General features: G+C 34.7%; 4 protein-coding genes and 1 long non-coding RNA gene across 10 annotated transcripts; all 5 read right to left on the bottom strand.

Moving 5' to 3' along the window:
- Window positions 1-19,444: 19,444 nt before the first annotated feature.
- Window positions 19,445-20,795, bottom strand: LOC118485748 (vacuolar cation/proton exchanger 1c-like). The gene is made up of 5 exons (XM_035982181.1): window positions 20,679-20,795; window positions 20,164-20,607; window positions 20,035-20,088; window positions 19,854-19,934; window positions 19,445-19,534 (listed from the first exon to the last, which is right to left on the bottom strand). Exons 1-5 carry the CDS (start codon window positions 20,793-20,795, stop codon window positions 19,445-19,447), a joined length of 786 nt encoding a protein of 261 aa, XP_035838074.1.
- Window positions 20,796-24,372: 3,577 nt separating this feature from the next.
- On the bottom strand, window positions 24,373-27,190 carry LOC110897746. Of its 6 annotated transcripts, XR_004876143.1 has the most exons (8): window positions 26,957-27,187; window positions 26,774-26,872; window positions 26,225-26,368; window positions 25,934-25,995; window positions 25,613-25,827; window positions 25,146-25,190; window positions 24,818-24,988; window positions 24,373-24,592 (listed from the first exon to the last, which is right to left on the bottom strand). It is a non-coding gene; the product is annotated as an uncharacterized LOC110897746 (long non-coding RNA). The 6 variants fall into 6 exon arrangements; XR_004876140.1 differs by having other exon boundaries at window positions 25,934-26,368; window positions 26,957-27,190; XR_004876141.1 differs by having other exon boundaries at window positions 25,613-26,039; window positions 26,957-27,189.
- Window positions 27,191-33,910: 6,720 nt separating this feature from the next.
- Window positions 33,911-35,161, bottom strand: LOC110900752 (ethylene-responsive transcription factor CRF4). Its single transcript, XM_022147619.1, has one exon. The coding sequence runs from the start codon at window positions 35,159-35,161 to the stop codon at window positions 33,911-33,913; it is 1,251 nt and encodes a 416-aa protein (XP_022003311.1).
- A 10,858-nt stretch (window positions 35,162-46,019) lies between these two features.
- LOC110900753 lies at window positions 46,020-47,823 on the bottom strand. Its single transcript, XM_035982180.1, has 4 exons — window positions 47,784-47,823; window positions 47,516-47,686; window positions 46,904-47,336; window positions 46,020-46,796 (listed from the first exon to the last, which is right to left on the bottom strand). Exons 1-4 carry the CDS (start codon window positions 47,821-47,823, stop codon window positions 46,067-46,069), a joined length of 1,374 nt encoding a protein of 457 aa, XP_035838073.1. The 3' UTR covers window positions 46,020-46,066.
- Window positions 47,824-47,878: 55 nt separating this feature from the next.
- LOC110900754 lies at window positions 47,879-51,362 on the bottom strand. Its single transcript, XM_035982179.1, has 10 exons — window positions 51,176-51,362; window positions 50,991-51,092; window positions 50,695-50,871; window positions 50,495-50,602; window positions 50,320-50,403; window positions 49,798-50,236; window positions 49,571-49,682; window positions 48,742-49,522; window positions 48,478-48,687; window positions 47,879-48,405 (listed from the first exon to the last, which is right to left on the bottom strand). The coding sequence occupies exons 1-10, from the start codon at window positions 51,360-51,362 to the stop codon at window positions 47,879-47,881; spliced, it is 2,727 nt and encodes a 908-aa protein (XP_035838072.1).
- Window positions 51,363-72,089: the final 20,727 nt, after the last annotated feature.

The following is a 72,089-nucleotide window of genomic DNA, read 5'->3' as shown; positions in this document are numbered from 1 at the left end:
GAAGCTGAGAATTCGAGGAACAAAATTGAGGAACTTGAAAAGAAATTGAAAGGTTTTGTGACATCATCCGAGTTTTTGAATATCCCCTGTCCAAAACCGATCAATTCTGTTCCAATAAGTGACAATGTCACAAACTTTGACAATGTCAAAGTTGAAGATTGCGATGAAAAATCTGATGATGTAAATGAAAAATTAGAAAAACAAAAATTGTTTTTAAAATTAAAAGAAAAATTTCAGAAAACTGTTCTACAATCGACTGAAAAGGGAGAATGCTCTAAGCAAAAACCTTTGAAGAAGAAAGTGGAACAAAAACAAAAAGATAATAAAAGTTCATCAGATCGATCATCTAATCGTAATGAAAAATTACGAAAAGTAAAAAATGAAAACTCAAAAAGTGTTGGTAATAAGTGGTGCAGGTCGAACCACAGTGCTCAAAAGTCAAATCCAACAATCAACAGGAGAAAGGAATACCACCAAGCCAAACAATGTTATGATCTGAGCGTTTGGTGTGAAGGTGGTATACGGTACGATAACAGAGTGTGTTACCGATGTGGTTATCAAGGACACATTGCTGTTAACTGCCGGAATTGGAGTTATGAGACTAGAAGATGCTACGATTGTCAGATCAAAGGTCACATTGCCAAAGATTGCCCAAGGAGATCGAATGAAAGATTGAGGGCTAAGTCTCAGAAATTGGCAAAGATTCCAGTCAAAGTCAAGCCCCATGAATAGAAGGTTCTAAAACCTAAAGTTCAAGAACAAACAATTCAAGAAAAGAAAGTTAAACTTTCACAGGGGCAAAAAGACAGACTGAGGAAGAAGAGGAAGAAGGCGAGAGAGTATCTCGAGAAGATTTTGTCCTCGGGTTCATCCGGTGGAAATAATAAGAGTTCTGATGAATCAGCTTCCTCGGCTGCAAAGTCAAGCAATATGAGTTCATCAGATACGAATCTGAGGACAAAAGAGGAAAAGAGGACGAAGAAAATGGTCGGCGATGAATCTGACAGGTCCAAGTCAGACAAGCCACCTGCGGGCAATGATTCTGGTTCGTCAAAACCAGAGGAGCCATTGGTTGAGGTAAAAAAGGAGAATTCAGATTTAACAATGGATGATGCAAATTTTCCACCATTGTTGAATAAGAATTCGAAATCACCCAAGGACCGTCAGGCTTGGGTGAATCTGTTCAAATAGAAAAACCTGACTTGCCGGAGCTCCCAGGTTGGTAAGCGTGGAGCATGAATCGGCATCTTTCTTAAAGTTTTATTCGTTAACGTCATTCATTCAAAAGGTAAAAGGTTTGTTTGTGATTGATTCAAGTGGTTCAGATTTTGAATCAGATCAATCCTACAAGTGGTTAATCAAGGTCATTAAATTGAACTTGAGTTAACTACATGATTTGATCCCCAGTACCTACAAATGTTTGGTAAACAAACTAATTTTTCCGGAAAACCCATTTTGATTAAAATAAACTTAAGTGTTTTGAGATCATAATGGGAAAATAGTTTGTTGAGAGGGGGAGTTCTGATTGTTTATGCTAGGAGGATAGAGAATTGAAGAGATTCTCATCAAGTTGTCAAATTTGTACAGTTTGTTTCAAATTTTCCCAGAAAATCAAAATTGAAACATATGTTGATTTTAGGGGGAGAAAATTTAAAAAAAATAGAAAATTTGAAAATGTCAAAAACATTGAAAAATAAAAAATGAGTTTTGGTGCGAATATGGGAAATGATAGTACATCAGCTAGACTGGCACAGTACGCTAAAGATTTGTAATGTATAAATGCAATTAAGCAGTCTCGCTAAAGATGTGTCGATAGGTTTTCACAGAATTAGTAGATCAGTTTGGGATATAAACATAAATTTCACTTACGTCTACGTGGGGAACATCTCCAGGATATATAGGTAACCCCTGAATCCCGTTTGAAGGGTCCCGTATTCTGAGATACTAGGTCTTTATGCTCAGTGATATCTGGGGTATTATCCCGGGACTTCTGCTGTATGGAAGTACTGACCTAGTCCCCGGATAATACTTTCTGCAAAAAGCTTTGAAACATAAGCTAGCCCTCAGCAATCTGATTAAACAATAAAATTGATAATCTTTGCTGTTGTAATAAAAGATCCTCTAAAGGGGACCCACCTAAAGTCGAAGCCGTCATCTCTCTGCGTATACGGAAGTATCGACCTGAGCTCTCACGGCCCTCGCACCTACCCCTTAACAGATATCAGCTGTGGTATACTCACCTGTAAGACTAAATACTGGGGTCTGGATACGGGAGTATATACTGAGGTGGGACACATGTAGATGTTTAAGTTCTAAAACACTAAATCTGTATCCCGAACAGGTTAAACATTTTGTGAGAATTTAAGTGGATCAATATATCGACAATCAACGCGAATTGTTTAAAAGCTTAAAATGAAATAACAGCTTAATGGTACTAGTGTTTAGTCAGTAGCTGATATGATCCTCTTGCACGAACTCACAAAAATATGTTTGTATATATTTCTTTTCTGCATTTTAATTGATGTTATTGCATTTGTGTTTCATATTTGAAAAATCCAAAAAGATTTTCGACAACTGATGTTGGAGAGCTGAAATTCAAAATCTCAAAGGCTAAACAAGATGAACAGTTGGTTTGGTCAAAATGATTTGAAATGATTAATCAGATTTTGGAAAGTTTAATAAATTGTTAAATATGAAAAATTCTTGAATATTCTTTAATGTTTAGTTGATTCATTAAGTTGAATCACAATTGTGTTTGTTTGTGATAGATTGTTTGAGTTGTGCAGGTTTCTGATCCTGTTGCTACAGAAAGCCAGGAGATACATCAGAACCTGAGAAAAGTTTAGATTGATAAAGCCAGGAGTTGATTTCAATGGTGATAACGATTTCCAGACGGCGATCCCAGCATGATGATAGGGGGAGTCTGATGAAAGTTAGAGCCAGAGAAAGATCCAGGTACTTTATTCCAGGAAGAGTTCCTGAAGAAGACCGATCAAGATTGAAGAGCCGTCAATGTTTGAAGACCCTCACTGAAGATTCCGTCAACATTCAAGGGGGAGTCTGTTGGTGCAGTTGTCTGTTGACTACATCTTAGTTCGAGTCTTAGGCTAGGGCTGATTGTATAGTGAATGGAAATCGAGAAATCATGTATTAGATAGGTCCGCTTATAGGTCATATCAGGAGGTCCGCTTATTTGTCACATATATAGGTTCGCTTATATGACTGATGATAGGTCCGCTTATATGGACATGTCCATATAAGCGAACCCATCAGTCTATATATAGGGGCCATTATGAGCGGATCTGGGTGTGTGTTTTGTGTGTGAAACGGCGAAGCCCTGCCTGTTTGTCTCCGGAACTTGTATATTTGTCAGATAATCAATAAAGGAGACGTTAAGTAGTGAAATCAAGCTGAACAAAGACTAAATCAATGAATTCCGCCTCTGATTTAGTCTAAGCACTCTTCTGATCGACTCGTCAGGTCATCAAACGTTCCTACACGGACAGAGAGTGCCAAAAGTGGTAAGTAGTGATGGTGACAGGGGGTATTTATAGGGTTTCCCAAAGTGGAAAGAGGCTGGTCGATCGGGTGGCAGCTCGGTCTACTGGCTGATCGATCAAGCAGTAGCTCGATCGAACAGCTGTTCGATCGGTTGGCCATTTGATCGCTTGGTCAGTTAGTTCGAGTTTTGCGGTTTCGAGTGCGATTGCGAGCATTGCGATGCGATAGAGTTTCCTATTCAAATTACTTTTAATCTCAACTACTATATCTAACATACAATCATCCTATTTCACTTATGTTTAGCGTTTGCGATTCGATTGCGATTGAGTTTCGATTGCGTTTCGATTGATCACCACAACACAACATAAAAAACATGCACAAGTAACACATATAAGGCACACACACGTATAACAAATACCAAAATGTGTAGTTTGAGTTGCAAGCGCGATGGCGATAAGCGATAAATATGCGATAAATATCGAATAATCCTCGATTAGTAATAAGTACTCCACATAATACAACTAACGTTAAGCATAAATTAAACTATCTACAAGTCAAAGAAGTCAAAACAGGAATTGAGCAAGGAGTGACAGATCGCAATTAGCAATCTTGTCTCCCTTTGACTTCACAGTTGGGTGTTCATTTTAAGTTGTTTCAAAAACCATAGTTTCTTGTTAGCTGGCTTACTTGGGGGTTACCCCATAGTTTAAAACGTAAGTTGTTTAGTTCCTTTTTCCTCTGGCTATCCAGCCGTGGGGGCTACCCCTTGTTTAACCCACTAGACCCGTTACCATATCGACTACTAACTCAAGTTATGTTGAGTGGCCTGCGTCAATGTCTATCATTATTGACGTGCCCAGATCCATTAGTCCACGCCCGTCCTCTGCGGCACGGTGTGAGACTTGTCAAACCTAATAGCGCTATTTAACTAATGACCCGTTCGCCATTGGCCCGACGATTAAGTCGATATAAAAATGAGGGACTTAATGATAGAGTTTTTGTCTAGTGTCAATGTTGTCACCCTTCAGTTAAGAGGGTGGAGTACGTGTCCCATTCCAGAAGATCACGCAGGTTCCAAATGTTGTCACCCTTCAATTAAGAGGGTGGAGGTACGTATTCTACCCAAGGAGAATACGCAGGTTTCCTTTCCAATCAATTACCCATTCCCAAACCACCGAGGAATCCCATGCCTTGTAGAAAGTGTGAACTCACCTTTGGTTGCTCGGTTGGACTCTTAAAAATAGCTAACTGTCAGGGTTGGTCAATCACGTCCTAACATGATTACTGTTTTAAGGGTTAGTGTGCGTGCTCACGCGGAAACACGAATCCTACACGTATCTAGCACGTAGCACCTTTTATCATACAATGCTAATTATTATGCATGCATTTATCACGACATAGCTTAGCGACAACACAAGTGTCACAAAAGGTTTAAAATACTCTTCAATAAAATTCAACAATATAGTGCATTTTCGGCAGTTTTCGGATTGTTATCCGGAATAGTTTGTGTACAACAAAATTCTCAAAAACATTACAGAATGTTTTAAATGATCTAAATATTATTGTGTCAAAATCTCGGGATCCAATTCATCACCAATTATTTTTTAAAATTCATTTACCGGGCTGCAATCAGATTCGTCACTCTCTGACTGCAGTCCATGGAAAAATTCATTTAAAATTTATCGTAAGTCCGATTGACGAAATTCTAGTTGGAGAATTACTATGACGTCAGTGGCCATATACAGTAAAAATTTCGTGATCTAAATCTAAACACATACCAAGTTATGACACAAAACGTGAGCTGCATTTTCTGCAGAAAATGACAGCTTAGAGCAGTTTTACAATTTAATCCGTTAAAAATACTTAGACCTGTCCAAAAAATATGAAATCACTGCGGTTTGAAAGCTACTTCCAGATACTTGATTTTAGGCTATGAAAACATAGAGTTTCAATAAGTTTATGTCCCAAAAAATACTACGGAAGTTGGCGTATTTTCTGCAGAAAATCGCTGAACAAAACATTACTCGTTTTAAATTGTTTTTCATACATCCTACGATTTCATAAGCACATTTTCATACGTTCATCTAAAGTTCCCTCATATAATTGATTAAACTTAACATACATGTTTCCATCCTAATTTGCCGGTCATTTATATACATAAATACAGGGCCCTTCATACAATATAAGAAGACATATCATGTGTTCACAATTATGACACTCATACATACCTATAATCCTATTGAAACCCATCCACAAAACCCTTATCTCATGCATACATACGTAACAACCCACATACATTATTACAGTCACAATCACACAAGTATATCACAAGTGGTATCACAAGTCATATATAACACCATATACATTCTTTTATACCTTCAAGTCTACTGTTAGTTATATATACATACGCATACATATTACACCCACAATTCAGATTTGCGACCACATATGTTAGGATCTGAGTTTGGATTGATTGTGATTTGTGTTTGAAATTAAATGAACAAGTGAAAGAGTGGTGCAGCGGAATTTATATGGAACAAACTTTTCACAATCAAACAGAAGAAATGCTTTCAATCATACATTTTCAACAATGAATCAAATGTGATTAAATTTATTTTTAAACTTTCATTACCATGCAAGTATGATATGCAAACTCCCCCTCAGCCCGAGCTCAGTGTTTGTTCGTGCAGAAAGAAGATGGTGAATGAGCTAAACAGAACAGTACAGAGTACTGTTCTATTTATAGGCACTTGCAAACCTCTGAGCATTTAAGCTGACGTCACCATGAAAGTGACATCTAACCTCCTAACAAACTCTAACAACTGATCTATACAAATACTGCTTATGCTAACTACTGATATTACATTACAATGCATAAACCAAATATAAACTGCTGCTGCATCCTTCCACTGCTGTGAGCCCAGCAGATGTTGTTATGATCAGCAGTGCTTGATCCAAGGCAGTTGATTGAGCAGCAGAGCTTTAGTTCTTCTATCAGACTTTGTCTTGGTCAGTAGTTGTAGGTCAGCAGATTGCATGATCAGCGGATAGGAGGTCAGCAGATGTTGAAACCACTTTCAAGGGGAGAGACTTGCAACCAAACATCTGCTTATAATGAATCTATTGTTGTGATCCAGTTTTGGCTTTTATTATCTGTTCCTTTGGTAGGGTTCAATCCCAACAATCTCCCCCTGGAACAGATAATGCCAAAACTCTCCATTATTGTAGATTTTTATTGCCTCAACAACAGTTCCCTTATTTGCCCTTTGAATTGTAGTTCGAAGGTTAAGGCATCTGTATCATCTTCATCCCTGCTAAGTGGAAGATCAAGGAGATCCTGCAAATCTTCAAGTCTTAGGCCAAGAGCTTGTTCCCTTGTAAATTTCTTCACTTCGCTATCTGCCCTGACCATAGTCAATACGTGGTTCTGTTTGTCAGTTTTCCACTCTTGTATTTTTAGGCGAGATGGTTTTCTTGGGAGATTTTTATTTGTAGAGGAGTTTGGTGAGGCTGGCCTTTTCATAACTGGCTGAGCAGCATGTGCAGATTTTTCCAGTTCAAATTCTTCTTTCAACATTACCAACGTGCCCGTTTGCACAATGGCTTTTCCAGTAAGAATTTTACTGTTTCAGAACCTAACTGGCTTTGTCTCCTTCTTTTGTAGATGGCAGTACCAGCAGGAGCAGTAGTTCTTTTGAGATGTGGCTTTGATGATCCTTTCGAAACCTCTGCTTTGGAGTAGTCAGGCTTTTGTGGAGCTTTTGGATCTTTCTTCTTTAGCTCTTCCAAACTCTTGTAGGTGGCCCTGACCCTCGCTTCTCCCCACTTAGACACAGAGTTCTTTGACCCATATTCAGCACTTATCAGCTCCTCTTTCATTCTCTTCAGCTCTAAAGCTTTATCAGCTTCAACCCTTTTGAATTTTTCTGGGGGAGTCTGCTTGACTTTATTTTTGATCATTTCATGAATCCTGGCTACTTCCTTTTCAAGCTCAGGAATAGTCCAGTTTTTTAACATGTGCTTCTCCCCCTTGTATGTCTTGTAGGTCATGATGTTTTCAATGTAGTCTTTTCTCAAGGACTCATCTGCCTTTTCTGAGATTTGCTGACATACATTCTTTGCAAACTATTCCAAAGCTTTGACCTGTGTAAGTAGAAACTGATAGTTTTTTTGATACTCTCTATCAGATTTCCCTTGTTTGTTTTTTATTGAGATATCCTCTGCTTGCTTGGCCTTGACTTTCAAGTATTCTTCAATATTGGTTGGCCTGGGATATCCTTCAATCGATGGCAAACTCCTTTTGGCAGGGTCATCCTCATAGTAGAAGGACTTAATCTCTTCTCTGACTGTTACAAGTTCAAGAGGAAATTGAACGCCTGCAGGAGGTAAGGGTTTGTATAGTTGAGCTGAAGAGAGAGGAATGGGTTTTGAAACTGTGACAAGTGCTTGGGTTTGTGTTTAACTAATAGCTGTTGAAACAACTGGTGTTTCAACCACTGTTGTCATTACAGCAGATGTTTTGTCATCTGCTGTCTTCTGCTTTAGGGCAGGAACAGATGGTGATGGTAAGGCAGTGGTGGTGGTGTGTGTTGAAGTGGTGTGTGTTTGAATGGGAGCAGTTGTTGTAACAACTGTTTGGGTGGAGGTTTGATGTAGGTGGCTTTTGGACAGTGTTTTTGGAGAGTGCTTTGAAAGGCTGGATGGTGTGGATTTGGGTTTCCTTACTTTTCTAGTAAGCTTTCCTTTTGGAATCAGATTTTGATCATCCTTTTCACCAGAACAACCCTGCGCATTCAGCTTCATGAAAGCTTTCTTCTCCTCATTCCACCTTGACAAGGCCTTTGCCACTTTATCCCTTTTTACACTTATGACAGCATCATCAAGTGCATTCTGGGTAACATCAACCTTTTTACTACCATCTGGCAAAGGAATATCTCTGAGCATTGCACCTGTTGTTGTATCAAGATATAGCCCATTATCAATCCCCTTCTTTACCCACTCCTTAATTTTCTCCCCCTTTTTGGCATTATCTGCAGGGAGGTCATCAATATAAAGTACAGTCGGAGGAGCAGTGCCAGTGGTTGTTAGCAATTGGGCCTTAAGAGCCTTGATGTCATCATTTGTATCCCGGAACCTAGACTTCATTGCCTTTTTGAGCTCTTGAACATGTTTTTCATGTTGTTGCTCGGCCAATTGAAATTGTTGATGGAGAAAAGGTTGAAAGAGGTTCCAGAGCTCATTTGTAACATCTGCTGGTGGTGGAGCAGGTGTTTGAGATGGAACAGCAGTGGATGGTACCTTTTGAATTGTTAACAACTGTTGCAGCATTTCTTTAATTTCTGCAACAGATGTGTCCAATTTTTCAACACGTGCCGTCAATTCTTGGTACTTTAAACCATCACCCAAGTTAATGGGATCATCTGATTTCCCACTAGCAGTGGTTTTATCAGAAGTTGAGGTAGGGAGTGTACTCCAAACATCAACAACTGATGCCCCTTTTTCTTGGTACTGGGGTCTTCTTCCTTCAACACTTGATAATCTTTTGATGTTACCAGTGGTTAGTACAAACTCACTGGCAAATAACAGAGGTGTTATAGAAGGAATTGCCTCCAAGGAAGTCTTATTGATGTAACCACTGTCCAAGTGTAAACCTGTAGGTTCAACACTTGTAGTGGTTGCTTCAATTGGAATACCACCAAGAGTTACTTGTAACTCAAGGGGTGTAACCTCCTCAGGTTGTGTTGGTGGGTTAGCAAAGATTGATACATCAAGCCCAGTCTCTTGTTGAGGTATTTTCTCATAAACAGGTGATTGAGAAGGACTGGTTTGTGCTAGGTTCAAACCAATTACATCCAACAGTAGTTTGGTGTTTGGTGGAAATGGGGATGTGAGGGTAGGATTAGAAAGCGGAATTGCCCCGTGTATTGGGCTGTGGAGGATGGAAACGAGTGCTTCCAAAGCCTCATGATGTGGTGACCCTGTTTGTACAACCTGTTCTTTTTGTGAAGAGACAGGAGGAGTTTCAGGTATGGGTGGAGATATTTCTACCAACTGCTGTGAGGAAGTAGCAGCAGTGGTTTGTTGTGATTTTTGTGCAATCACAGGCAGTTGCTCTGGTATCTCATCCTCCAGAGTTGCCTTTTTGATGGGTTTGGTGGGTTTTTGATTTTTCTTTTTCTGTGGCTGTTTGGCGATTTTAGGTGTCGGTTTCAAGACAGTTGTTTGACTGCCTTGATCACCTTGATCAGTGGGCTCAGCAGCAGATACCTGAGGAGCAGTGTTTGCTGCTAAAATCTGCTCAGGCACCTCTGCTCGTGTTTTACAAGGTGTTGACATTCTTGAAAAAGTTTCAGCAGTTAAGCTGTTCATTTGAAAAGAGTCACCTTGGTTTATTACCGCAATATCATCCTTACTGAGCTTTTTCTCAAAATAATAACTTAAAAATCTTGGGAACAGCAAGAATGATTTTGTTTCAACATTTTTAACCAAATCATTGAAAATTGCCTTGGAGTAGTTAAGATTTTCGCCTTGTAAAATAGCATACCCCAAGTTTTGAATTTTCATTGGTATTTCATTAAAATAAGTGGTTTTGTTTGAAACACACATGAGAAGGGTATGAAATAAAAATCTGGTTGCAGAAGGGAAGAAACCTTTTTCTAAGGTATCCCTCTTCATCATTGTGTCTGCATACCCTCTCTCAATGAAGTCAATTTTTAACTCGTTTTTAGGGAAAGAGTCTTTACCTTGCTGATCATCGAGTTGAAAGACTTCAGATATGGATTGCGGTGTTATTCGGACTGCTTTCTTCTGCAGAGTAGAGTTTATGGCTATGACATCTTTTCCTTGTTTTTCAAGGATGCAATTTTTCCAAAACTCTCTCTGAGTTTGCAGGTAAATTGGTGCATCAGCGGTCAACAAAGTTTTGTACTTTGAAGCGTTGATAATATCGAGGATGGAATCAAATGTATCGATATTGTCGGGTTTTGTGAGAAGACCCAGTAGATTGTGAGATGGTTTATGTGGGATGTCGGTGGAGTAGCCTTTTGAGAGACCCCTTTGGAAGCGGATGATTTCGATTTTGTCATTTTGAAGATGAATATCGAAGATGAGATTGTGGAGAAATTTGAAGAGATGTGATGAAAACTGCTTTGAGAAGAGAATTTTTAAGAATTCAATTCAACAGTGAAACCCTGTTTGGGTGCTGAAAGGGGGTTTTATAGAGGAAGAGTGAATGCTGACGTGGCAGCAGTTACAAAAGGTCTGACCACTAAGTACTGTCCGCATGCCATCCTCTGGTGAAGTGAAGGACAGTACTTTTGAACAGTACTTTTTGTGAAACAACTGGTGAAAGCAGTAGTTACAATGAAATGGAGGACAGTGGATGCTTTTCACTATCAGTAGATAGATCAGCAGTGGAGACAACACTGATTATGATCATCAGTGGTTATCAAGAAAAAGGAGAACAGAGGATGACTCTCAGCAGTGGACAGACTTTTGTAGTAGCACAGACTTTTGAACACAATCAGTGGTTATGGCAGACTTTTAGGATTTTAATGAAAAAATCATTTTTAGCTATTTTTAAGGATGGATTTTTGATTTTCTGAAAACATTTTAATGCTTTTATTCATAGAAAAACAGGATTTTGCCTGTTATTCCATGTTGAGCATGCCAATCCTAGAGATCAAGCTTTCAAAGGTAGATGTGTCTAATGCTTTGGTTAGCACATCTGCCAGCTGATCCTTAGTTGGAACATGATGCAGAGAAATCAAACCTTTTTCATAGCAATCCCTCACAAAGTGATGTCTGATGTCGATATGTTTGGTGGTTGAATGGGAAATTGGATTTTTGATGATATTTTCTGCTGCCTGGCTGTCCAACATGAGTGGTGTCTTCAAGGCAGTGATACCAAAATCCAGTAACTGATTTTGAAGCCAGAGCAGTTGGGCTGTACAGCTTGCAGCAGCTATGTATTCTGCCTCAGCAGTGGATGTGGAAACAGCTGCTTGCTTTTTGCTTTGCCAAGACACTAAGCAATTGCCTAGGAATTGGCACCCTTTAGTGGACTTCCTTGTTTTATCACATCCAGCAAAGTCACTATCTGAAAAACCTGAAAGCTCAATTTTACCATCAGCTGGATACCAGATACCAAGTGTGGGAGCACCTTTGAGGTATCTGAATATCCTTTTTACAGCAATAAGGTTTGACTTTCTAGGGGATGATTGGGATCTTGCACAGACACATGTTGCAAACATGATATCTGGTCTAGATGCAGTTAGGTACAATAAAGACCCAATCATGCTTCTATATAAGGTCTGATCAACCAAATCATCCTTTTCTTCAGACATGACCAATTTGTTGGTTGCAATGGGTGTACTACATGTCTTACAATCATCCATATCAAATTTCTTTAAAAGTTCTTTTGCATATTTGCCTTGATGGATGAAAGTGCCATTTTATAGCTACTTTACTTGGAGACCAAGAAAGCACTGTAGTTCACCCATTGCACTCATTTCAAACTCAGCTGTCATGAGTTGTCTGAACTCTTCACACATTTTATTACATGTGCTTCCAAAAATGATGTCATCCCCATAAATCTGGACAATCATCAAATCCTTTCCTCTCTATTTTAAAAACAGTGTTTTATCAATTCTGCCTCTGGTGAAACCAATGGAAAGTAAAAAGGTGGAAAGAGTTTCATACCAGGCTCTGGGTGCTTGTTTCAAGCCATACAAAGCTTTGTTTAGCTTGTAGACATGATCTGGATAAAATGGATCCTCAAAACCTGGATGTTGATAGACATATACCTCTTCTTGAATCTTACCATAGAGGAATGCACATTTTATATCCATTTGATACACCTTGATATTATGGTTGACAGCAAAGGCCAGAAAGAGTTTGATTGCTTCAAGTCTTGCAACAGGAGCAAAAGTTTCATCATAATAAATTCCCTCTTCTTGTCTGTAGCCTTGAAACACAAGCCTGGCTTTGTTCTTGACAACAATACCCCTTTCATCAGTTTTGTTTTTGAAGACCCACTTTGTGCCAATAGGACTTACATTCTCTGGCAGTGGTACAAGCTCCCATACTTGTTGTCTTCTGAACTGTTGGAGTTCTTCTTGCATGGCCTCTACCCAGCTGTTGTCTTTCAGTTCCTCTTGGTACTTGACTGGCTGATGGAGTGATAGAAAGCCAGCAAAAAGACAAATGTTTTGGGACTGCTTTCTTGTGAGCACCCCTTCATTGATGTTGCCAATGATTTGATCTGGTGGATGAGATTTCAAGAAGATTAGCTCTCCTTGGTAGGGAATGATGGCGTTTTGTGGTGAAGGCTGCAGATGTGTATCATCTGAGCTAACCACTGCTGGTGACTTTGATGACCCAGCAGTGGCTTCAAAAGGTGGAGGCATTGGAGGTAAAGGTGTGAACATCTGCTGACTTTGATCCACTGTTTGAGGACTTTTGTCAGCAGTGTTTGATGAGGTGGAAGCAGTGGTTAAGGGGCTACTTTGGTCAACAACTGTTAAGGTAGCAGTGGTTGAGCTTTGACAACTGTTTTGAACAACTGATGCTCCCCCTCTTGAGCCAGACTTTTGAGGAATGATGATTTCATATCCATAGTCTGGTGATGAATCCTCTGATGTACCTGCAGTGTTAGTCTTGACAGCAGTATTTTCAAAGGTGAATTTTTCAAGATCAAACAATTTTGCAGGATTTTCAGTGATGAAAGTTCATTGAACTTTACATTCAAAGTCTCTTCCACTGCTTTGGTCCGTGTATTAAACACTTTGTAGGCCTTAGCAGTGGATGAGTATCCCAAGTGATATCCCATGTCGATTTTGGCTGCAAATTTTGATATAGAATCTTTTAAGTTCAAAATGAAGCATGGGCAACCAAAAACTTTGAAATATGAGATTAATGGCTTTATTTTATACAGAATTTCATAAGCAGTCTTTTTGTGCCTGGAGTTGATTAACACTCTGTTTTGGACATAGCAAGTAGTGTTTACTGTCTCTGCCCAAAAAGTTAATGGCAAACCTGAATCTGCAAGCATGGTTCTGGCAGCCTCAATCAATGTTCTGTTTTTTCTTTCAACAACTCCATTTTGCTCTGGTGTTCTAGGGATGCTGTACTGCCTTACAATCCCTTTCTTCACACAGAAGGCATCCAACTCCTTATTTTTGAATTCTGTGCCATTGTCACTCCTGAAGACTTTTACTGGAAGGTCAAATTGCTTTTCAACCTGTATCACAAAGTCTTGCAAAATGCCTGCAGTCTCATCTTTAGAGTGTAAAAAGAAGGTCCATGTAAACCTAGAGAAGTCATCAACAATAACCAAACAATATCTTTTCTTTTTGAGACTCATGACTTGCACTGGGCTAAACAAATCCATGTGCAGCATCTGCAAGTACTGGGTTGTTTTGGACTCTTCAATGGACTTAAAAGAGCTCTTGTGTTGTTTTCCTTTTAAACAGGAAACAAAGTGTTCAGGACATGAAAACATTTTTGTGGCAAGCCACTTACTAAGCCATTTTTAGAAATTTCATTGATTGTTTTGAGATTTGTGTGTCCCAGTCTTATGTGCCATAGCTCTGTCTCTTTGTTAGAGGCAGCTGAGAACAGACAGGCATCAGCTCTGGGACACTCTCTTGACATGTCAACAACATAAACATTGCCATTTCTTTGAGCAACAAGTTTTGTTGAGCCTTTCTTGATTATTGCTTCAATCTTACTAACCATTTCTGGTCCGACAATCCTACAACAATCCTTTGTGAAGAATGATCCAAACCCTTTATCACTCATTTGAGACACACTCAGGAGGTTGAATTTCAGATTATCAATAAGATTGACATTTTCAAATTTTACATTTCCAGACTTTACAATACTAGATCCCAGAACCTTTCCCTTACTATTATTACCAAAGGATATATCACCCCCTCCATGGATTTTGAAATCTTGAAGAAGGGCTTTACATCCTGTCATGTGCCTGGAGCCCCCACTATCTACATACCAAAGACTATCTAAGCATGCAGAAGCTCCCTGCACATGAAGTAAAGGATTAGTTCAAAAAGGTTTCCAAAGCCAACAGGGCTTTGGATGGGGTCTCAACAGTGTCTGGGATAGAGGCAGATGCATGGACAGTGGTTAGCTCAGGGGTTTGTACATTTTTGGGAATGTATTTCTCTAACCACTGTTGGGGGTCTTGACCTATCATCTGTTGATAACCAAAAGGATGCCTGTTCACTTTTGGTTTAGAGGGCTTTTTGTAAGTCTCATAAACGTGTGGAATCCTTTGGTATGATGCTTTTTCCTTGCCTTTTCTGAATTGATTGGCTGGAGGTGCATCTGTCACATGTACATCCCTTTGAACAGATGTTTGGTTCAGCTGTTTTGTGACAGCAGTTTGGACAGGGATGAACAGTGGTTGTTTCTTGGTGAACTTAATAGATGATGCTAATGAACTTAAGGATGTTTTTGCAGTGTACTCTTTCTTCTTTTCATCAAAGTTTTTGAGATACACACATTCCTTAGTTTTGTGGTTATTTTTACCACAGATGGTGCAGCTAGCAGCAAGTGAAATGTTGCTTGTTTTGTTTATATCATATGCTTTTAGATGAAAACAATCTTTTGTTAGATGATTCTTCTTTTCACAGAATTCACAAAATAAGTTTTTGATCTTTTCCCTTTTCTTCCTTTTCTCAGATTCCTTTGCAACAGAGTTTTGAACATCTGTTGGGATATCTTTGATAGGAATGACTCTTGCTTTTGGAGCTTTGACACCATCAGTGGTTGTGAAATCCATTGGTTTGAAATTTTCAAGGATATCACACTCATCAGACCATGTGGGTTTAAATTGGTATTTCTCAATTTCCTCAAAAGTTGAGGATCCCACAAATCTTTCCAGAGTAATTTTGTTACCAAGTTTGTCGGTTATTTTAACCTCTTGGCCATTTTTGTTGGTTGGTATGATTTCAGAAGAAACAGCTTGCATTGCAGCAGTGCTTGCAATGTCATCATATTTTCTATGACCTATACCAAACTTGACATTGCTTCTAAGCTGTTTCTCAAGCATAACCTCATACCCTTTGCAAGACTCCACCCACCTTTCACAGGTGATCTGGGTAGACTCTAACTCCTTTTTGCAAACTTGGTATTTTTCTACCATTGTTTGGAGTTGAGTTTTGGTTATGCTTTGTTCTTCTTTCAAACTGCTGATCTCTTTATCTTTTTCAGTCAATTTGTTTTTCAGTTCTTTCAATGACTTTTCAAATTTGACCTCATCAGACAAGATTTTATCTCTATGGTTTTCATTCACCTCTTTAATGTTAGCAAATGCAATAATACAGTTGTCTGAACACAGTTTTTCAAGAACTTGAGGTGATACCTTAGCAGCAGCCATCATGGCACAATCACATCGAGGATTATCTTCTTCATCACCAGCTCCCTTTGGTTCTTCTTCCTCTTTGTCTTCTTTGGACCAGGGGTCGGTCAGTGGTTCAATCAAGATTTCTGAATTTTCTTCCAGCAGTAGTTCACCAGCAACTGCAGTAACCACTGCTTCAGCAACTTCATCCACTGTTTCAGCACTTAGCTGTTCACCTTCAGCTTCATCCCCTTCTGATATTGACTCTAATGCCATAAAACAAAATTCATCACTACAAGCATCATTAGATGCATATAGAGCAAAATTTTCATCACTAAGCTCCTCAGGCATGCTGCTCCAATCAACAAAGCCTTGTGTGAAAAAGCTTTGCTGATCTGGTTGTGTCACAGTTGGAGCAGTTGTTTGAGGTGCAGCAGGTTGTACTTGTGCCTGAGGGACAGGGGCTTGAACATACTGAATTTGTGGAACAGTGGTTTGAACATAATGCACCGGCACAGGGGTTGCAGCATAATGAGCAGTGTTAACATGTGCTGCAGGGGCATATTGGGTATAGTGCACAGTGTTTTATTGTTGTGGTCTAGGATTTGTGCTAGGTGAGTTATTATGGGACCAGTAGTTTGACTCCTACATTCTCTAGCAAAGTGACCTAGCCTACTACACTTGTAACACTTGATTTTAGATTTATCCAACCCCACCCTTAAATTTCCATGAAGCCCTGGAAATTTTCTCCCTGTTCTTTTATAGAACTTGCTTGTTCTTACACTAAGCAAGGCCAACTGATTCAATATGTCCATCTCCTAAGTCAGTGGGATCAAAATGTTGCAAATCATTCAGCTCAAAACACAAATTATCTGACATCTGGTTCTCAGTATTTGCTGTGAAAGCATAATTTGTAGAGTGAGAATCAGAGTTGACGAAGTTTCCCCCAGCTGTTATGTCAATAAAATGATCATAACTCTGATCCTTACTACTACTGCCAGATTCTTCCTGACCAAACAGAGTTGTGCTGCCGAATAATAATCATCAGCAACTTTACCAGACTCTTGCAACCTCCTTTTTTGGTTCAACTCCCTTTCGTAGGTCAGGAGTCTACCATGGAGTTGGGTCAGGGTCAGATCTTTGAATTCAGCTGAATTCCTAGTGACAAAAACGATTGTGTCCCATTTTTCTGGCAGTGATCTAAGGAACCTGCTATTTTGGGTTACATTTGGTAATGTAACCTTAACAAGCCTTAGTTCACTGATGAGACAGCTGAAACGTTCAAATTGTTGGGTTAGTGATTCCCCTTTGATGTGACAAAACGTTTCATACTGCTGATTCAGAATTTCCCTATTGTTTTCGATAACCTCCTCTGTTCCTCCGAACTGTTCCTTCAATGCATCCCACAATTCTTTTGCACTGTCACAATGTAACAGTCCAGCATAGATTTCGTTGGGGAGTGCAGAGGCTATGATGCTAAACGCTTTGGCATCCAGTGTTTTGTTGAGCGAGGATGTGACGCATCCTTCGCTCCCAGATGTTGTACTCATTTCTTTTCAGCATAGGTGGTTTAAACAAAGAGCCAATGTTATTTTTATCATCTTGAGATTGCGACATCTTTCCTGTTGTTTTACAGGTACTGATTAATCAACTTTATCGGTGATTAAACCTTACTCTGTTTTTCAACACAACGAACAAACGATCAGTATCAACAATTTCGAGCTGAACTATTTACGTCAAAATGATTGTTAGATCAAGTTTGACTGTCCTAGCTCTGATACCAATTGTTAGGATCTGAGTTTAGATTGATTGTGATTTGTGTTTGAAATTAAATGAACAAGTGAAAGAGTGGTGCAGCGGAATTTATATGGAACAAACTTTTCACAATCAAACAGAAGAAATGCTTTCAATCATACATTTTCAACAATGAATCAGATGATTAAATTTATTTTTAAACTTTGATTACAATGCAAGTATGATATGCAAACTCCCCCTCAGCTCGAGCTCAGTGTTTGTTCGTGCAGAAAGAAGATGGTGAATGAGCTAAACAGAACAGTACAGAGTACTGTTCTATTTATAGGCACTTGCAAACCTCTGAGCATCTAAGCTGACGTCACCATGAAAGTGACATCTAACCTCCTAACAAACTCTAACAACTGATCTATACAAATACTGCTTATGCTAACTACTGATATTACATTACAATGCATAAACCAAATATAAACTGCTGCTGCATCCTTCCACTGCTGTGAGCCCAGCAGATGTTGTCATGATCAGCAGTGCTTGATCCAAGGCAGTTGATTGAGCAGCAGAGCTTTAGTTCTTTTATCAGACTTTGTCTTGGTCAGTAGTTGTAGGTCAGCAGATTGCATGATCAGCGGATAGGAGGTCAGCAGATGTTGAAACCACTTTCAAGGGGAGAGACTTGCAACCAAACATCTGCTTATAATGAATCTACTGTTGTGATCCAGTTTTGGCTTTTATTATCTGTTCCTTTGGTAGGGTTCAATCCCAACAACATAATTAGTTATATATCGTCGTACATGTTATAGTTCATCAACAACATGTGCAAATCAATCGCCTATCATCTACACATACATGTATATATCAAACGACGGTCATGAAACGATGCTAACATCGAATCGAAACCGAGGCAACGCGTTGATAAAACAAAGCTACGAGGTGAACAAGACTTACCGACATCGGTGGTGATCTTGAGAGACTAATTTCTAGTCTACTATTGCACGAGATAGAGGAGGAGGGTGGTGGTTTTCCAATCGCCGTAGGGGTTCCGCAAGTGAGGAATAATATGAGGGATTCAGTTAGGGTTGAGTTCCTTTTTTTGTGAGATAATCAGAGAACACATGCACGAGATAGAAAAGGTGAAGTTGTGGGCTATCAACAACAACCGAGTTGAATGGGCCGAGAGGAGGGTTGGGGCTGCAAGTTGTTGGGTTGGTGATAATAGGTATAATAGGTATTTATAATTTTTTTTACTAATCTAATAACAAAAACATAATAGTTCAACAATACCGATAACTAATTATCCATGTACTTAGCAAGTTAATATAAGTGTTTAGTTTTCATGCTATGGTTCGGGCTCCATAATTTCGAGTTACGCGAGTGAGTTGGATCGACACGCGAAACAGATGTTTTGGCTCAAACGGTTTGAGTCGGTTAAACACATTAAGGGTTTATCTTCAAGTATTTGTTTGTATAAATTAAATTTGATGTGTACAATTAATTCTTCACGCAAGTTCATGTATTTATAAAAGTAAGATAATTATAACGACGCTAACCTCGTAAGCACGGGTTGTCACAAGAGACCGTTTCAATCACTTTGTTTGATGGTTCTCTTGGTGACGTCGAAATTCCAGGTAATTTTGACCGGCTTCTGCTTCCCTTTACCATCATCCATCATCATCTGATAATAATATCCAACTTCGACCATCCATCATCTGAATTATATTGTTTCCATCCGAATCACATCTGAGATTGCATCAAATAAACCATAAGAGTCACACCACCATAGCTATATACCTCTGTGTAAAACAGTAAACCACAAAACGATGTTGTTTTGTTCTAATAACGATTTGCACGAAACGCTTTTTCTAACAACGATTCACACGAAACGATGCCGTTTTGTTCAGCGATATCGATTAAACAACAAACCTAACAAAAACTAACAAAACTCTGTTTAAAAGAGTAAACCACTTCTTTAGTGGTTCAAAAGTGGTTTCAAAACACTGTTCTAACCCAACAGTGGTTTCAAATACTGTGTTATTTTCTAACATCTGTTTTAACCCAAAACACTGTTTCTAACATCTATTTTAACCCAAAACAGTGGTTTCACTTTTTCTCCACAAAACATTGTTTTAACCTAACAGTGGTTTCAAACATCTGTTGACCAAAGTTTACAGATGTATGAACCACTTTTTTATTTTCTAAGTTCTGTTCACAACACACAGAGGTTTCAAAACATAAAACAGACCTTTATAGAACTAAATTGATGAGTAATTTCAAACAAAAAAAAATCATTTATTATCCACGCAACGATTACACTCAATGGGACCTAAACCACATTAAAATTATGATCAAAATGACATTTCATGAAGAAGTGACATATCATAAGTACATATGACATATCATAAGATTGAACAACAAAAACTCACCACAAAAAACAACAATTTGAGTTGCAGAACCAAGTGCCACCCCAAAGTTATATCCTGCATTCATTAAAGTCATATTTTAATATATTATTTTAATAATAAATACTAATATATTATTTTCAGCGTACACACCAGCTTATTCTTAAGAGAAAAGATGATGGCTCCAGCATGCTCCCGAGCCTCATTCCTACCCTTAATCACTCCGTAAGCCACAACAAGCAATCTGGTATACCTTTGAGACCTACGCAATCCACCAGCAGTTAAATTCTTAAATTGATTAACCTTACCAGATATTTTATCAATTCCGGTCACTAACATCTGCGCAGCGGTCCCGATCTCTGATTTAACACCTTCCTTAGCCTTAACAGATTCCTCCAACTCCTTAACAACCTCCTCTTTCTGTTTCATCAACTCCTCCTTCTCCTTCCCAATTTCCATTAATTCAACTGATAACTTCTCGTTCGATCTAACAACCACGTCTCGCTTTTTGATCGCTTCATGTGCCAACACTTTCAACCGGTTAAACGACACGTGCAGTTCAAATTTCGCTTTCTCAACTGCCTCACGAGCACCAGCCTGTATATTATTTTCAGATGATTATTAAACCTATAATTAAACCCAGATTCCCTTAATCCCTTTTCCGCTACTTTAAACAACTCATTGGTTTTTAAAGACGGGTCATCAGATATTCTCCTTGACAAAGCACTCCTCAGTAAAGAATCGATATGTTCTTTCTCCTTGGCAATATATTCTTTTACAGACATATCTAACACGTATTAGCCTGCATATTATTTTCAGATTATCAATCATCTCAGCCAAAAAACTTTACCTTTATGAGAAACTAATGCATAAAACATGCACCAAAGTAGATATGGTGTTCGAGGGCTAATGTTGGATATGTATGACTTCAATAAAGACATCAATAACGACATCTGGATGTGTCATTCCTTCGGTACATATGCTACAACATAATAGCATATGTAAGCATGTCTCTTGTTATCTATACTTGAAATAAATTAGATTTTAACAATTCATACTATCACTAACTGGTAGCTAATAATCCGTACTGCCAGTACTATGATCAATGATTCCTTTGCCAAAGGTAAACCAGCTCTAACAAAGAAATTAACTCGGTTTGCCCATAACTTCCATTTACGTAGTTTCAAAGCAATATACAAGCATTCTGATTTAGATGAAGTTATTTTTCCGTTACTTTAAATTTGCCCTTGACAACCAAAATAAAGTTTAGTGTTGTCACACTGTCACTGATCACATTATCAGTATAGAGTTAGAGAATAATATCGGCAATGAGTTATAGATTGAATTAATTTATATATATTCTACAGATTCATAAATTATTTTTATGATCAAGAAAGAAACCATTTGTACGCATATGACTAATGCAACCCGTTTGTCTAGCAACCAGCGATCAATGCGCTAAGAGAGATTCAAAAGTTTTTAGAAGCAAATCCTAGAGAAATTGTCACCCTTTTCATCGAGGATTATGTCACATCCCAAGATGGATTGACCAAAGTTTTTAGTGCATCTGGTCTCACCAGATACATGTTTCCGGTGACTCGGATGCCCAAAGACGGTGGCGATTGGCCAACGATCACCGATACGGTCCTCCAGAACCAACGCCTGGTTGTCTTTACATCTAAATCTGCAAAAGAAGCATCTGAGGGTTTACATTCTATTCTGCATCACTCATGTCCATATCATCATCCTTAGCCTCGGATGATTTGGTCTTCGATTCTAGTTCTGAGCCACCCTGATGAGAAAAGAAAAGACTTATAAAACTACATGCCAGCAGAATCACTTCTTTTTATGTAGAATTTGAATGATATGCAACTCACCTTTTCATCGAGGATTATGTCACATCCCCAGATGGATTGACCAAAGTTTTTAGTGCATCTGGTCTCACCAGATACATGTTTCCGGTGACTCGGATGCCCAAAGACGGTGGCGATTGGCCAACGATCACCGATATGGCCCTCCAGAACTAACGCCTGGTTGTCTTTACATCCAAATCTGCAAAAGAAGCATCTGAGGGTATCGGTTATGAGTGGTCATTCGTAGATATTTAATCATCATCGTCATCATCTCACTTAACATTACCATCCTTATTATTTAGATAATCAATCATCTCAACCAAAAAACTTAACCTGTATGAGAAACTAATGCATAAAACACGCAACAAAGAAGATATTTCATTATCATCGTCATCATCTAACTTAACATTACCATCCTTATTACTTGAAACTGTCTTTTCATACCCAATATGATTATTAAACCTATAATTAACCCCAGATTCCCTTGATCCCCTTTCCGCTACTTTAAATAACTCGTTGGTTTTTAAAGACGGATCAACAGACATTCTCCTTGACCAAGCCGAGCCCGAGCTTAGATTTTCAGCTTGGTTTCAAATCCGAGCCGATCAGCCGAGCCAACTCGGTTTATAATCGAGCCGAGCCCGAGCTTGCCCTAACTCGGCTCGGCTCATGCACAGCCCTACCATAGTATGACAATCTACTCTTGTAATATAGTTATTCACATGGTTTTTATGCTATGAACACGAAATAAGCATGAACAAATATTAGCTGAAGTGAAAGCAGTATATAAAACATGTGAAAGGACGTATCTATTACACTGGTTGAGATGCAGCCTATGAGACTTCACCATGAGAATATAGATACAGATATGAGGTTATGTTCATTGGAACAATAATTGTCATCCATGTGGTGACCTGCAACATAAAATTCAACCAAAAAATATATGAAAAAGGTCACTACATATGTATAAATCGCATCATAGAAATAAACCTTAAATCAAATTAATACATTGGGAAAACACATACTCAAGAACTAAATTCAACAATATTTTCTTAATTCAACAATATTTTATTAATTCAACACTAAAATACCTTTTCTTGTCGCTTCCGGCTAACCATTTTCATTATTATCTTCCTCATATTTTGCATCATCCTTCTCAATTTCACTCAAATCTCTTCATATAAACCCTAATTTCAACAATAATTACCAACACGAATCCTCTAATCCTCCACTGCAGTTAACCTCCGGTGATTCCGAGTGCAATGTGAGAAGTTAAGATCTGGATGCCTGTGTAGGTTTAGCTTATAATGACATAGATCTAGGGTTTTCATAAAAAAGAAACATGAGATTTAGACCAATTTAAGGTAAATCTGAAGTAATCCAGACCAATCATAAACTTCTTAAACCTAACTTTTTCGATTGAAACAAATCATGCGAACACAACAATTAGTCACAAATCAAACAAAAAATAGAAATAGAACTCACTGAGCCCAGCGAAGAACAGCAGAAGCATGAAAACGGAAGATACAATAGTGATAACACCACCGGAGATGGTTCTACTAGAAAAATCGGCATTGATTTTAGGATACGCATCCATTGATGAGTGTGTTAGGGTTAGGGTTTGTGAAATGTAGATTGAAGAAGATACAGAGAGATGAATTCTGTTGTTCTGGATTTTAGAGAGAGATGGATTCAATTTTGAATGTGGAGTCAAAATCATGTATCTTATATATGTGGAGCCAGAATTTTGAATTTTGAATGTAACAGAGGTTTTGAAATATATATATGTGGGCAAAGCTTTGCCCTTTTATGTGAGCAGAGCTTTGAAATTCAAGTGTGGCAGAGCTTTCAAATTTGAATTAGGGGCAGATGTTTGAATTTTAAATGTATTTTAAATTAAGCTTGATGATGTAATAATAACATAAGAAAAGCCTTGTTGGACTACCTCTATGGCTGCCAACTAAGCTTTTCTTAAGTCACTCAGTTTTCTCCTTTTATAGAAAGTATAGATGTTTATATATCAAAGAAACATATTTTATTTATTTGTGTTTATTTTTATATAATACGACATGAAAGCACTAACACCAACTAAGTTGGTATGTATCTTAGTTAGTTGTGACAAGATACTGGCCAGTAATGCGATACTTATGAAAAAGTTGTTGGATTTAAGCTAAAGAAAAATATTTTGAAAACCCTAAACCTTCATATTTATAGATTTTTTTATATATGGAATATTTTAGTGTATTAAACTATTATTTACTTATCTGTATATTTTGCTAACGAATGAATGTGTAAGATTTTTGGAAAATCATATAGTTTTAATGTAACTAGTATTACACGCACGTTGTGTCGCGGATGCGGCATGCTAAACCGGAGTGTTCTATAAGCCTTGTTAGGTATAAAATAACAAAGATAATTAAAAAGTCGCAAGAAATCGAGTAGTTCTTATTTAGTTTCACCTAAATAAACCCAATGATACTCAATTATTTCTTATTTAGTTTCACCTAAATAAACCCAATGACACTCAATGATATTTCGAGGCTTCTTTTGAATATGTACACTATACATGTCATTGAGACCAAGTGAAGATCAAGTACTCTTTACAAACCAAGCTACATCTATAATTGAAAGTCAGTGAAATATTTAGTAGCCTCGCCTCCCTCGTCCTGTGCCAAGACAGAACACTTCTAGACCAACACTCCATCAGACCACAAACCTCGTTTTGCCAACTGAACAGTAGTAACAATAGAGCATATAGTTAGTGTATTCTATTCTTTATAATAGTGATAATTTTGATATATGCAGAAAATAAAAGTTTAGTAAGCACTTTAAAAGTGAGTAATCCTAAGTTATGTAATAAGCATTTAAGTACATGAGATTGTAGTTGGCATATATGCAAATAATAGATCGACCAAATTTTAAATGCCATAGTTAAAAATATCATTAGAACTTACATGGAAGAATGTGTGCGCTCTCGCCTCTTATATATGCCCTAAGTTGCTCTTGTTATCTCCATGTACACATGCTAACAAACTTTGAGAGATCATCATCTCAACAGTCATGCTTTCATCTCAACATTTACGCTTAAAAGGGTCTAGAAGAAGGGATATTGCAACGTAAATCGACTTAAGAAAAGGAAAAGAAAAAAAACTGGTTAAAGTTCAGGGGTGTTAAATACAACATTCTGCCAGTTTCCCTTATTATGTTATTTTATGTAATATGATTATTAGCTTGGGGTAAACTAAAATGAAGATAAATGACTAACAAAAAACCAAATCTTACCCAAACAGTCAATTTTCCGGCCCCTTCCATGTCATCTGGCGATCACTGTTCACAAACAACACAGAATGATCTGATCAGTCGATGTTATAAAAGTGATAAGGGAAGGCCATTTTTATATATCCTAAAGTGGGGATGAGCATTTGGCGTCGGATATGGCGGTACCGGCACCCGAGGTTCCCGCTTTTTAAGACTGGTAACGGTTCGGTACAGTACGGATAGGTCCGATACAATGATCCCATTTACCACAAATCACTTTCATACCCAAAATTGATTAACATTAAAAAAAAGACACCACTTAGGCTATAAATAGAAAATTTAAAACATATGTAAAGTCATTAAAATCAAAATATGCAAAAAGTTTAAGCAATCAAGAAATCTGACAATATGCCAAGAGTAGAACTTCTAAACTTTGACTTCCATAACAAACACAAATATATTGGATAAAAAATAAAATCAAAAGTTTTTACCTTTAATATGGTAATCACGATAAAGCTTATTTCCAGATGTAGTCTTCTCGCAGCCTCGTGTAGCTAAAACTGCAAGCACCTCGTCATCATCTTTGAGCATCATGCGTTTCGGTCCTCTAGGGTGAAATTACTTGATCCCCTTCATCTCCCAAAGCAAGTCCTCTCAATTCAGTACACTTTAAGTTATTTAGCAATTCAATCTAAAAGTAGCACACCTGGCTCAAATTTAAAACGATTCAAGCGAGAAACAAAACCTGTTGCAGATTCTGAAACCAAACAATGTTTATAATATATAAAATAGAAAAGGATCAAATTCATGACCTGCAACTTCGATGTAGGGTTCAAAAGCTTCGGGCACTAATGAGACAGTTAAATGAAGATTACTGCAATTCAACATCAAAAGAAGCAGTACATATCCAAATAAACCCTAAATAAAACACAAATGAAACACAAATTGATTGAAAAGAAACATGTGTAACTATTTATGACATCGACAAATGCTTTTTTTTAATCATAAACTATCTATTTATTATTTCGTCAAGTTGCTGAAACAACATACACAATGATGAAGTGAATGACAAAAAGAAACATAGACATGCAAGATGGACTTACAATGGGATAAGGGGCAACGTCTTGCTTGCTCATGATCCTTAGGACACCTGTTCCTATACCCACAACCATCATAGCGGCCCATTTTGGATGGGCTCTAGTCGGCGCCCCAAGTTCATACTCTACTCGCCCGTATTCCTTCTGAATCTGTCAAAATTTAGCTTGGTTATGCTAGTAGCTAGAGGTAGTGATTCTGACCCTTTAATGTAAAATGTACATGCATATATAATAATTAATAAGCATACATTTTATAGCAACTCCGATTAGTAGTGGCAATTTTGACCAGTTTCTTATACATGGGTTGATTTAAGTTATGTTTTCTTGCTAAAAGTTCAAACAGGTAAAATAGTTATATTCCTTATAAACATGTACAATAAATAATAGTAATAGCTTGAAAGGAATCAGGTCGAAAGTCAGAGAAAGTGTATCTTATAACATATAACCTACTAAATGTTTATATGGGCAAAAATCTTGTAAACATTAATACATATTGTTCATAATCTCATACCCATCTCAAGTCCCACATTCAAGCTAATATATTTATAATCGAACCTGAATCACATGTTGCAAAAACTCTTCCTGATGCTTAAGACCATAAGGGCCGACCAGCTACCCATTCCACCATCGGTGATTGGACCAGTGCCACCACCACTGCATTTATATGTTATTATGTTATATAAGAAGCTATAAGTTACTAAGTTTATTTTGTGAAAGAAAAAGCCAAAAGAGATGTACGAAGTTGCGATTAAGGAGCAGATTGTTGTGTTGGAACGTTAGATCTTGATGAACTTTCTTAGAAGAAGTGATTATTTCCAGATTTCTGTAGCGGACACTGACACTTACCCTGATCTCCGCAACCACCTCCCGATCTTGCACCATCATCGACCTCATAACCATTGTAGAAGATAACACTAATTTATCTCTATCACCTCTCTATAAAATTGTGGGTGATGAAGAACCAAATTTAAAAACCTAAACCCATGGTAAAGCAGAACATGTGAAGCAAAGGACACGTATAAGGACACACGTCAAAACCTAAGCCTTACTTTCCATATACAAAACATTATGCAGTAGGTACAACCAGTAATGCAATACAATGTTTTAAATTCATAATATATAAATAATATATATATGTGTTTTGTTTCTCGATATTGAAATATCATAGTTAATTATTGTGTGTGCTATTTTTATATTACAAGCCATGAACAGACTAGCGTTAGCTAAGTTAGCATGTATTTTAGACGATTGTGGCAAAATAGGAAGTAAAATGACACTTAGGGTACTCGGGGCACCTTCGGTGACCCCTTGCGGTGACCCCGGTCCCCTCTTAGGTGGGGTGCCGCCATCAAGGCGGTGAGGTAGAGAGAGGGAAGAAATCGGTGGGGATTCACCGAAGAGAGGGAGGAGAGAGGGAAGGGTTGGACCAATGAGAAATTTCCTTTTTTTTTTTAATAAAAAACCAAGTCACCTAAGAGGGGAGTGCCGCCATCAATTTAGGGTGTTAGGGGAGTTTAAGAGGGGAGTTGGCGTGGCACACGAGGATTGGTTATGCGTAAGAGATAGGACTCCCCTCTTAGGGGAGTGCCCCTTACACCCTTAGAAAGATATTAGGCTCAAACGAATAAAAAACAGTTTTGAAAAACCCTAAACCTACGATGCTAAATTTTACTTTGTTATAGAGTTTATTTTTTTTAATTAAATACTATATAAAACATTTATGGACTTTAATTATGTTAGGTTTTTTTAGCGAAAAAAGAGAAAGTATGTTTCTTTTGGTTTCATGCTATTAACCTTTTATACTTATGTTTATATATTGAAAAGAACATAGCTTATTCTTTTGTGTTTAATTTTGTATAATACACTAACATTAGCTAAGTTGGCATGTAAATTAGTTAATTGTGACAAAATACTGGTTCGTCGCTTATGAAAAAAATGTTGGCTCTAAACTAAAGAAAAATATTTTTAAAACCCTAAACCTTCATAGTTGTATATAAGTTTTTATAATTTGTTTTTCATAAATGGATTATTTTAGTGTATTAAATACTCACATGTAGATTTTGCTAGGTAAGTTTTTTTTTTTTTTTTTTTTTAAATTATATTATTTTAATGTACTGTGTTTTAATTATTTCTTAATATTAAAAGATCATAGTTAGATATTGTGTGTGCTATTTTGATATAATAAAACATGATCGCAATAACATTAGCTAAGTTAGCATGTATCTTAGACGATTACGAAAAAATAGGAAGTAAAACAACACTTATAAAAAAATGTTAAGCTTAAATGAATAGAAAACTATGTGAGAAAACCTAAACCTACAATGGTAAATTTTACTTTGTTATAGATTTTTTTAATTAGTTCTATATAAAACATTTTTTTGACTTAAATTAGGTTCTTTTTAATGAAAAGTAATGTTTCTTATAATTTCATGCTATTAACCTTTTATAGCTATGTTTATATATTGAAGAGAACATAGTTTATTCTTTTGTGTTTAATTTTGTATAATACCACATGATCGCACTAACATCACCTAAGTTGGTATGTATCTTAGTTAATTGTGACAAGATACCGGTTACAGTCGCTTTTGGAAAAAATGTTGGCTCTAAACTAAAAAAATAAAGTTTAAAATCCTACACCTTCCTAGTTGTATATAATTCTTTTATAGATTTTTTATATATGGACTATTTTCGTGTATTAAAACTTTCATTTATTTATATGTAGATTTTGCTAACCGATAAATGGGTAAATTTTTTTGAAAAATATATAGTTTTAATGTATTGTGTTTTAGTTCTTGATATTAAAAGATCATAGTTAAATATTGTCTGTGCTATTTTAATATAATAAAACATGAACACACTAGTATTAGCTAAGTTATCATGTATCTTAGACGATTATAACAACATAGGAAGTAATACGACACTTACAGAAGGTGTATGGCTTAAATGAACCGAAAACGGTGTTGAGAAACCTAAACCTACGATGGAAATTTTTACTTTGTTATAGAGTTTATTTTTTTAATTACATCTATATAAAAGTTTTTTGGACTTAAATTATGTTTGGGTTTTTCTAAATGAAAGATGTGAAAGTATGTTTCTTTTAATTTCATCCTATTAACCTTTTATGTCTATGTTTATATATGGGTTATTGGATTTTAATAATCCCAAGTTTTACTGGTTGGTCGATAATAATCTCAACTTCAAAAATTGCCTACAACAGTCCCAACTTGTAAGATTTTGGCCACCAATGATCCTTGTCTAACAGGGTTAGTTAAATGTGATGTGGCAGGTGACGTGTTTAAAAACTAAAATGTGGGATGCCTATGTGGATGCTGATGTGTTTAAAGACTACAACACGTATACACTCACCCCTATTTATAAACACCTCCATAATTACTGCTGTCGTGTACTTCGAATCACAAGACCACAGCTGCCACTGCCATATCGACACTCTAGCTGACGTTACCTCGCCGGAGCCGAGCCACGACACCATCTGAATCATGTCACCGACCACCACCACTTCCTCCGCTGCCGTCATGACCAACCCGAACCACACAACCACCGTAGCCGCTGAACTCCGGGCACCGCTGTATACGGTTGTCGACGATGACCGCTGACCAGACCTCCATCTCTACTCTCTTTCTCTCCGATAACTCTCTATCTCTCTTCCGTCTGCTTTCTTTTCATTTTCAGGCAAGGTGGGTGTGAGTAGGAACGAGACACGGCTCCGGTTGCCGGAAACACTGACCGAGAGGGAAGGAGGGGAAGGTGTGCGGCTGGTTTGTCAGCGTAGGGTTTTTAAACAGTGACAAATATGATACACGTCAGCATCCACATTTTAGATTTTAAACACGTCACCTGCCACGTCACATTTAACTAACCCAGTTAGACAAGGATCATTGGTGGCCAAAATCTTACAAGTTGGGACTGTTGTAGGCAATTTTTGAATTTGGGATTATTATCGGCCAACCAGTGAAACTTTGAATTATTAAAATCCAATAACCCTTTATATATTGAAAAGAATATAGTTTATTTTTTTTTTGTATATTTTTGTATAATGTATAACTAGAAAAATCCTCCACGTGTTGCGTGGGCTTTCAGCTAGTATCATTTCGTTTCAGTTCGATACAGTACTTTAATGGTGCTCGTTATAGAAACCGTAAGAGACATGCCTAAACAGATATTAACGTACATGTTTTTATATCGATCGAGAAACACTAAAACAAATTTACATCAATTTGTATCGTTGCGACGCACTAAACCAAAAAGTTTTTAAATTTGTAAATGACTTATACAGATATTAAAGATTAACAAACAATAAGAGATAGAATAATTAAATGATATGAAAAACATCATTTATAAGAAAATAAACTCTAAAAAGTTTACACGAAATCAACATTTTACCGTTTAAATTTGTAGAAAAAATGTAAAAAATACACTTTACTTCGTCATCATCCCCGTTTTGGAAAGAGTAACAAAATAGGATTTGGTTGCGGAGTTTATACTCTTCTCATCTTCTTCCACGTTGGATATACCAGCACTTTAGACCTCGAAGCTACAGTCGCTTCCCGAAAACTTTTTTTAGTCATCTGCATTTTTTTTCTTTTTTATTTCACTAATATTTGTCTCTAGCCATGATTATTTGAAGGGTAAAAAGTCAAAATAAAACACTAATGATAACCTATTTAAAAAAAATTGCAGGCTGACCCCCTTTAAATCAAGACATCAATACGGTACTGACAGCCGGTAACTGGCGCCAAACCCAAACCTCAAAAAGTCGTCGGTCTCTGTCCATAGATCTGTTCGAAGAAGGACGAAATTCATCATGAAACACCGTACCATCGTTGTTCGATACTTATTCTACATTTGTTGTTGGATCTGTGAAGGAAACGCCATCGTCGCCACGTTCTAAACCTCTAACTCCTCCAACGGTGCCGTCACAGTCTGTCCCCGCTACCAGAGTCCAGCTACGGTTCTTTACTGAAAACTCATCCATAGTTGCGATCTACCCGTTGAGCTGCGGTTCTTTACTGCAAGACTACCACTATTATTCTTCATTTCTTCACTTCCCTCGATCACCATTGAACAAAGTATCAACAATATAAAATTTCCAAGTAAATTAACAAAATTATATTTTTTTAATATTATAAGTACTTTTAGAAAAATAAAAGTTAACTCAAATGGTGTATTAGTATTTAAAAAAAAAATAAAAGTTAACTCAAATGGTGCATTAGTTGTATAAAAAATATAAAAATAATATAAAAAAAACTCATTTTTTTATAGAGCAATGTGCTTTATACTAAAAATAGATACCAGTTTTGTATGCTTGTATCTTTTGCCTCTATCTCGTGAACCCTCTTAGGGTGAAGGGGGCGTCCTCGGTGACCCCTTGCGGGGACCTCCTCCACCTCTTAGGGATAGTGCCGCCATTCATTCGGGGACCAACATCGGTGGGAAGTCACTGAAGAGAGAGGAAGGAGAGAGGGAGGGGGCGTCAAATGAAAAATTTCTTTTTTTTTAATAAAAACCAAGTCACCTAAGAGGGGAGTGACGCCATCAATTTAGGGTGTTAGGGGAGTTTAAGAGGGGAGTTGACGTGGCACACGAGGATTGGTTATGCGTAAGAGAGGGGACTCCCCTCTTAGGGGAGTGTCCCTTACACCCTTACACATTCACATTACCACACCCAAACCTCTGGTTTTTTGCCATTTCCAATCCCATATGCATCTCTTACTTGTACCGTACAAACTATAATATTATTACAATGAGTTGCTTCCAGTCCAGATCTAGTCCCTTTCATCTTTATACATACAATCTCTTTTTATGAAAATACCCCTCTACACTGTAGCAATTGTGTGTTATGAATTGATATATATAATAATAATAATATGACATCAACACACTAAAAATAGTTCAACTATTGGCTCTAAACTAAAGAAAAATACTTTGAAAACCCTAAACCATCCTGGTTGTATATAATTTTTTACATATTTTTTTATATAATGTCTATCTCTTAGTGTACTAAAATTATCATTTACTTATCCGTAGATTTTGCTAACCTATACATATGTAAGTTTTTTTTTTTTGAAAATTATATAGTTTTAATTTACTGTGTTTTATTTCTCGATACTAAACGATCATAGTTAAATATTGTGTGTGCTATTTTGATATAACAAGCCATAACACACTAGCATTAGCTAAGTTATCATGTATCTTAGATGATTATGACAAAATAGAAAGTAAAACGGCACTTACAAAAGATTTTAGGATCAAACGAACAGAAAACAATGTTCAAAAACCTAAATCTACGATGGTAAATTTTACTTTGTTCTAGAGTTTATTTTTTGTAATTACATCTATATAAAACATATATGTAAATGACAAACTACTAATACATCAACTATAAAATTTAATGAAAAAGTCTTAAAAGAATATCGGTTAGCATATTTTGCGTAGAACAACAATAACAAATCTGTCCACTTTTGTCCATCTTGTAGTGACATCTTCATCCTCATATGCACGAGGCATTAATTGACTCGATCTATCAATTTATGCGTTAGACTCGGTACACTTAATGTAACATAAACCACTATATTTTTTAAGAGTTGTGAGTACTCAGTCTAGGCGGAGAGTAATCGTGAATGTTAAATTATAAAGAAATTATTTTTTAGGAAACTATACATATATATATATATATGTATGTATATATCAAATATCACAGTGTACTACTATTTATAACAGAAACACTTGAACATTAATATAAATAAAAAAAGATGCAAGTTTAAATACTAAAGTATTTCAAAATCTGGTATTTAATTTGTTGTAAACTGATATATTCATTCATTTATATTAACAGATATAAAAATTATGTTTTATTTTTTTTAAGTAAAACTCGTCTTAAGTTGACCACCAAATCCTATTGAGGCCGACGTTAACCGTCTTTGATTAATTTTGAGTAATGAGACGGAGTTAAATAAATCGCATCGACATCATAACTTGTAACGATTACTCGACAAGTACTCGGCCTCAACTGGTACTTTTACTACATTCATTGCTACTTTTACAACATTCATTGCTGAGTGATTCATGAATTCCAAAAATCAAACATTTTTTAATACCGTTACGCACAATTTTGAAGTATTGAATATATATGATACTTGTAATTAAATAAATATTTTCCAAAAGCAAGGTTTTATCTCTATGTATGGTAAAATATATCTTTTTTTAACGGCCAACAAAAATTTTTATTAATACTAGCAAGACGTTAGACGCCAAAATTACATGGTAAAATATATCAATTAGAGTAATATTCAACTTCCCATTTACACTACGAATTTTATTGACTTTTATAGAATGATATTGATCTGATTATATAATTAAATTGCTAAATAACATATCACCTCTCTGATAAAAAATAAAAAATATAAATAAAATTTTACTAATTTTAAAACATTAAGCATTTCACAATTTACTTGCCTAAGACAATTAATTTTATTAAAAAAATATCAATTCAAACACATGATACTAACCAAAACTAAACAACTGATTGTAATGAAAACACCATACCAATCACAATGAACACACATATTATAATACTACGTCAAAATTTGTTGAATAACATGGCTACAATGATCACATGCAAACCCGGTCTAATCATTTAAAAATACTCTTACCCAAAAAACTATCTCCAGTGACTTAAAAATAGTTCTCAACCTCCAACGTTGATGGAAGTCCAACCTCAGGAATCAGATCTTTAAAATTGTCAACAAATGGTATTGTATCAATGTTATCAAACTGAATCGGGTTAAGTGACCCGAAACCATTACCCATCACATAACATGGAACTTCATCGTCAAATGGTATCGGATCCGGTGATTGGAAGTCAAAAAGATTGTCCAAGAATGATACATTGTCAAAAGCACCCGACCCATTCCGGTCAACCATTAAATCATTATCCGGGTCAAGTCCATGAACCGGACCCCATTGGTTTGCTAACTCACACTCCATAGCATCATTGACCGGTCCAAGCGGTTCTTTTGAGTGACTAAAAATGTCACTAGGGTTACTAAACGGAAGGACAGAAGTCGGGGACAAAAGGTTGTTGTGCGACTCTTCACCGGAATCATAGTCTGACATTGAACCACTGTTGACAGCCATTGGTTGATTCTCATCAACCAATGGTGGGTTTTTAATAACCACCGGTTGATTTTCAGCAATCGGTGGATTTTCAACAATCAAAAGTTGATTTTTATCAACCGGTGTTTTTTCAGCAACCACTTGTTCATTTTTTTCAAGCAATGGGCTTTTAGCATTTGTCGGTTGATTTTTAGCAACCGGTGTTTTTTCAGCAACCACTGGTTTATTTTTGTCAACCAATGGGCTTTCAGCATCTACCGGTTGATTTTCAGCAACCGGTGGTGCAATAAAGTTGGTCAAAGCATTAGGACCGCGAAGTTTAATAGCTGCATTATCATAAACCCTAGCAGCCTCCTCCGCGGTGTCATACGTCCCCAACCACAATCGTATCCGCCTCGTCGGATCCCTAATCTCTGCCGCCCATTTACCCCACGGCCTTTGTCGAACCCCTCTATACTTCCCAACCTTTCTCGGTTTCGTCGTCTTCTTTGGCTTCTGTTTAGCCTCTAAACTAGACCCCTTACCGATCTTTTTCCTCCTAGCATCAACACCCGCGACTGCAGTTTCGGTAGATATTTGTAGTTTGATCTCATGGACGTACCTCTTTACGCGCCTTCGTTGGAAAACCGACCCATCTTCGTCACCGGATGAATCAGTTGCATCTGGATCCGTCATTGATAACCTTACATGCATTGGGGAAGGTGTGTTTTCTTGATCGGAACCCTTTTTTGTCAATGTTGGAACCAACATTGTGATCACTTTTTTGTGCTCGGTTTGTTTTAGAGGAGATAATGTAGAGTGGTGATCCATGTCTTCCTTCTTCTTCTTTTTTTCAATTGATCAATGAAGAATGTAAAGAACTGAGATGAAGTTGCACTGTTGCAGTTTTTATAATAGGATGCATCCGATCACAAGAACATGGTTGAAGGTTACTTCGAGAATTAACATTAATTAATAAATAATAATATTATTACTATTACTATTACAATGGAAAGAATATTAACTCATTTACAAATATATTAGTTGTTTATTAGTTGGCTTTGAATTAACTTTTCAAAAACGAGACTTGTATCGCTATGCAATCACATATGCGTTTAAGTGTGAAACAAATTTAAATAAAGTAAAGTAAATATTTAATATTTAATATTCTAATAAATACTTATTGCTTTATAGAGTTTAACAGAATCATTGATTTTATTAACAATAAAAGATAAATAAATTAATTGCTCACATGATACAACGTTAAAAACTTTTTGTGGATCCTAATTATTATTAGACTTTAAAGTAGTCGTATTTTGAATTGGGTTAGGATCGTCTGAGATTCATCAGGTTAATTGAGAAACATTCTGAACCATGCATTTCCTTTAAGCTTTTCATAATATACACATATGTATAGTTTAAAATTGAGTATATATATGTGTATAATTCAAGATTAGACAATATACATATGTGTATAGTCAATTTTAAACTATACATATGTGTATATTACGAAAAGCTTAGAGAAATATGTGATCCAAAATGATTTTTAAGTTTCTCTAAAAAGATGGAGTCTTTTTACAATCCATACCCTATATATATCTATATATACGGTAGGGTTTATTTGAGAACTACTCTTATTGCGAGAACCACGAGAACCAATATGAATATATAAAAATAAACCCACCCACCACACAAAACCTAAACACCCCACCCCCCCCCCTAAAAAAAAAGAATAAATAAATAAATAAACCCTCATAAAAACCCTAACCCCAACCCCCCAAAAACCTCTATGTATGTATATATATATTCCTTACATCTTAAAAATATTTTCTTTAGTTTGAACTAAAATTTAATGATATGTAAATAATACTTGCCATCACCATTTTGGTGGGGTAGCAAGGAGTTTTCTCTAAAGGGTTTCTTCTGTGAGAGGTGTAGGATAGGGTTCGACTCCTTCTCAGATTAGTTTGTTCGAAATGGGGGGCTGGACCTTGGGGGGTGGGGGGGCGGGAATCGAACTCGGGAAATAGAGGTACTTCGTTAGGGATGTGTTTCGCTGAGCCATTAAAAAAATGTAAAGAATACTCAAACTGGAAACCTTCGGTATCATGCATGAACTAAAATTTAAAGTATTTATTTTTATATTTGTATTAAATACATCTATCTTTTTACCAACCTTTTTTTCTTATACCACTTGGTATACTCTAACATCTATAGGTGTTAATCTTAGTTGACATCCGTTAACACTTGTTATACCGCTCCTGAAGAGTGTTAAGAGGCATTAAAAGCTTCACATGTTAAAGAAGTTAACTAAGAGAAAGAGTGAAGGATTCAAACATTGCAAAATTTACACACACACAATATGCTATATATATATACATACATATATATATATATATATATATATATATATATATATATATATATATATATATATATATATATATATATATATATATATATATAGTGGGGATCCTACGGAAAGTGTGTTTTTCCTAGAAAGTCTAGGAAGCGATCTGGGCCATCCAATGGGTGTGTTTAATGGTTGAGATCATCTTGGTGGCATTTTGGTAATATGTATTTCTTAAAAATAGGATTATTTAATTAATCAGGGGGAGATATGTCATTTAGCTTGTATTAAATATGGAAATAATTGTCATTCCATAACCACCCCACATTTCTTGCGATTTTTTTTCTCTCTCTCTCCCACTCTCTCTCGCTTTCTCTCTCTCTCTCTCTCTCTTCCTTCTATCCTTCTGAAGAAACACATCAAGAAAACACATCGTATTAATCTTCTCGCTAATCTGCTTGCCACTAAAACACAACGTCAAGAAATCCTCCAGCATTACCAACAAGGATGATAAAATACAACGTATGAATCTGCTTGATGTTAAAACACAACTGTATGAATCTGAATGCTAAAACACAACTGTATGAATCTGCTTGCTGTTAAAACACAACTGTATGAATCTGCTTGCTGTTAAAACACAACTGTATGAATCTGAATGCTAAAACACAACTGTATGAATCTGCTTGCTGTTAAAACACAACTGTATGAATCTGCTTACTGTTAAAACACAACTGTATGAATCTGCTTGATGTTAAAACACAACTGTATGAATCTGAATGCTAAAACACAACTTTATGAATCTGCTTGTTGTTAAAACACAACTGTATGAATCTGAATGCTAAAACACAACTGTATGAATCTGCTTGTTGTTAAAACACAATTGTATGAATTTGAATGCTAAAACATAAATGTATGAATTTGCTTGCTGTTAAAACACAACTGTATGAATCTGAATAATAAAACACAGCTGTATGAATCTGCTTGCTGTTTAAACACATCACCAAGAATAAACTGTTAAAACACAGTACCAAGAACATGCTGATAGATTCCAGATGCCATGATTCTTCTCTCCATATAAAAATATGATCAGCAATGAATCTTGTGAGCAAGAAAACGAATGAATGATTAATATTAAGTGCGATCAGAAATCGAAAACAAAAATTTCCGAAATTTATGGAGTAAATCGGTTTCATTATGGATAGTTAGTTATTGAAGATAATTTCCTAAAATAAAAATAGATTGTGAAAGTACATAATTGCCCTTCTAGTTAAAATCCTTCAATGCCACGTGTCGCATTCTGATTGCTTCCTAGACTTTCTAGTAAAAATCCACTTTCTACCCAACTCCTACTCTATATATATATATATATATATATATATATATATATATATAGGGTAGGGTTCCAGCGTGAACAACCTCCTAAGAGTGAACTGCGTGAACAGATGTGCACCCTTGATTTCCTTTTTAGTTGTTAAGGGTAGGATTGTAATTATATAAAAAATTAGATTTAAATCATTATTTTAATAATTGAATTAAGTTACATCTTACCTAATTTAAATTCATTATCCACATTATGTTTATTTATTAATAAGATAATTATCAAAACAAACAACAAATCACCAGATTTCAATTTTAATTTTTATTTCAGATTTTATCACCAGAATTCAAATTTTGATTTTTAAGCTCCACGTAAGCTTTATATTTCAACGGTATACACATGTGTACTTGGATATAAATAGAACAGTACACATGTTTACTCAGCATCGTACATATGTGTACAGTAATTCACAGGTGTACATCAACATTCAATACAAAAAAAATTATGAGATATCACAAAAACAGACGATATACACATGTGTACATCACATTAAAAAGAGGGCAAAATCAGAATACACATGTGTACATCGCATTTTAACAAATAACTATTTTAATAATTGAACTAAATTACATCTTTCCTAATCCTTGATTTTTTTTTTTTTGTGAGAGATTTATGCAATCAATTTAAGAGGATAATTGATTACTTGATTTGTGAGAGATTTATGTAATCAATTTAAGATTGAAATTACACATATACCCTTTTTGTATTTAATTAAATGAAAAAAAATTAACCAAATAATTACTATCGTGCCACTCACTTTAATCTCAAGATCATAAAAATTAAGGGACCAGATCAGTTCACGCAGTTCACTCTTGGGATTTTGTTCACGTTTGAACCTAATCCTATATATATATATATATATATATATATATATATATATATATATATATATATATATATATATATATATATATATATATATATATATATATAGTGGAGGGTTCAAATGAGAAGAAATTTGTTGTAAGAAGAAAAAAGAAAAAGTTTCAACCAATAAGAATGCTTCATCTTACTTCATTTAATATTTGCATTTAATTTTAATATAAGGGTATATTTGTAAACTTATATAGATAATTAATTTCTAGTTTTTCTCTTTAATAGCTAACTCGTTGAAATTTGTAACTTGTTTTCAAAATATATATTTTTTCAAAAAATAAAAAAATAATAATTTAGAGTGTAGGACAAATTACTATGTGTGTAGGATAAATTACGAGTTGTGTAGGATGAATTTAAATATGTTTAGGATAAATATCGAAATATGTAGGATAAGTTTTTATGTGTGTAGGAAAAAAATTAGGTAGTGAATTATAGACTTTATAAGCAATTAATTACTTAAAGATAGCAATAAATGAGATGAAATAAAAACTACATAATATTTTACAATTATACCCTTTATTCTTTTTCTTCTCAACTAAATTCTCTTCTCAAATGAACATCCCCCTATATATATATGTATATATATATATATATATAGGGTTGGGCTATATAGAAAACCCTAAAAAATCAAAAAAGCGCCGAAGGGTTTTTTTTTAAAAAAAAAAACAAATTTCAGCAACTTTCAGCATTTTTTGTCTAACACATGTTAGTCACCGAAGTTTCTGGAACTTGTTTATTTTTTTAAAAAAAAAGTACTCGACGCTTTTTTGTTTTTTTTGGCCCAAAACTCTTAAAAACATGTATATTACATGTGTTATTTTTTTCAAAAAAAAAAGTCAGGAGCTTTGAGTTTCCAGAGTTTCCTAAAATTTTTAGGGTTTTTTGTCTAGCATTAGCCTCTATATATATATATATATATATATATATATATATATATATATATAGAGAGAGAGAGAGAGAGAGTAGGAGTTGGGTGGAAAGTCTATTTTTCCTAGAAAGTCTAGAAAGGAATAAGAATTGGACATGTGTCATTGAGGGATTTTAAGTAGAAGGGCTATCATGTAATTTCACATTTTAATTTTATTTTTGGAATGTATCTTCATTAACTAAAATTCCATGATTTTCGGAATTTTTATTATTTTAGAATTCAAATCTGGAAGTCAATGTGTTCATTAACTAAAATTCCATGTCACATTACATCGCATATTCCATTGTTCAGAAGATTACTGGAATTTATCAGCATGTTCTTGGTGCTGTGTTTTAATATTTTACAGGGCTAAAGTCAATTTTTTTTATAGATCCCACAATATAAAGATGGTAAAACACAGGGTATGAATCTGATTGCTGTTAAAACACAACTGTATGAATCTGCTTGCTGTTAAAACACAACTGTATGAATCTGTTTGCTGTTAAAACACAACTGTATGAATCTGAATGCTAAAACACAGCTGTATGAATCTGCTTGCTGTTAAAACACATCGGTATGAATCTGGATGTTAAAACACATCTGTATGAATCTGCTTGCTGTTAAAACACATCTGTATGAATCTGCTTGCTGTTAAAACACATCTGTATGAATATGTATGAATCTGGATGTTAAAACACATCTGTATGAATCTGCTTGCTGTTAAAACACAGCTGTATGAATCTGCTTGCTGTTAAAACACATCGGTATGATTCTGGATGTTAAAACACATCTATATGAATCTGCTTGCTGTTAAAACACATCTGTATGAATCTGCTTGCTGTTAAAACACATCTGTATGAATCTGTATGAATCTGGATGTTAAAACACATATGGATGAATCTGCTTGCTGTTAAAACACAACTGTATGAATCTGCTTGCTGTTAAAACACATCTGTATGAATCTGGATGTTAAAATACGTCTGTATGAATCTGCTTGCTGTTAAAACACATCTGTATGAATCTGCTTGCTGTTAAAACACATTTGTATGAATCTGAATGCTAAAACACAACTATGTGAATCTGCTTGCTGTTAAAACACATATGTATGAATCTGGATGCTAAACCACAACTGTATGAAGCTTGCTTGCTGCTAAAACACAATTGTATTAATTTGCTTGCTGTTAAAACACATCGTCAAGAAAACGGAGATGATAAGAACAATATTTGAATGGTGACGATGAACTCGGAGATGGTGGAGATGGAGAAGTGTTTTAATTTGATCCGGTGCTCTCCATCGTTTCTAAAGTTATCTTCTTCCATGATTGTAGTTATTTTTGGTAGGGATTGGGGTTTCCAAGATGGGTTTGGAGAGAGAGAGAGGGGGAAAATCGCTTGAATTTAGGAACTGGCGGTTATCTAATGAATTTAAAACACGGCCATTGACAAAATTGCCCCTACTCATTTAAAACAATCAATTAATTAAACTCAAATATTACAAGATTGCCATTGATTTAATCTCAACCCTTAAACACACCAATCAGATGGACCAGATCGCTTCCTAGACTTTCTAGGAAAAACACACTTTCCGTGCGAACCCTACTCTCTCTCTCTATATATATATATATATATATATTAATTTAAGGGGCGTTAATGGGGGGTTAAACCATTTTCTTGTTGTGAGGTGAAGTGAAAGAAGGTCAAGTAGGTGATGTGACGCCTACGTATAGTTAACGGGCGTGAAAATATACCCCATAACCTTAGTATCAAGTGCTAATAAGTGTGAACGAATTTTGAAATAAAAGACTTTATTAGTATGGCTTATATATAGAAATAATTTTAATTAACTTCATTCTCCATTCTAGAAAAAATGATTATGATAAACGGAATTTGCTTATATTATATCAATTGATTAAATGAAATTTTAAATAATTAATAATAAAGATGATTATAAATTCTAAAAAGACATTGTAAGATTATATATTTACAAAAAAAATAAAATAATAAGAGATAGAACACGATAAAGTGATATAAGAGAAGCGGAAAAAACATGAACTTATAGAATCGTGACACGCGACGTATATAATTATTTATTTGTTAGATATAGATTTTGTGGCCGGTTACTGTGCGGGGCACTAACTTGAAAATGATCACAACTTACATTTAATTTTGAAAAGGAGTGGAGATCATAGCGGATGTGAAGGCATGTGGTTTTTTATGGTATAAACATAGAAGTAATGCTAGTGTGTGTGATTGGGATTCATGGTGTAAATTAACTTTGATGTAATTTTGGTTTTGTGACGGCTCGCTCTCCTCCTTGGAGACGAGTAGTGCCAGTTTTTAGTGAAGTTCTCTTTAAAAAAAAAACATTTAATTTTGTAATCTTGTGGAATGCTCTCTTCTTTTTAACTAGTTTAGTAGTGTTCAACTAATTTATCTAGCGATGGATCACATGATTCTCAATACAATTTTAGCTTCATCATTGATAACAAATTGTATGATTAAGACGACTACATTTTCAGGTTTACTTTATTTAAGTGTTCTTTGTGTGAACGGACTTTGTTGAAATTTTAATCAAAATAAGAAATATATATTTAGTGTTGTTAAGTTGGTTGTTTCAATATCTATGAAACACTAAGGTGTATACAACATCCTAAAAACGAATGAGAGGAAAGGGATGGTGGTTAAAGCTAACTCTATCGTTGGTGACAATAAGAAAACACATGTGTAAACAGGTTTTTTAATTATACTTACAACCAGATGTAAGATCCCGCCGCGTTGCGGCCGGGGTTTACAAATTCAGCCGGCATGGGTTAGTTAATAATTAAGGGGCTGTTTATTTACCTTTTAATGAGGGTCTGAATGGTTCAGATCTCTTACTGGTTCAAAACTAATGATTCATACTGTTTGTTTCGTGAGTAAATGTCTGAATGTTTCAGACATTTTGCATCTGAATGGTTCAGACATTTGCATCTGAATGATTAATTATTATACTGAGTCTCAATGGTTAAGACCTCTAATCTGAATTGGTCAGACAGTTGTCTTTGAACGGTTAAGCATTATATTGTCCCTTAATAATTCAGACCTTTATACTGCTTAAACATTTAACAGTTCAGACCTCTTACTGATTCATCACTTAACCATTCAAAACTTACCAAACAGCCCCTAAACATTATACATGAGCTCCATGTTACGGCCGGTGTATTCGGTACCGGTTCCCACTTTTCTCGTTTTTCAGTACCGGTACTGAACGGGTACCGTGCTCATCCCTACCTAACAATGTTACCAATTAATAGTATATGAATAAATAAATACCATAGTACATGGTTTTATCATAAAGCAATGTCCAACTTTATAAGCTAAAAATACAAGTTTTAATGCCTAACAATGTTACCAATTAATAATATATAAATGGATGCATGCAACTTATTAATATAAACAAAACAGTTTCTAAATAGTGAGGGTCTAATAGAGAAAAAAAACATGTTGTACAAGTGATGAATGCATGAAATAAAGATAAAGCACATGTTACAACATTGTGAAGCTGACCCGCACGTTGCAGCGGGTAGATACTTGATTAGTATCGGTATACTCGTTATAGCAAAGGGAATGGAAACCCAAAGAATGTAGTCTTAACATGCCCAAAACATTTTCGGTTCGTTGTTTTTCAATGAAAAGCCATTTTACTTCTCACAACCTGGTTTCGAATTTTTTTAATCGAAACATTGATAAAAATAGATGCATCGCAACGATATACTCGAATTTTATAAAAGTATTGTATTTTTAAAGTTATAAAGATATTAAAAACGTCAATATAGTCTTAATAATTCTAAGCATCATATTTTACTTATGCTAAATTTATACTTTTTTTTATTATATGTCTAATTTGTATATTATGCTAAATTTATACTTGTTTATTATATATTTAACAATAGACAAACAAAAACCATGTAGAAACACTATTTAAAATTGTACAACATGAACCAGCACAAAACTCACCTAAAGCATAAAATACAACATGGTAATGCCTACATGTATTACAAATTGATAATATATAATATATATATATATATACACACACACTAGGTTAGAGTCTCGTGTATTACATAGATTTAAAAAAATATGTAATGTTATATACTTAATAATATAAAGAAATTATGTCTCTGAAAAACATGTGTATTACACGGATTGAAGAAAACCATTTATTATACATGTTAAGAAAAATATATAATGTCATCTGTTACTACATTTAGTCGTCATGATATGTCTATAAACAATGACGTACATTTATAAATTATGTTACGTTAATTTTATAACATTTTTTCCAACCAGTAGTTTTTATTATGTAATTGATAAATATTAATTCAATTAAAGAGTACTTCATTCTTTAAATATAACTAGGTTATAACCCCGTGTATTACACGGGTTGAATAAATATAACTTTATATATTATGGGGTAACTTTGTAGAATAGTAACCAAGTTTTAAAAATGTGCCAGTTAGGTCACTCAAGTTTCAAAAGTGTTCCAATCAGATCACTCAACATTCATTTTTCATTAAAATTAAGGGTTTTTTCATTTATTTCATAGGTAACCGTGGTGATGTGGATTTTTATTTCTTTTTCCCCTTTTATTTGATGCTAACTCGAGTGACGTGGATTGTAACTTGTTTTTTTAATTTTTAATGTAATTAAAGTGTTTTTATTTTTAATAAATATAATTTCATATATTAAAATAATCCGAGCCCAACATCTTATGCTCCATTTTTTTTCTTGACACATGGAAAAAAGGATGTGGCATGATTTGAATGTTAAGTTATCTAATTAGGATAAAAACGATACGAATCATTTAGTTAGAACACTTTTAAAACTTGGTTACTATTCCGTAACATTTTCCCTATTATAGATAATAAAAAAGTTACATCTTTAAAAACGTGTATTGCATGGGTTGAATAAACATGTGTATTACACGGGTTGATTAAATATAATATAATCGGTTAACACATATGGTCGTCAATATATGTTTTTGAAAAAAAAGAACTTTGATGTATTATAACATTTTACTTTGTTTTTTATTTATTTATTATTAGGTTAGAAACTTGTGTATTACACAAATTAACATTTTACTTTATTTTTTATTTATTTATTTATTAATAGGTTAGAAACTTAAGTATTACGCATGATTAAATCGATGAAATTTTAAATTAAATAGTGATTAATAAGCGGAAAAAGCAAAAGAAAACGTTAAAAGGAAAAAATGTTATTTTTTTTAATTTTCATTACCCGTCGGTTATTAGACAGTAAATAAAGATAAAGATTATAAACTTTTATATAAACAATTAAAACTATCTTTATCTTTATAAATAAATAAAAACATTGATATATAGTTTTTAATTTTATTAATTAATATATGGTTATCAGTTATCCTTATTCTTATCATCAAAATCTTTTAATTTTAATAATTAATATATGGTTATCACTTATCTTTATCTTTATCATCAAATCTCTTCTATAAATTTTAATTGAGACAACCTCATAAATCGACATGTGTCCCAAAAGTGGTTTCTTTTATTATATAGTACTGGCGGTAAGACCCGTGTGCAAACACGGGTCGTTTCTTAGAAAACCATGCATAACATATATTGACAGATAGTAAAAAAATAATTAGTGCAGACTTATAAAATTGATATACACTAATGATCAATAGCTTTATTCAACAACAATTCCATTATGTTGATAGCAAAACCACTGTTGTTTCTTAGAAAACCATGCATAACATATATTGACAGATAGTAAAAAAAATTACTGCAGACTTACAAAATTGATATAAATTAATGATCAATAGGTTTATTCAACAGCAATTCCATTATGTTGATAGGAAACTACTGTTGTCTATTAACTGTTAAAAACTTCTGTTGCTTTCTAACAGACTTTACTAAGAACTGTCATCGATTATCTCCAAGAGAGCTTGCCAAATGATTAAATAGATAGTAACTATCAGATGTTAGACGACCCAAGTTAAAAAGGTCAGTCAACAGAAATTACAAAGGTCAGTAAACAAATATTAAGAGAATAATGTTATTAACAACATGTGTTCTCAGGATAAGCTTAATGCAGAGCAAGTATCAGATGCTTTCAAAAAGTTGTATTGCTTTCCAACAAACATTTTCAAACAACAGTTCCTCCATTATACCCAACAGACGTTGCCAGGTTGACAGATGTTTAGTATCATCATAGATTTTGTAAAACTTCTTTGTAAACCACATTAGTAGTGGTTGTACAGACTCGTTTCTCTTTATCACAAAACAAAATTTTCAACCCCTTCCTACTTTTTACTCTAGATATAGCAATATAGAGCTGGCCATGACTAAACACTGGACGTGGAAGATATAAACCAACACGCTCCAATGATTGTCCTTGACTTTTATTTATTGTCATAGCAAAACACAGTGAAAGTGGGAATTGTCTTCGAGAAATCTTCACTGGTATTCTTTTATCTGAAGGTGTCATCTTCAGTCTTGAAATCAAAGTATGATGACCTATATTAGTCCCTGTGATAATTTTTGCTTCAATCACAACTTTTCCGAGCTTCGTGATTTGTAAACGTGTACTATTACACAATCCGTTTGCCTGATCAATGTTTCTGAGTAACATCACCGGAGCACCAAGTTTCAGTACTAATTTATGGTTAGGTAAACCAGATAAACAAATATTGTTTAACACATCAGGAGGAAACAATGCCATATTAAGCTCTGATTCTTCCTCCGATTGGCATAAACTATCTGAACTAAAATAAACCTTTTCTTCACCAGGCAGACTCTCTAACAACTCTTTATTTATTGAATCCACTACTTCATTAGTTGGAGCAAGAATCGCTCTTTGCTGGAAATACGTTAAATCCCACAAAAACTTATTAGGCTCTATCGAACATATTGAAATCTTTGCTTGTGAGTCATAGGTGCTTCATCCCAAATAATCAATGTTGCTCTTTTAATTAAATCACCTAACTCAGTATTAGGCTCTATCGAACATATTGAAATCTCATTAATGTTGATTGGAATTACAAACCTTGAATGAGCAGTTCTACCACCATCCAGCAAAAGTGAAGCAATTCCACTGGATGCAACATTCAATACAACTTCACCTTTTGATCGTAATGCAGTTGAGAATGTCTTCCAAAGAAACGTCTTTCCAGTTCCACCATAACCATATACAAAAAACACACCTCCATCACCTTTTTCAATCGCTTCCATAACAATTTTATATATCCTTTCCTGTTCGGCAGTTAAACACTTTACATAACGATCATGTTCCCTTTGAAGAGCTAGTCTGTCATACGATAATTCTCTCATTATCAATCGATTGTTCGACGATGAAACACAATTGTCCGAAACACTTGGCATATCATCAAAATTTCTCACTGTACTTCCATTGGTAAGTAGCAACTTTTCAATTTCAGATAGACAGATATTTTCAAGTTCTTCTTGTTGAAGATCCAAATCTAAAACAAATGTTGAAAAAAGTATTAGTTTTTTCCCAATAACAGAGCTATTGCATAATTTTAATTTAATTGGATATAACTTTAATAAAATAATAACATTACCTGCAATACCAGTTATCTTTCGTTGCTGATACAAAATGTCTTCACATAACAGGGCTTCGTTTCCGACCAAAAAACACCAGGACGAGATATCGAATTTGACAGCAACAACATTACAAAAAAGGTCCTCAAGAAATCTCCGGTTGACCATGTGCTAGCTTCTTTGACAGCATTATCATATTCTTTATCATCATCCAACAGCCCCCGTGCAAAACATGCATCTTTAAATGTTTGAAAAACCTGCCCATCAACTGTTTTTATATTTTCAAAATAGGTTGGTCCCTTAATATGATTCAGTAAAATCCTTAGGTAATAACAATCACCAAGTGATGGTGGGACATAATGTACCCTCCCAATTGATCCATACGGATGCTTTCTTCGATTCCATTTGCGATTTTTAGCATTCCATACATAATATCCCAGAAACTGAACATACCTCAATGTCATGGCAAATTCATCGACTTATTACAATTCATCCAATCTGTAAACATTGTCATTTTCACAGTTGGATCAGTAACAATGTCACACAAATTATCATGATCGTTATACACAATACTCTGACCATCTTCACAATGAAAAGGTAATACTTCAACAGCTGGATATCTATAATGTATATCATACATGAATATTCTCCAAGCAGCTTCACAAGCAGAGATATATCTACAATCAAGGTATGCTTTTATCTCATCTATAACTACAATCTGTTCTGTATTATTCTTGGTGCTATTGGCTTGAAAAACAGAAGCAGTGACTCTATCATGCCCCTTATTAATATATTTAAACAAATATTTGATAGAACCTGACTGGTTGCACCATTCAACGTTAACGTGGCACTGATACTTTCTGAGCAGGAGAGCATTATAAGGAACTAAAAATCTATTATCAAGTGTCACACCATTCTTTACTACCGTATTACTTGTTTGACGGCGAAGATAGACAGGATAACCTTCAGAATCAACACAAGTTTCATCTACATATTTTTTGGGAAACTTTTTAGAACATTTTTACTGAACCATACATGGACAAAGTGGGTTGTCTGTACCACATGGTCCATGAATCATAAATTGATTGACAAGCTCATATAATTCAGGATCTCTTTCTTTATCTGGTATCTCAGCAGAAATAACACGATCAATATCAGATGCATTTGGAAATTTGCTTTCAGCACCCAAGAACAAACATGTGTGAGCATGTGGGAGACCACGCTTCTGAAATTCCACTGTATACATAACTGAAATTTTTGAACAGTGGGCTGTTAAATAAATATAATTAGATGTTCAAAGTAAAAAATATAACTAAAGGGTACCTGCTTGTATATCACCAAAGAATTTATGTTTCTTGAAATCTTTTATAAGATGATCCAATTTACACTTGAATAATCTAGAGATAATATCCGGTCTGTCTTCAGCATTAAGAGCTTTATCGTGCAAACACCTGTAAATCTCAGGCCAGTTTGGATTACAAGTCACCGTTATGAATAAATCAGGATATCCAACAGACTTGCAAATTGCCATAGCATCCAAGTACTTTTGCATCATATATCTAGAACCACCAGTAAATGATGAAGGTAAAAGTATAGGTTTACCACAACTTGAGGCATTATTCTCTCCACTTTCAACAGTAGCATTCAAGTTCTTAAGATTTTGCACTCTAAGTTTAGGTTGTTGTGTCTTTATATAATTCAACCCGGCAGATTCTATCATCGTGTATCCATCAACCAAAATCTGCTGAAATAGTTTTTTCGCATTAACTAACAATGAAAACTGATTCTGTCTATCTTGAATTTTGTAACAAAAGAATTCTCTAATTGTAAGATTGGTTCTAAGTACCTCATCATCAATCACAATCCCTCTATGTTTAATACCAACTCTATAACCATCTTCCGCATATGGTAAAATAAGTGGATATTGCAAAGCAAGGTAAGAGGGATGAAGCTCATTAATTCTTTGAAGACCACCAGACTTCTTTCTAACAACAATGTCCCGTTTATCAAATGCTCCATCAAAATCACCATGTATTAACGCAACAATTTCTGATGCTGTTGGCAAATTGTGAACTCTTCCATCCTTATCTCTTGTTCCAATAATCTTCAAGCTTACATCTTAAAACTCATTTTCTTGAAAACAATCCCTTACCATTCTGAAGGATTGGACAAGAGGATTGCAAGAATCCAACATATATTTAAGACTCTCTATGGTTGTACTATCAAGCTGGTTGTTTCTTGTAGTTTTGCATTCTATCTGAGAACTGCCATAAATATAAAATGTTAAAATTTACATTCATTTCAAATGATAATGAATGTAAATACACTGAAAAGCAAAATATATATTCTTAAATGCGACAATTATCATAAAGAAATTACCTTACTACTTTTTGATGATTTACAACTTCGTTTTGTGAATCATATATGTAAAGCTGGGAGAATTTAGGTTCTTCCCCATCGTCCGGAAGTAGACTACCCATTCGATGATAATTCTGACCTTGTTGTCTAAATACATAAGGACCTTTACCTCTCTGATAACTTTTGTCAACCTTCCCACCAAGAGATGTGAAGGAAGACATCATGTTATATACTCGAATATTATCCATGAAACTGCGAGACTGTGAGGTACAACTTTTATATAAATGACGTAGTAATGGAGGAGGTGTAGGCGGTCGTGGTAGCTCAACATCTCCATTTGAACAACAAAGAGAATAGGATGTTTTGTTATGTTTTTTATTTCCCCTAAGCATTTCATCTTCCCATAATATTGCATCACATTTAGAACACACAAAGATGGCATCTCCATGATCAATATAATCTACAGACTTAGTAAATTTATAAGTCAACATAAGTTTTCTACATATTGAAAACTTAACAGGAATTTACATTCGTATCTTATACCTTTAGAAATTCCATGAATCTTCTTAACCACAGAATCTGGTAACATCTCATCACTCATTTGTAATTCAATTTGAGATATTCCACCTATATTAAAGCTTGTAAAATAAGATATATATAACAATTCATAAAACCTAAGATTAAAAAAATCTTTTGTTTCAGAAAATTTAAAACATACAATTTGTAATATCTGATAATGGAGTCCTCTCAACAAAATTGGATATTTGCTTAGTACTTCCAAAAGGAGTGTGATGGGCATTCCTTCTTTCGACATTGTTGGTTGAACCTTGTAAAATAGAACATATGTAAGGATTCCAAAAACATAACATATACATACATATTTCTTTTAAATTTTGTTTGCAAAACTATTATACATACCACTTGAAGTATTTGAAAATGGAATCCTTTCAACAGAATCAGATGTTGATGCAGGATGACAACCTCTGTTGTTTCTCTTTTGTTGAAGAACATACTTCCTTTTTTCTCTTTCTTCAGCACACATTTGACGTTGAATTGCTTGAAGGTCAACTTCATACTTACTTGAAATTGTGTTAGCTGTATCCATATTTTAAAATACTTGAATGAAAAAGATTGTTGACAACTCGAGAAAAGAACTTTGAAAGTATTGTGTAATTATTATTTGAAATTACCAAAAATATCTGCAGTAAGTATACCTTTTACTTGTGTAAATGAGTGAAACAAATTACTACTAATATTTGGAGTAGCATAAACAGGAAGATGATACACATTCCTTCTCTCAACATTGGTGGTTGAAACTTGTAAAATAGAACATATGTAAGGATTCCAAAAACATATACATATTTCTTTTAAATTTTGTTTGTAAAACTATAACACATACCACTTGAAGTATTTGAAAATGGAATCCTTTCAACATAATCAGATGTTGATGCAGGATGACAACATCTGTTGTTTCTCTTTTGTTGAAGAACATACTTCCTTTTTTCTCTTTCTTCACCACAACTTTGACGTTGACTTGCTTGAAGGTCAACTTCATACTTACTTGAAATTGTGTTATCTGTATCCATAATTTAAAATACTTGAATGAAGAAGATAGTTGACCACTCAAGGAAAGAACTTTGAACATATTGTGAAATTTTTTTGAAATTACCAAAAAATATCTGCAGTAAGTATACCTTTTACTTCTGAAGATGAGTGAAACAAATTACTGCTAATATTTGGAGTAGCATAAGCAGGAAAATGATACACATTCCTTCTCTTAACATTGGTTGTTGAAACTTGTAAAATACGAAACATGTGTAAGGATTCCTAAAAGATAACATATAAGTATATATTTCTTGTAAAATTTTCTTTACAAACCTACAAGACATACCACTTGGAGTGTTTAATAATGGAATCCATTTAACAGAATCGGATGTCGATGTACGATGAAAAGCACTCTTGTTTCGCTTTTGTTGCAGAACACGCTTCCTTTTTTTCCTTGCTTTAGCACAGACTTGACTTTGACTTGGTTGAAAGAACAGTTCATACTTACTTGAAATTCTATTATCTGTAGCCATAATTTCAAATATCTGAATGAAGAAGATTGTTGAGTACTCAAGAAAAAGACTTTCAAAATATTTTGAAAATGGTTTGAATTATTTGAAAATGATTTGACTTAGTTGAAAAAGAAAGCTATATTATTAGGGGGTAATGTTGGTGCATACGTCTGTCGACTTCGTCTTGTATCGAGTCTTGTACTAGAATTGTTAGATCAGGGCACATAGTTCAAAAAATTAGGGTTTATAGGTAATTTCGCATGAATGGTATGATAGATAATTTCGTACGAAATTACATAGTAATTTCGCACGAAATTAAATTTTGCTTGTAACTAATTTGTTTGAGGAATTTCATGCGAAATTAGAACTACTATAAATACCTTCAGTGCGAAATCATTTGTAACGAAATTAGATTCCGGTACCGAGGTGCTGCCGACGTGTCGATTGATCCGAAACCTGTTAAATCAATAAAACAAGACATTTAGAAGTGAATCAAGCTGTTTCCAAGTCAATTCATCTGTTTCCGCCTTTTGAATTGATCAAGAACTCTTCTAAACGACTCGTTTGGGTCACAAAATGATCCTACAAGTGGTATCAGAGCTCAGGAGGAAGAGTTCTTACCAAAACAGCCATAATTTCTGACTTCTACACCTTCTTTTTCAAAATTCGCAAGTTTTTACGGTCAAAATGGATTGAATTTCACATATTACACGCGAAACTGTGTTTTAATGAATCCTTGAAAGAATTGGACCTTAATTCGATATAAAACTGATAAAATTGGTAATTTCGTTTGAACAACAGATCGGACATGATGACGTCAGCGGTATTTCGCACGAAATCAGCAATTAATTCCCCTTGAAATTGCTATTTCGCTTGAAAGATATACTTAATTTCGCACGAAATTACTATATTTGGTTAATTTCGCACGAAATTACCTCAGAAGTGTAATTTCGCACGAAATCAGTTTGGTATTTCGTACGGAATCATATTTTTCACACGAAATCAGGGTATTTCGTTTGAAAGTGGTATTTCGTGTGAAAAGTAATTTTGTTTGGTCCATTATTTCGTTCCAGAGCTTGATTTCGCGTGAACAGTTATTTCGCATCAGTGTGTGATTTCGTTTGAATTCTTATTTCGTGTAAACATCCAGTGTTGTTTGAACTTTGTTGATTTTGTGATACAGATTACTGAATCATGGAAGAGGAATTTTATAATGCGTTTGCGACACCAGTTGCACCAGTTACAGCTGGCGAAACATTGTACAATGAGAATGAGGCAGGAACTTACAAGAAACCGCCAAAGCTTATGTACATTGAAGATTTTAAAGGGTAGCAGAATCGGTCTGAGAACTGGGTGCAAGCTTATAAGTTTGACGCATGGTGTTCATTAGAGAAAGATTACGAGAAACTGAAAAATGAACGTGGGCTTGAAAAAGGTTTTTGTGACTTTTCAGAGAATGATAAATTGAAATATACAAGTGAAAAAATGATGATTAGTATTCTTCAACAAGCGATTAAAGAAGATATCTTTGTTTTGCTTCAACATGAGGGTACCGCTAGATCGATTTGGACAGCATTGATTCGAAAGTTTAAAGGAAGTGCAGATATGATCAAGAACAAAAAAGACTTTACTTAAGAAATCATTTGACATGTTTGTAGCTTTTGATCATGAAACCACAAAAATGACCATTGATAGATATTGTCATCTGGTTTTGGAAATGGGAAGATTGGACATAAAGAAAGACGACGATGAATGGGTTGATAAACTTGCTGATGCATTACCACAGCAGAAATGGGGAACTTATTTGCTGATCCTTAAACACATGAGAAAATCTGAAAATATGAATCTGGCACAGTTTATTCAGAAGATTGAAGAGCACAAGTTGGATATCCAGAAAACGGCAATCATGAATAATCCAAATGCTCAACAAGATGTCAGTTTATACTACAGAGGAAACAAATTTGAAGTTAGTCCCAGCCCAAAGATCCAAACTGGTTTCAGTGCTTATAGTTCTTCTGGAATGAAAAGTAGTACTGTGACTCAGAGTGGTGGACATTCTTCTTCATATTCAAGCTTTGATCCGAATCATACAACACCAAGTCCTCAACAACATAATTCTACAAATCTGCAGTGCAATGTTACTTTGAACATTCAAAATGGTCAAAATTTATCTCCAGAAATAGCTAAGCAACACATGGCATCACTCATTGCTATGTTGGAATCATATGAAAGTTTGATTACTAGCAAAATTGGAAATCCAATGCTTACCAAAGAAGATTATGACCAAATTGATGCAGAGGAACTTGAGTTGATGGATGTCAAATGGTGTTTAGCCAGTGCTGTTAGAAGAGTAGAAAAATTTCAACAAATCACTGGTAGAGATGATTTCAGTGAATTGGCTAAATCTCCAATAGGATTTGACAAATCAAAGGTTACTTGTTTCTGGTGCAAAGGAAATGGACACTTTAAACGAGAGTGTAAGAACCAAGAAGCAACAGGGAGACCAGAAAAGAATGATTATTATCAGAAATCCATTTTTCATCAGATTGAGCAACAACCATTATCATCTCGTACAATTGACGATGGAAAGAAGAAAGCTTTTCTTATTCATCAAGATGATGAAAAAGTAGCAGAGGGATTTAGTTGGGACAAATATATCCCACCTGGTTCAGGCTTTGTTGCCAGGATTCGGGAAGAAAAAGAAGTCAAATCTAGTTCGAAGAGAATACCGATTTTTCCAGATTTAGGAAGTGATATTGATACTGATGATGAAGAAGATTATCTTAATAAAGCTAGAAAATGCTTAGATCCTGACAGTTTTAATTTGTTTTTTGCAGATAAAGTTGAAATGCTGAATGAGAAGAAGATTGCCAGATTAAAGAGAGAGCTGGAAGCAATAAGAATAACTGATGAAAAGACAAAGATGGAAGCTGAAAAAACAAATGGTGAACCAGTGACTGAGAAAGTGATAGAAAAAATTGTTGAAGTAGAGAAAGTAGTAGAGAAAATTGTCGAGATTGAAAAAATAGTCAAGGTAGAAAAAATTGTTGAAGTTGAAAAGATTGTCAAGGTTGAAAAGATAGTTGAGGTCATTAAACCTTGTCAGAAATGTTTAGAGTCTTGTGAACATTGTGAAGAGAAAGACAAGAAGATTCGTGAACTGGAAGAGCTAAAAGAGAATTTGTTGTCTGATGTGAAGTATGTGAAAGAGTCATATGATGTACTGAACAGAACAGTTGATGGTTTGAACAAAACAAATCGAGAAGTAGATGCTACTATGACAATGATGAGCTCAACATTAATGACAAAACAGAAGGTCATCAATGAGTATATTGAAGACTGTGCAAAGCTAAAGCAGGATTTGGAACTTGAAAAGATTGAGAGTGAAAGAATCAAACGATTGTTGTTGAGTTATACAACATGTGATTATTTGATTGATCGAGTTTATACTACTGTTGCAGGTCTTGAAGCTTTTCGAGATAAAAAGACGGAAGAGGATACTGGTAAGAAACAAAGTGTCAAGTATAACAAGTGTCCGCCCCCGATTTACGAAAGTTATTCTCCCAGAAAGCCAAATGAAGAAAGTTTAAATAAGGCTCTCAACATCAAGTTAAAGTCTAAAACCATTGATGAGTTACTAGATAACATTGATGTCACATTCGCAGCGTCTGACACTGATCATGAGTCTGAGTTGTTAAAGAAAGTAGTCGATCAGGTGTTGGATATGGATGAAGAGTCAAAGTCGGAGTCTAAATATGAAAGTTCGAGTTCATCAGAAAAGAGTCTGAGTTCACCGGTCAAAGGAGTTTACAATAAAGAATTCCTATTATCAAAGAATAATTTGAATGATGAATCAATCAAAGTGGCATATACTTTGAATAATTCAGACAAATTATACTCTGATGAGGAATTCCCAATAAGAGGTGCTAAAACTGAAATGATAAACAAAGTTTTCAAACTAACAGAAATTAATATTTCTGCAATAAAAGGTGTAAATCTTGTTGAGAAACCTAAACCTTACACCTCAAGATTTCAACAAAGGTTAAACAAGAAAAAGGGTTATAATTCTGGTTCAGGTTATCGAAAGAAACCAAACCATAACGGTAATTTCAAAAAGATGGGATTGGGTTTCATTTCCCTAGAAAAATCATAAAAATGAGAAAAATTATAAACCAAAAACTAAATTTGTTTCAGGAACAAGTTCAGAAGAAGAAGAGAAGAAACAGTATTGGAAACAGTCAAACCAAGAGTTTCTTGCTGAAAGGAAGAAGAAGTTTGTTTCAAGAGTTGATAGAAGAACATGTTTCAAATGTCAAGAAGTTGGGCATATAGCTTGGAATTGTCCAAAGTCCAATAACACAAAACAGGGAGTTACTTTTAACTCAAAATTGAACGAAAAACATGTTGATGAAAAGAAACAACCAACTGAGAAATCTAAGGTGTCTGAAAATTTGACTTTCGAAAATAGTGATGTTTCAAAACATTTTTACAAAAGAAAAGTCGACTTAAACAAACAAAAATGGGTTATAAAAAGATCAGATGAAAGTTCTAGCGATGAATCTGATTCCATAAAATCAGGGGAGCTATCTGTTGAGGAAAAGGTTGAGAATTCCGTTCCAGAGATGAACGATGAAAATTTTCCACCATTGCGAGCAGAAAATCTTAAATCAAAAGGTAGGTTTGAGATTTCAGATCAATTCTTCACTGGTAAAGGAGAATTTGATGCTGAAAAGGCTTTTAATGGAAATGTTAAACATATCTTTGGGAAGATGATTGATGGGAAGGTTAAAGGCGCAAAAGAATTTTATGAATCAAAAAGATGGTGGGATAGATGTGTGCCTAAATCACCCAAGGCTGGTCAGGCTTGGGTGACAGCATTTAAAATTTAAAATCCTGACTTGCCGGAACTCCCAGGTTGGTAATTGGGGAGTAGGAATCAGCACATTTCTTGAGAAATTCACATATTGATAACTGTGATATTTCGATCTTCAAGTGGTTAATCAGGGGCATTAAATTTTACTTGATTTTTTACAAGCGGTAATTGTTGATGGAATCTAAAATTGGTAAATTTTTCAAGTGGTTAAGATTTGAACAATGTGATGAAATGATCCCCAGCCTACAAGTTGTAAAATCAACAAAAATTATTTTCGGAAAAACCATTTTGATTAAAACAAACTTAAGTGTTTTGAAATCATAATGGGAAAATAGTTTGTTGTAAGGGGGAGTTCTGATTGTTTATGCCAAGTGGATGGCGAATTGAAGCATTTCACGACAGTTGTCACGTTACTTGTATAGTTTGTTTTCAAATTTTTCTTTAAGATGGTTTTGAATTTTAGGGGGAGTAAGAAATTTCAGAAAAATCCAAAAATATTAGTAAATTTGAAAAAGCCAAAAACATGATAAAATCAAAAATTGAGTTTTGTTGAAAAAAGAGGAAATGATAGTACATCAGTGGACTGTCACAACACGCTAAAGAATTGGAAAGTTAAAATGTGATAAACGGTCTCACGGAGGATGTGTCAGTAGGTTTTTGCACATTCAGTAGATTGTTTTCGAGATATAAACCTAAAAATCATAAACTTGCTTATCTCGTGGGGAACATCTCTTGGATATATGGGTAACCCACAAAATCTTGTTTGAAAGACCCCTCTTTCTGAGATACTAGGTCTTTATACTTAGTGATATCTGGGGTATTATCCCGGGACTTCTGATTTTGAAAAAGCAATGGCCTAGTCCCCGTATAATACTTTTCGCTTGCTTGAAATAAAAGCATCACCCTCAGCATAAAAAATGATGAAACATTGCAAAATGCTAATCATGTGCTGTTGAAGAAAAGATTCTCTAAAGGGAACACACCTAAAGTCGAACCATCATCTCTCTGATTTTGCGGAAGCAATAGCCTGAGCTCTCATGGTTTCGCATTTAACCCTTTAATAGATATCATCTAGGTATACTCACCTGTAAGACTGAATATTGGGATCTGGATACGGGAGTATATTCAAGTGGTGGGACACGCGAATAAGTTTAAGTGCTTAAAACACTAATCTCGTATATCGGAACAGTTAAACTTTGTGTGGAAATTTAAATGGACCAGTATACTGACAATCTAAGTGAATCGTTTAGAACTTAAAATGTTAAAAAAGCTTAACGGTGTTGGTGATTTGTCTCATAAACTGATATGATCCTCTTACACAAACTCACAAAATAGCGTCTGTAAATATTTCTTTACTGCATTTCATCAAAAGCAAAATCCAAAAAGAGTTTAGTGTGTTTTAGCATAAAGTTTGAAAAATTACAAAAAGATTTTCGACAACTGATAATAAAAAGCTGATCTTCAAAATTCCAAGTGCTAAACATGATGAACAGGTTTGGGTGAAATTCGTTTGAAAAAATAACATACAAACAAGTGGTCATCAGAATTTAAAATTGTTAAATCACTATGAGTGTGTGTCTTCAAGTGGTAAGCAAAGTTTAAATTTATCAAATGTTAAAATTTGTGAAATTTATGTTTGAGGTAGAGATTGTGCAGGAATGAAGCTTGGAAAAAGCCAGGTTCTAATACCTGAGATTTTTCCGCAAAACCAGATTACAATCTCAGCACAACTCAAGGGGGAGTTTGTAGATGCAAAAGCCAGATTCTGATCCTAAAAGTTCGCAAACTGTTGATGCTGATGGACTTAAGGAATCAAGAGATCTGATCAAGAGAAGTTAGAGAATATAGAGCTAGGAATTTGATCCAGGAAAATACAAGAATGTGTTAGATCAACATCTAAGGGGGAGCTTAGTTGATGAAGAGAAGACAGAGACAGAGGATGCTTACACTGTCAGATTTTTTGAAAAGAGCCCGAAGACTGATCAAGGCTGAAATCTGTGGAGACTCGACACTATAGACTCGTCAACATCCGAGGGGGAGTCTGTTGGTGCATACATTTGTTGACTTCGTCTTGTATTGAGTCTTGTACTAGAATTGTTAGATCAGGGCACGTAGTTCAAGAAATTAGGGGTTATAGGTAATTTCGCATGAATGGTATGATAGATAATTTCGTAAGAAATTACATAATAATTTCGCACGAAATTAAATTTCACTTGTAACTAATTTCGTTTGAGGAGTTTCATGCAAAATTAGAACTACTATAAATACCTTCAGTGCGAAATCATTTGTAACGAAATTAGATTCCGGTACCGAGGTGCTGCCGACGTGTCGATTGATCTGAAACCTGTTAAATCAATAAAACAAGACATTTAGAAGTGAATCAAGCTGTTTCCAAGTCAATTCATCTGTTTCCGCCTTTTGAATTGATCAAGAACTCTTCTGAACGACTCGTTTGGGTCACAAAACGATCCTACAGGTAAAATGTAAGTTCCTTATCTCAATGGCGGTAAAATGTAATTTATTACTCCAATGGCGGTTTACCTTTTTACATAGAGGCAGATAGAAACATACTTTACCTTTTTAACGACTCTCCAAATCCCCTTTACAAAATTGTTTGTCTGATCTCATAAAAAGTGCTTCAAGTTTTAATCACCGAGTTCCATTTGAAATATTGAATCACTCCACTTGAATTCTTCTTACTTTTGACATCATCAACAACTTCGATCAAGGTATAATAATATTTATTAAAATTTGTATATACATTAGTTTCATATGCACATGATTAACAACTGTTATGAACACTGTTCTCAATGTATTGCATGTTTTAGATAATATATCAATTTAATTTTACAAGCTTTTTTATTTTTATAATGTTTCTGATTTGAAGTTTTGTTCGATATGGTGTTACATTTGGATTCTTGAAAGCAATCGATAAGGTATATTTTGTTGTTTTTCTTACTTAATATTAAAGAATATAATTAAATGACAAATCTTTTATTTATTGACTTGCATTCAAAAAAAGTTACTGACAGTGGTACTCGATTCTACAGTTTTTAGAAGAATCTTTATTTATTGTTATACTCTAGATAAATCAATAAATATTAAATGTGTTATCTGAAAGACATAGATATGTTAAACATTGTTGGTTCACATTTGTTATCATAGTCTTTATAAATAATGAAGTATCTGATAAAATACATTGTCTCATTTTTTCTTTGATTTTTAACCGGAAACATAATATCTTGGAAGATGTCTTTTTATAAATATTTGGATTCTCTTAATTCCAAAATCTTGGTAAGATTTTCTACAGTTTTATTGTTAACAATTAATTCACATATAACATTTGCCAATACTTAAATACTTGAACTCAACAGATAATACCACAAAACTTTGCAAACAATCATTTACTCAAAGAAGTTCCTAGTAACATTGGCGTTATAGATTGTGTAAACGGTACGAGATGGGATTACCGATTTTCAAAACACAATGGAACTTTTGCTCTAAAAGAAGGATGGTCCTCAGTTGTCTCTGACCTTTCATTGAAAGAAGGATATCTATTGGTATTTAAAAAAAAACTGCACCATATACATATCTGCTGACACCTTTTGAAAAAGTTCATCATTATCCAACAAAACTCCCAATGATTTCCATGTTCACATCAATATCGTTTGAGAGGAAGTTTGGATGTATGGATTCATTCTCCCACAGTTTTACTGATGTTTGTAAAGACGTGTTGGTAAGTTTTAGTATTTTAATCCAATACTTAAATGTTACTATAGTAATTAGTGATATAGTTGTTAATTTTACTGTACCTTTGTTGATTTCATAATTTTATATGTTTTTGTTCAGCTAATACCCAAAGAGTTAGTCAACGTCAGTATTAAAGTTGGTAAACTTAAAGAGACATTTAAGATCTATGTGAATTAGTGGGACTCTTTTGATGTACTACTTCAACGTGATCCTCTTCGGAATTGTTACTTTATAACCGATGGATGGGAAAAGGTTGTACACTACATGGGTATGCAAACAGGAATTGTACTTGTTTTAAGATACGTAGCAGATTACATCTTTCTGCTTACTGCCTTTGATTTGAATGGATGTGAGATTGTTGCACCAAAATCCAATGACAGTCAGATAGACGATACTTCCTCACCCAATTTGGAAGTTCCTCAAATTACCGAGGATCTGCATCACCGGTCGGATGTTGAAGAATCCAATGACACGGATTCTGATAGTGATTATGTTGTATCGAATGAATCATCCGATGATATCGACGACGCAGATTTTGATGCCGCTGTCTCAGATTATGAAGCTGATACCGATGGATACCCCTTACAAATCGTATGGTACTGCAGCAAACATTTTGTAAGTTTATTCTGTTAATATATTATTCCTCATTCTTTGGATGTTAAATGTTTGTTACAATTAAGCTGTAATTTTTGTTACTTTACTTAAATACATTATGTATTTCTTATTAATTATTGGTATTTTATATTTATTTTTAAGCGTCTGAATGTGAAAGTAGCTTCTTTATCAAGGATTCCTAGAACATTGAAGATGACAGTTGAAAATCTGAATGGAGTTGACACTGTAATTGACTTTTGACGAGAGAAGCATGGCAAGGGATTTAGATACGCGGCTTGTCAATTCACCAAGAAGTTCACTAAGCCCAATGGTATCTACATAAATATGAGATGCAAATTTGTCTACTCTGAAGAAAAAGCCAAGCTGATCTTAAAGAAAGTCTACAGATAGTTGTGGTAGTTGGTATTATCTCATTTGAGATAAATTATGGGATGGTGATGTATCAAACTTCCATATTTTAAAAACTTACGACTTACGAATATTTAAATTATAATCATGTATGCTTATCTTATTATTTATATTAACTTAAACCTTTGTTGTACATTCTCCATATATTTTAATTGGCTCTTCATGATACATTAAAACTTGAATTATATTCTGTAAATTTATACACTCAACCTCTATTTAGATAAAGTCTGACAAACCAAAAGCTCTGTCAAACAGAAAATCAGTTCAAGCAAAGTCTGTTGTTCCAAACAACATCTGCTGATAAACACAAAGACTGTTATAGCAAATAACCTCTGCTGATAAACACAACCTCTGCTAATAAACACAAAGACTTATAGCAATAACCTCTGCTGATAAAACAACCTCTGCTGCTGAATATGAATACAAAAGCATCATAAAGCTAACATCTGCTGTTGAAACAAAGGTCTACAAAACATAACATCTGCTGATCATTCCATAGTATAAATTGCTAACATCTGCTGTGACTTAACGGTTATACAGTTCAACAGAGGATTTCAAACATCTGTTTACACACGCCTCATGATGAACATCTGCTGATAAACACCGAGACGGTTCAAGCAAAGGTCTGCCAAAGAGAACCTCTGCTATGGACTAACAGATGATGCAGTTCAACAAAGAATGTTTAACAGCAGTGCTTTAACAGACCACGATCAACAGATGATAATATAATAACAATAATATTCAAACTGTAGCAATTACATTTTTATAAATCTAACAACCATCATCGAAGCTGTAACAAAATCTAAACACCGATACACTAAACACTGTTACATAAGAAAAACTAATACATAAATACTGATGTTGAATCCGCTGTAGATACTGAACCACTGCTGTTACTGAGCAGTGGTTTTCCTTTGGTTGATCAGCCCTTAGGTACATAAGTGCCTGTCTTTAACAGCTTTGTCTTCAACAGTGTCCGTCTATTCAATAGAGAGAAATCATTACATTACATCCCTGTTCAAAAACATAATCAATATATTTAGGGAAAATGGGATTGAAAGAGATCGAGACAGCTTGAAGCATAAGCTGGACTTGCTGTCATTCCACCAGTTGAGTATTTAATCCCAATATATACCAACTGAAAATCAATCTACTCGTAATCACATGGTACACCAATGTAAGCATCTGAATAAACAATAAACAATAACAAATCAAAGACAAAATCAAAAGCTACAAACATATCAAACAAATTTCATAGAATCATTTTATAACCTTGATCACATTCGGAAGCTTGGCCAACAAACTCAAGACTTCAACACCAAATAACAAATCCAGCAAGATCTACCTAAAGAACATTTAGCATCCAAACTTTTAGTTCATGATAAAAAGAAAAAAATCAAAAAATATATATTTTTAAACTACCATTCGTCTGCATAATATTCAAATCGATATTAACCACGATGAATAAACATACATCACCAGGTTTTCTAATTTGCATTGGGATTTCTCCTTTTACAAACATATCAAAATCAATCCACTCGTAATCACATGGTACACCAATGCAAGCATCTGAATAAACAATAACAAATCAAAGACAAAATCAAAAACTACAAACATATCAAACAAATTTCATAGAATCGTGATTTATTTTAAACACAAACAGACATTACCTCTTCATCAATAAAGTTGAGATCCATTTTATAACCTTGATCACATTCGGAAGCTCGGCCAACGAACTCAAGACTTCAACACCAAATAACAAATCCAGCAAGATCTACCTGAAGAACATTTAGCATCCAAGCTTTCAGTTAATGATAAAAAGAAAAAAAATCAAAAAATATCTATTTTTAAACTACCGTTCGTCTGCATAATATTCAAATCGATATTAACCATGATGAATAAACAGACATCACCAGGTTTTCTAATTTGCATTGGGATTTCTCCTTTTACAAACATATCAAAATCAATCTACTCGTAATCACATGGTACACCAATGCAAGCATCTGAATAAACAATAACAAATCAAAGACAAAATCAAAAGCTACAAACATATAAATCAAATTTCATAGAATCATGATTTATTTTAAACACAAAAAGACATTACCTCTTCATCAATAAAGTTGAGATTCATTTTATAACCTTGATCACATTCGGAAGCTCGGCCAACGAACTCAAGACTTCAACACCAAATAACAAATCCAGCAAGATCTACCTGAAGAACATTTAGCATACAAACCTTCAGTTTGTGATAAAAAGAAAAAATCAAAAAATATCTATTTTTAAACTACCATTCAAATCGATGTTAAATGCAATGCCTATGTCGTCTTCATCCTCTTCTCTGTATCTACAGTTTTAGAGATAGAGAGTTGAGAGAGAGTAGACAGAGAGATTGAAATGAGTTTTTGAAATTATGATCGAGTTTGGATTTGGGTTTGAATTTATATTTGAGAGAAAGCAGAATTGAAGCTCTCAAGACATTAAATGCAAATTACATATCCCTATGAAGTTTTAAATTTCAAATTACCCTCCCAATTTTAATGAGACATCAGTTGTTTGAAATTTCAACGAACATCAGTGGTTTCATAATTGAATGTAGGCCAGACCTTTGAAATTGAAAATTGGGGCAGTCGTTTGGATGACAGATCTTTGAATTATGATGTCACTATGCTTCCTCTATGGCTGCCATCTCATCGTGGATGACATAAGAAAAATATTGTTGGACAGCTTCTCTAGCTGACACATCAGCTTTTCTTATGTCACTTGGATTTCTCCTTTTATAGAAAGTATAGATAGATTTTAACACAATTAAGTTAACTTAAATTACAATTATAAACATATAGAAATATTAATACAAACAAAAAATTAAGGATTAAAATTTGGATTTTTTTAATATCAACTATTTTTTAGTTGATATATTTTTACCACTCAAACCATCTAACCAATTTTAATATTCGAAATAACTTAAAAGTCACTAATAAAATAACAATTATTATCATCATTCATCCTTCGTTATATTATTTTAGAAAACACTAATAAAAAACTTTATAATCATCATTTTTCCTTCTTTATAATATTTTAACTAGAATAATTTTGATATTATCATCATTTAAACCATCTAACCAATTTTAATATTTGAAATAGTTTAGAAATCACTAATAAAATAACAAATTAGTATCATCATTCATCCTTCGTTATATTATTTTAGAAATCACTAATAATTTTTTTTTATTATCACCATTCTTCCTTCTTTATAATATTTTAACGATATTTGATAATATTTAAAGACTTAAATATATGTTTTAACTAAAAGGGTGGAGATACAATAGGAAGTTTATTTGGCTAAGAAGGCTAGGAAGTGATTTTGACCATCCATTTAGTTAATCAAGGGCTAAGATTAAATGATGGAAATTGAAGGGAAGAAAAGAGGCGCGTGAGTTTGTTTAGGGGTATTCTACTCAATGCAAGGCAATAGTTTCTCTCTCCTCCAATTTCCCCCCATTTTTTAAACGTTATTTTTTATAAAAATTGCACCAAAAAAACGAGCGTTTTTTTATCTTTAAAACGAGTATACTATTGCTATATTTTCAAAAAAAAAAATTTAAAAACCCAGTTGCGTAAAACGCAATAGAAAAACCTCCAGTTACGGAAAACGCAATGAAAAAAAAACCCTAAAAATGACATTTTTCTAAAACGCAATGCACCAAAAACACAAAGAAATGTCTTATTTGTAAAACGCAAAGGCCAGAAAACACAAAGAAATGTCTTATTTCTAAAACGCAATAGCCTAAAAACTCAAAAGAAAATGTACTTTCTAAAACGCAATGGACTAAAACACATAAAAATGTGTTTTACCTAAAACGCAATGCACCAAAAACACATACAAATGTCTTATTTCTAAAACGCAATGACCAGAAAACACTTAAAATGTCTGTTTTCTAAAACGCAATGGACTAAAAACACATAAAAATGTGTTTTACCTAAAACGCAATGCACCAAAAACACATACAAATGTCTTATTTCTAAAACGCAATGGCCAGAAAACACTTAAAATGTCTCTTTTCTAAAACGCAATGGACTGAAAACATATAAAAAAGTGTTTTACCTAAAACGCAATGCACCAAAAAACAAAAAAAAATGTCTTATTTGTAAAACGCAATGGCCAGAAAACACTTAAAAATGACTCATTCTAAAACGTAATTGCCTAAAAAACAAAAGAAAGTGTTCTCTGTAAAACGCAATGGACTCAAAACACCTAAAAAAGTGTTTTACCTAAAAGGCAATGCACCAAAAACACTTCAAGAATGTGTTTTTCTAAAACGCAATGGCCAGAAAACACTTAAAAATGTTTTAGTTCTAAAACGCAATTGCCTAAAAACACCAAAGAAAGTGTTCTCTCTAAAACGCATTGAACCATGACAATAGTTTTGTCTGTGCTGTGAACTGTCCAAACCAATGCAGTTTATGAATGTAGTTTCCAGAGGCAATTTACAGAAAATTAATTTTTCTGTGAACTTCAAAACCCCAGCCAGGGGCTCTGCCCCTTGGACCCCACCAGGGCCTGCCGCCCCTGGACCCCCGCCAAGATTGTAAAACGCAATGACTAAATCAAAAACCCAGATTGTAAAAATGAAATTAAAGAATTTCTTACATGGATCGAAGTGATTTCTTCAACAATTGACGAATTTTGAATGATTGAAATGAGATTTTGTATGAAATTAAACTGGGTTTTCTTCAAAAAAGCTGAAGAACACGTTGATCGGGTGTTTGAATCATTGAATGGTGATGAAAATCGCACTATAATGTAGTGATTATTGAGATAGAAAGTGAAGAAATGGTTGAAGATGGTGGGTTTTGAAAATGGTGGGTTTTGAAGTTACTGGGTTTTGAAAAGGAAGAAGAAAGGGTTGGATTGACTAAAATACCCTTTTCTTTATTTTAAATGTTGCCACATGTCCTAATCATATTGCTTCCTACACTTCCTAGCCAAAATAAACTTCCTATTTGATCTTTTCCCTTAACTAAAATATAAGTTTATGTAAAAAATACGACTAATTTCATATGAAATTCACTTCTTAGTGGATATAATTATTATCAATAATTAACTAACTAATAGTTATCAATAATTTTTAATAGTAATGTTTACTCATACTCTATTACACTAATCTATATCTATAATATCTATAATACTATATAAAGCATTTCACATGTACACAAATGTAATTTCCATACAATTTTTTAAGACGTCAGCCCAAGAGTCATGCTTTGTTTCTATAATTTTTCATCCCTTCTCCCAAATTTGCCCCCCCAGTTGAATGTCATCAAACCTAATTGATGAATGAAACTGAAGAATCAATGTCGTAGCTAAGTTCCCCAATCGATTCATTGTGCAGAGACTACATCATATTCCCTTAATAAGTTCCTAAGTTGTATCAATTTCTCAAACAAAATCAAACCCTAATGTTCTAATCAATGTCAATCAATCAAACAGTATGAATCCGTTGGTGATGGTAGCGATGGGTTTTTTAGAACCCTAATCCTCTACCGTTTTAGGCGGCGGAATGGGTACGAACCCAGGCGGCACTAACGGTAGGGAATAGTCCGATGATGATGATGACGAGTTCATTCAAAGGCTAAACGACTTAATAAGGTAAAGGAAGTAAGATTACCAATTTCGATTAGCATAGGATTATATCGGATTGCAGTCTTTTTGGTTTAATTTTGTGGTTTTCATTGTAAAGGCAGACTTAATAAGGTAAAGGCAGTAAGATTACCAATTTCGATTAGCATAGGATTGTATCGGATTGCAGTCTTTTTGGTTTAATTTTGTGGTTTTCATTGTTAGACCTTGAACCAGCAATTATCGTACCATAATCCACAACCTCAAGGTAATTTAGCATGAATTTGTTTTACTTTTAATATGCTCACATGTATATACATTTTCATTGTAATTAATTTGTTGATCAACTCATTAAATTCAACAAAATACATGTACTATTAAGTTTAGTTAGAATTGCAAAGATATCACTCAACTTGGATATCCACACATTGTGTTTTCTATATGCCTACAAGTTGCTCGATGAAATGCTGGTTAGAAGTTTTGGATATATCAATGTATGTTACTTTAACTCTTTTTCAGTGTTGACTCTGTAGTTTATATAGAAGGCGTTGTTCGGAGCAGCTTATTGGTAGTTTTCAGTGTCATAGCTGCTAATTTTTACCTACTTTCACCTACTTTCACTTTCGATTACTTTTAGAAGTTTGTTGTGGTCCTCAACTGTATTTTTCACAAGATGATAATCGTATCTGTGTTTGAAAGTTATAAGTTTGCTGATTGTGATTTTCATCAAACAAATTTCAGTGTCAGTTATTTTCCCTGAGTTTCTCCCACACTTCCAAATATGCTCCCATTCAGTTAGGTTTTAATGATTCTTTATACGGTACTTATGTGGCAGATTAGATCATGAAATCAAAGGTTTATCAGTTATGGCATTGAAGACGGAAATTGATTCCAGACCTCCGATTCATTAACAAGGGATGACCTGTCTTTCTCTCTGTTGTGTAATTGAAAGTGAAAACCCTAATATGCGAACATAGAGATTGTTGTCACGAAGGATTGCAGATTTAGGGTCGCTAATTGGGGCTTCGACTCTCGTCGTCGGTTTACATGATAAGAGCTTTCTCTCCAGGTAAATTCCTTCAACATTTGTAAGCTTAATTTCATGATCATTCAGTTTTCTTCAACAATTGTATAATTTAGTTTGATCGCCGATGATTGTGTTCGGTCAACTCTGTTAATCTCTGCTTAATGATCTTCATCACAGACTATGGGGTTTTGTTTTAATGTGAGCCCACAGTCCTAATAATTATAATAATATAGTTTAATAGTTATACAATTTGGTTCATTATTCGCGTTTGGAAAATGTTAGAAAACTAATAAAAATTCTAATTACATGTTTTAACACAACCTGGCCTTGGCAGCACTCCTATTTCAACCATTACCCACTTTGACCCGTTGATTACCTAAGTAGCCAGGGTAGTCGTTCTACCACATTAAGAAATATGCTTACCCCATCTTTCAGTTATGTATGTATCTTTTGATTTATTCATGAACGAACTTTATGGCAACAGTAAAATCGCTTACAGAGGTTCAAGTTGCACGAGCCTATTGTCTGCGTTGGTAGTTTTTTGCTAATCGAGTTAGGTCGGGGTTCAGGTACAAGCAGCAGATGGAAAATATAATATACGGTTAGTGTATTTTCTTAATAGTTAAGTTAATAATTGTTTAAGTGCATTTATATTTGTTTCAAAATTTCCAACTGGATCTTATTACTCTATTTGATGCTTTGTGCTTCCATCATTATTCATTTGCATGTACCAAAACAGATTATATTATATTATATGATATAAAAAAATGATCCGAAGATGATATGCTTAAAAGCTAATTTTTTAATGGCCTGCCAGTTAGTGTGCATTTCTCTACTTTTTTAAAAACCTTTTTAGTTATTCCTGAGTCTTGACGAGCATGGATCATCTTGTTCAACATGCCACCCATGCCCATAGTCCAATATTCTATGTCTTTCTGATTATGCTCGATCCAGTGGATACAAATTCTGACCCAACCTGATCAGTTAAGTTGGTTTGATGACGGGTTTGGGTCAAAATATGTGATTTTTATATGGGTCAGGTTGGGTTGTCACGAAACACACTCTACGGTGCCTATCCGTGTCCCATATAACCGGTTTTCACAAACTTATTAAGAGTTTTCATTGAAAAGTCGGATGAGACGTTTATAATTTCTTACCCGTCTCTTCCACGTCTCCTCACTGATCGCAGTCCACATGACATTCTTCTGTAAAAATGATATATTTTCTATCAAATATAAATCATCACCAGATTAGGGTTTACAACCTTACTATGCAATCATGACATCGTTATGTAAAAAAGGATATATATTGTCTCATTAATTGATGGTAGCATATGAAGGTTAGGTAAGTTATATCCTTGGAAACTCTTTTCAGGTATCTGCAAGATTGTTACGTCTTTGAGTGCTTTTGTAGCCGCAGGCCTGGTATTAATGAAAGAGAAAGCCAGTTTTAGATTTACAACAAGAGTGCAGTAGGTCATCTTCTTAACTTCAAATAGTTATATGTATGAGTAGCTTTAGCAAAATGAGTCATATATAGGTGTTTTTTTTTTCAGTTTACGTGGATTCTTTATTTATGCGTCCTTATGTATGCCTGAAAGTCTGAAACTATTTACATGATTGAGCAGGATGCTTTACCAACAATTCCAGATGTAGAAGCATTTACACGTATTGAAAAAGAGTTGGGGCTTTCATTTGATATGTTCTTTTATATTGTGTTCTTTTTGTTATGAAGATGCCACTCATAGTAAAAAAAAAACTTACTTATACAGGTTGATTATTGCTGGGCTGATTGAACCTCCAATAGATCATGTGGAAAAGAAACTGTCACAGATGATATTGGACAAGAACATAGAAAACTAGATCATGATATTGACTTATATATGTTTTTTATATCGTATTAAGGTTTGAATTACGCTATTGCCCCTTATTGTCGACTCCGGGCCAACGTGCGGGTTATCCACTAGTAATACTAAATTAATCTCCTTTGCATGTTTACTCATACTCTATTACACTAATAATACTAATTAATCTCCTTTGCACGGGCGGTTTGAACCTGTGACCTCACCTCTAAGTGGCATATACTTCCACTAAGTGGGCTAGCCTCACGTTAGTTATCCATAATTAAGTAAGAGAGAAAACGGGAAAACCAAAAAGGTTGATGACCTAGAATGGTGACAAGTGTCCTCCAACCGGATGTGAAATTGGTAATGGGATAAGCAGGAAAAAAAAGTAATGGAGGATTCATAAAAAATGTCTACGTGAGAAAAATGGTGATGGCAATTTTACTTTTGAACAATTGATTTTATTCAAAACTACGGAGTTTTAATAAGTTTCGCGATTAAGCTTGCACGCCTAACATCATTGTATTCACTTTCAAGTAGATAAATAACGTTATCAATAATGATTTTAATGTATTAATTTTTGAAATTTTTAGTCAAGTAAAAAGTTTAGAAAGAAATACAACAACAACAACAACAACAACAACCATACCCAGTAAATCCCACAAATAGCAAAGCTACTTATAGGGTCTGGGGAGGGTGGGATGTAGACAGACCTTGCCTCTATCCCTAGGGATAGAGAGGTTGCTTCCAGAGAGACCCTCAGCTCCAAAACGAACCGCATGCCAATACACCAAGTCAAAGAATATAGAATATAGAAAAAGAAGCCACCAATAGCAAGACCAATACAAAGAAAGTGATAAGAGTGACACAATACAATGTAAATCAAGTATAATAGCACGCAACATCATTTGGGCATAACACAAGGAGACAATCACCAGTAAAGTCACTTAAGGGAAAAGAAAACTTACATCCCTAAAATACACCTAAGACCTTACTGTAATACCCTCTAGAGGTCCTGAACCCTAATCCTACGCCTCCACGAAGTCCTATCTTGGACCATGTCCTCAGAAAGATGCAACTCTAGTAAATCATGCCTAATCTGCTCATCCCATGTCAGTTTGGGTCTGCCTCTTCCTCTCCTCCCCTCCACAGTAAGAGTTTCCACTACTCTAACTGGTGTCGTCGTTTGCCTCCGCTTCACATGCCCAAACCATCTCAACCTCCCCTCCTTAATCTTATCCGATATACTAGCCACTCCTAATCTCTCCCTAAAAACCTCATTTCTTATCCGATCTAACCTTGTGTGTCCGCACATCCACCTCAGCATCCTCATCTCTGCTGTCACACCCCCAAATTCCACCTGCGGAGTATCATCCGCTTGAGGGCGTGACTGACCAGGATCCAGCCACCAATTATACTGAATAATTGAATTAGTAACCAAAGTAATACTTACTAACCATACGATTAGCAAATATCATGTTCAGAGCTTAAAGTTTTAAGTTCAAATAGTAGTAAGTAGCGGAAGCATAAGTAAAACAGTTTTAAACGAGGTTCATAGTTCATGTTTATTAAACACCCAACACAGGGGTAGACGAACACTACACATCCCCAAGCAGCAAGCTCCTCAGTCACTGGTTACCTGCAAAGCATGTAGTAAGGTGTCAACAATAATGTTGAGCGAGTTCACTAGTTGTCCAGTTTTAATTACCAAAAACTTGTTTCACCAGTTAATTTATCCGTTTATACATGCCATGGGGAGCTACCCCAAAAGTTAGCGACTAAACTGTTTTTCCAATACCGAATACTAGGTAACCGTTGCGTTTCCGCAGGATGCCCCGATGTCAATGTTCTATCATCATTGACGGATGCCTGAGTACATTAGTTCACGCCCGATCCCATACGCGGGCACGGTGTGAGGCTGGTAAAACCTAAATAGCGCTATCAACTAATAACCCGTTCGCCTGGCCCCGGCGACTAATCGGTATTATGTAGTAGGGACTTGAGTGATAGAGTTTCGTTTAGTGCCGTTTGTTGCAATCCGTATAAACAGTAATTAACTAAAGGTTCCCAATAACAAGGGAAGAAAAGTAAGTTGTATCCCTCATAAGGGGATAGTGTTGTTT

This window comes from Helianthus annuus, chromosome 13 (genome assembly GCF_002127325.2).
Source record: "Helianthus annuus cultivar XRQ/B chromosome 13, HanXRQr2.0-SUNRISE, whole genome shotgun sequence".
Classification (NCBI taxonomy): Eukaryota; Viridiplantae; Streptophyta; class Magnoliopsida; order Asterales; family Asteraceae; genus Helianthus; species Helianthus annuus.
Note: the sequence above shows the minus strand (reverse complement) of the source record. Positions and strands in the feature narration are given on the sequence as shown.

What these genes read in the sequence shown, in the direction of transcription:
- LOC118485748 (XM_035982181.1), bottom strand. Translation starts at nt 20,795, where the DNA reads ATGTCTGTAAAAGAATATATTGCCAAGGAGAAAGAACATATCGATTCT. An exon ending in AAACCAATGAGTTGTTTAAA is followed by an intron (nt 20,608 to 20,678) that starts GTAGCGGAAAAG and finishes AATAATATACAG; the next exon opens with GCTGGTGCTCGTGAGGCAGT. An exon ending in TCAAATTGTTGTTTTTTGTG is followed by an intron (nt 19,935 to 20,034) that starts GTGAGTTTTTGT and finishes AATGTGGTTTAG; the next exon opens with GTCCCATTGAGTGTAATCGT.
- LOC110900752 (XM_022147619.1), bottom strand. Translation starts at nt 35,161, where the DNA reads ATGGATCACCACTCTACATTATCTCCTCTAAAACAAACCGAGCACAAA.
- LOC110900754 (XM_035982179.1), bottom strand. Translation starts at nt 51,362, where the DNA reads ATGGATACAGATAACACAATTTCAAGTAAGTATGAAGTTGACCTTCAA. An exon ending in AATCATCAAAAAGTAGTAAG is followed by an intron (nt 49,683 to 49,797) that starts GTAATTTCTTTA and finishes TATTTATGGCAG; the next exon opens with TTCTCAGATAGAATGCAAAA. An exon ending in TTGTCCAATCCTTCAGAATG is followed by an intron (nt 49,523 to 49,570) that starts GTAAGGGATTGT and finishes GTAAGCTTGAAG; the next exon opens with ATTATTGGAACAAGAGATAA.
- LOC110900753 (XM_035982180.1), bottom strand. Translation starts at nt 47,823, where the DNA reads ATGGAATCGAAGAAAGCATCCGTATGGATCAATTGGGAGG. An exon ending in CGTATGGATCAATTGGGAGG is followed by an intron (nt 47,687 to 47,783) that starts GTACATTATGTC and finishes ATATAAAAACAG; the next exon opens with TTGATGGGCAGGTTTTTCAA. An exon ending in AAATTCGATATCTCGTCCTG is followed by an intron (nt 47,337 to 47,515) that starts GTGTTTTTTGGT and finishes CATTTGTTTTAG; the next exon opens with ATTTGGATCTTCAACAAGAA.